We start from the raw sequence: 72,089 nt of genomic DNA on the forward strand, positions 1-72,089 counted from the left end.
GAAACCCAAATTTCACTTGGACATTAGAATCAAGCCATAAACAATGTAGAACATATCAACTTGAAGAGAAAAGCATCAAATAAAGATAGCCACATCCAAGTTTAACAACTCCATGATCTTCTTCAAATTTGCCCATGTAACAGATGAATTCCACAATGCATAAATCACAGGTTCAAAATAACAGCTTCATAATGATCATGTTACCGATGAACTCAAATGGATCTTCAATGATGTATCAGATAAAGTTTCAAATCACAAGCACCTGGTTACATGAAAGTTGGCATTGTCCAAGTCCTTTGCATAGGGAGTATTGCCTAAATTCTAAGTCCAATTGTCTCAGATCAAACCAACAGTCCACACAAGATATTTTTTAGGGTTTTTGTTCTTATTATGTACATTAATGGTCAAAGACCACACAAAAAACACAATATACACAAACAAAATATATCACACAATATGGTCCAAGTGGACAAAGCAAAAATGACATTAACATAAACAATTAGAATGGTATGAATAATGACAAATGAATAAGGCTTAAAAATTAAATTGCATTGAAAGTAAAGGACTTGGAAATAAATGTTAGTTGTTAATGAGTTATAAGTTAATATTGCTTTTGCTTTGAATTTGTTTAAGTCATTCTTTGGAGAACACTCAACCCACTTATCATAAGCATGGATCCTTGAACCAAGGCATCTTCCAAAGGAAGGAAAAAAGGCCAAGTTTCCATACAATACCATGAAAGAGGGGAGACTTAAAATCTCACTAACTAGAATGATATGCCTTTTGGATCAAAATTTAGCGCTATGTTAAGCAATCGTAATTGGACTTATGTAGAAGTCATAACTATTTGAGGTTGGGCAATAGAATTTTGGGGTTAATACATGTTAGAGACATAGTATGATGAACTATGTTCATGAAACATACTACACACAAAAAGAATATGCAAAGTGGGGGACCTAATCTCATCCATACTTATGTTGATTTTGCAATCAACTAGCCTTAGGATATTGAGATATCATAGGTCCATGGCATGAATGCATAAAGAAGGGGAATGAGATGAAGAGGGATGGGAAATGGATCAAACTCAAATTGGACAAAGGAGGACTTTTACCAAGTTAAAATCATTCATTCATTTTGGGAGATGGAATGTACATTCCATCAATCCCCTAAATCCAATTATCTTAACCTAACAAAGTCAAATCAACCTTGACCAAGGCCCAACAACACAAGGTAAACTCACAAAGTCAATTAAAATGGCTCAACACAATTAATTTGGCATTTAAACAATTAAAAATATTAAAAATAATACATTAAAATAAATATGGGTCAATTTCTTAAAACCTCATCAAAACACCAAAAAAAATGGCCATGAGATTTATCATAGGTCAAACAAAGTCAAAGGACCTAGGAGAAAAAATTTCAGATTTTTTGGAGACTTAAAAGTATTTTTAAACAATTAAAAATATTCAAAAAATCAATTAAATCATGAAAAATATTAAAAATGATCCAAAAAATAATTTTAATTCAGAAAATGAAAGAGGATTTTATTTGAAAATTTTTTGTGAAACTCTCATATTTTTTGAATCAATATTAAAATTAATATGAATTAATGAAAATCAAAAGAATAAAAAATAAAATCAGATAATCAAAAACACGTGGACCACTTGATCTGCCTCATTAATTGAGGTGGCAGATCAAGTGGTGGAGCGCGCGCGTTCTATTATGCGCTTGAGTCAAACCTTCCACACGCCTGGTAATCACAATGTACGCTCCTGATTAAAACATTTCAAACTCATTTAATGGCTTTGAACGCTTCCGGCACATCACCGAAGCTAAAGGCCGGTCATTTTCTCCGATGGCCCTGACCGGACTGGCTCAGTCATCACCACATCATAAATGAAAAAAGAGGACATGATCTTGAAGATAAAATGGCATAGATCACGAATATCACCTTAATTCTAACTAACTCCAAATATATATAGAGATACGTGGAGTCGAATTTTGAGGTGTGACAACTGAGTTGCTTCCATAGGACTTCAGACAACCAAGGATCTAAGAGAATTGATGAGTATTAAGAGAGAATGGAAGAGCAGAAAAATCTAGAAAATTACCTTCAATGATGTGCAGAAATGGATCTCTCTTGCTTCAATTCGTGCTTGATCTTGCTTATGGAGTTTGTGGATGTGGCTTAAGAACAATGCAAAGCTTTGGATCCTGGAGTTTTTGAATCTCCAAACAGTGAGATTCAAACTCAAATTTCAAATGAAATTTCTCAGGTTTTCCTTTGAATTGAGAGAGTTTAGAAGATTGGGGGCAAAGCTGGCACGCAAGGACCTTTGAATTGATACAGGGGACCTTTATTTATAGCCATGAGAATTATTATTTGCACACTTGAAAAATTCTCCAAATTTGGTAATGCAACGCACATGCTTGTATGGGCGGGTGCAGGCCCATGAAGCAATCCATTTAGGTCCATAATCAACTGAAATAAGGTCTGCATGAAGCTTGAATGGAAAGGCAAAGTTGTTTGAACATTTGAAGCTTTGATTTTGCCAACTGATACAGGTCTGTTTACACCATGCACAGCCTATCAAACTTAGTCCAAAATGAATGAATTAGGACTCTTTGGAAAGCTTAGATCAAGAGGAATAACTCTTATGTTGAACACTTTTCCATTTCGAACTTGTATCATGGTGAATTTTGAGATGGAAGTTTGGAAATTTCAACATGTCAAAATATTTTCTAAGTGTTAAGCCACATATTCAATTATTCCACCTTGCTTAACTTCTTATGTGAGCTCCAAATGAGAAAAGTGTCTTCATCAAAATTGTATATCTTTCCAAGACCTTCAAAATGGTCATAAATTTGGAATCATTTGGACTTAGGATGAGTGATTTATGCATTTTTGAAGTTGAGGAAAATCACTTGTTCAATGGTATTGGTCCAAAATGACCTATAATGTAACCTCATATCACATGCTCATAAAAGTTGATTTAGCTCTCACTCCAAACATAAAGGTTAAAGTAGACATCTTGAATTCGATTGTGCAACTTGGAAATATTTAATCTCATAAAAATTGAGCAAGTTATGGCCTTGGGAAATTGACTTTCAAATTAGGGTTTAGACAAAATGACCTATAATGTTTCAACATATAAAATGACTTTCCATGTAAAATTAGCTCTAGACCTCAACATGAAAGTTGTTTTTAATGTCATTTAGAGTAACTTTTCTATTGGAATCATTTTCATATGATGAAAATTGTAGGAGATAGGGTCTAGGGGGACCCAGTTTTGATCAGATGAATTCATCTGGCCAACCACCATCAACCAACTTGCTAACTTGAAATTCTCTTGACTTTTTAGGCTCCTGGTAGACTATATATGCATAATATGGTGAATTTTGAAGTTTCCCTTGAAAAATTTTATCAATTAGTGAAGAAGCTTGTTGAAGAAGTTACTCAAGATACCCAGATGAACTAGGGTTTCCAAGACAAATCAACTCCAAACTCTTGAAGAATGCTTGATCAAAATAACATGTAGAGATCATGGGGACTCATATATGATGCCTAGAAACTTTGTGGATCATTCCTTGGTTGTGCTCTTAGCAATGAGGGTCTTAAACCCAAGATGTGAACTTGATAGATCAAGGTGATCATGTCCTACCTACAAAAGAGTTAGGCAAATGCAAAGACATATTTTTGGTATTTTGGTTAGTAAAAATGATAAAATACAAGTATGATACAATCACATGGTGCTTGGTGACCTCTCCCAAAACAAACCCAATGAAAGAGGGGTCAAGATGATGCCAAGGTATGATCCCAATGCTAATGCATATGATGAGATGGCATGAGGGATCTTAGGGTCAAAATTGGGGTCTTACAGATTCTACAAAAGGGGTTGAGGCTTTTGTTTAATTAATGTGATGCTCATGAAATATCATAGTTGAAGGTGTGTGTGGTATTGGTTATCCTAGTTTTTGGATCTTATGTGTTTGGACTTCCATAGTAACGAGTTTGGCAGGGTCTGCACCTCGCCATCATCCTCACTCAGCTAAGTCACAGATATGTCGTGCACCACAGAGCCACCACCTTGCAGTCACGCTTGTAACTCACCATTGGTTTATTTCCCCTTAATTTCATTTGCTTTGTTGTTTGAGTTTTACTTAGTTTTATTTGTTCATGTTGAAAGAAAAGAATAAACATAGGTGTTTAAGGGAGAATTGAGGGGATGCATGATCATGCATCCTTTTCTTTTACTTGCTTATGAGATCGTGAGAAAGAGGGAGTTGAGCAGAGAAAATGAAGAGGATTTGGACATGTTTTACGTTTTTCGTTTTTACTTTTAAGTTTATTTCATTTATTTATTTTACTCATTCTATTTTTTAAAATTAAAAAAAAAATAGGGATCCAATGTGTCTAATGAGGATAGGATACTGTTAGAATTTTAAAGTTTGTCTAGCATTTTATTTTATATTTTTTTTTGTTTATTTTGTTCTTTTATTTGATAATAATAATAGAATGGGTTTAAGTGATTAGGCTTTAGTTTTTATTTTCAATTTATGTTTTCACCCTCCATTTTGCCTTGATTAATATGGTTAATTTATTTGTTTATAGATCTTAGCCAAGACTTTGTTGTTAGCTTTTGAGCATTGTAATGATGTGAATAGTATTGGTTTGTTGTTGGTTTACTTTGTTGCATTTTAAAATCGTATTTTGATCCACGTATTCGATAATCGTATGTCGTTATACCGTTGAACCTTTGATACATCAATAGGATATTTCTCTGTGTTATAACCTTTGCATACGACATCTCATTTGTTGTCGATACACACAAACCTGCTTTGAGCATATTAATTAGAGTTTTGCAATCATTTCTTGGCTCTTCGCTTATTTTAAATTTCATTTACGAGGTTTACCTAATCAATGTTTGATACTGTTTGCATTGCCATTATGTATATAAAACCTCACTTGACGATCTTTTCTTCGAGCATCTTGAGTTCATTTCCATCCCACCATTTTGCAATGATACATTTCACGTTAGCATTTCTTTTGATTCATGATAAAAAAAACGATCCAACATCGTTGTGTTTAGATTGAATTTGAACTTAATTTCCATTTTCATTGCATGTCCTTGCATTATGTGACATTGATTCACATCCTCGCATCATGATTTTGATTCGTGCATGTTTCATTTTTATGTTACTTCTTTCGATTTAGTTACTATGAACGTGTGGTGTACATATAACGTTCTGTTGCTATCTCAAATCCATGTGGCTTACTCTTGGGCTTTCTTACAGTGAGACTCTTTTTGTGCACGTACACTCACTTGTTACGTTTGTTTGATTGAGGTTTTCTTTAATCACTTTATTATCTCATATCCCCATTTGAAAAATGTATCTCAATTCCCATGACGTGTAATAAATTTATCTCTTTATTTTTTATTGTTATGTTTAGTTAGTTTCTAACACAAGAATAAATCAACCATTTCTCAAAAAAGAACAAAAATTAAAACTCGATCCAACGTCAAGTACTTTTTACACCAGACCATTCAAACCATTTCAAACATTCCATCTCAATCCATTTCTACCATTCCAATTTTCTCAAACTTTTCATCTCCAGCCATTCCATCAAACTCTTTTACAATCGATCATCAAATGCTTGATCTAACGTCAAGTCATTTTTACAATGAAAGTCAAAAACACTTAATCACTATTTAACACTTTTTGAATAAAAGATATGAAAGGAATTGGGTGTAGTCCACAAGCTCCTGAGAGTTAGGATACGAGATGTAGCTCTCGTCAATCAAAACACTCATCATCCTCAAATCAATTCCACAATTCTTTATAAACCTCGACTAGCTTCGAGTGCGCTTTCTCAAGCCAAATTTTAAAACATCTAAAAATATCCAAACTCTTTTGCAAATAAGATGAAAAAGGAACAGAGTGCAATCCACGAATTCCCAAGAGTTAGCAATCGAGATGTATTTCTCGCCCTTCTGAACTCTCTCATCATCCAAAAATGCATTCAAACCAATCAAACTCTTTTCTCTTTGTTGCACGATGATCCTCAAACCCTTTTCTCAAACAAAAGGTACTTTATCTTGAGACGATGCAAAAACAATGTTTTGTACACTTGAATGTGTGAGTAAGCTTGTGACATTTCCCACGAATGTTGATTTATAAATCCATTCGATCGTGATGCAAACGTTCCATTCTTCACTTGTTTTGGGTAGCCAACAATGTTTTCATCGATTGATACAAAGTAGATTTCGTTAAAATCGACCAACAAACAAATATTTTCTACCCAGAACTACGTAAGCATTGAGTTCTCTATTGCATTAAGAGATACATAGAAGCAGAATTTATAAATCTTGTCAAGCATATTAATAAAAAATCCAAAAACATTTTCTCTTTTCTTTTGGTCATATTCTTATTTCCCTCTTAATAATTTGAGAAGCCTAACATTTAAGCTAACACTAACGCGCACAACTAACCTAACGGTTCGCGTTGAGTACAATGGACGTAAGGGGTGTTAATACATTCCCCTTGCTATGTTTAGTCCATCACGCGAGCGTGCGACTGCGCTTTGCTAAGTCGTGCTATCATTTTTTGAGGTACGACAGATGGCGACTCTACATGTTATTGTCGCTAGCTTTGATATTTTCATGAGGATCCATGACTCTAAGGACCTTTGTAGAACATTGAACCCCTTGGCCAACTAAGAATAATGGTCGCATATTACGGGTCCCTGGGATGTAGTTCTCATAAGGGTCGATATGATGATCTCGCTCAGAATAGATTATCTTGATAGAGTTGACGCACAGCATGCAGTCGTTGTAAGCGAAAAAAATTCTTGAAAATCCATGACTCTAGGAACCATGTTTAGAGCCAAAGTCGATAGTCACGTAATACGGGCCCCGAGATGTAGTTCTCGTAAGGGTCAGTACAAAAAACTCACCCATAATAGACTCCCTTGAAGGAGTTGATAACCAACAAGTATTTTTCGTAAGCGGATACATTCTTGTGGATCTATGACTTTGGGGTCCTTTATAAAAACCCTAGATCATACCCGGTGAGAACCCTGTTATGGAAGGAAATCAGATTCATTTGTTACCTCAAACCTTTGAACCCATGCACCCAAAAAAATTTAAATAAATACATGGCATCGCATTGCATCCATTCACATACCACTGTATTTGCATTCTGCAGCATGCATTGCATATCATTCAAAACTCATCCATCCTCTATCTATAACCTACAGATGATTTCCTGACACCTGTATAAGACTTGAAGTCTCTTTTGAAAGATCATGGACTTTGGACAACAAAACTAGTTTGCGTCAAGAGAAGATGTTGATTTGATGAAAAACCAGTTGAACCAACTTATAGAGGCTATGATATCTTTGGAAAAGAGAGATGACAATGTTCAATAAACTATCGTCACCGAGAATGTAATTCCACCTCCAGCAAACGGTCAAGCTCAACCTCAGCCTATTCGGGTCCCTGTTGAGAATCTTGTTACTCAAGAGCATCTCATTGTCTAGGATGGACATTCTTCACCTCACGATGTTGTTGAGTATCATAGTTTTGCATTCTCAGAGCCAAATTTCCAAGGAGAAATCCCAGTGAGTAAAATCAAAGACCCTTAAGTTCTTGAGATTGTTGAAAAGCATCGCATGTTAGATGAAATACCCAAAGCCATAGAAGGGAATGATGCTTTTGATCTGGATGTTTTAGACATGTGCTTAGTGTCAGATGTGATAATACCTCCAAAGTTCAAAACACCAGATTTTTAAAAGTACAAGGGTATTAGTTGTCCAAATATTCATTTGGCAATGTATTATCGAAAGATAGTTGGGTACTCTCGCAACGACAAGTTGCTCATCCACTATTTTCAAGACAGTCCCAGTGGAGCGTCATTGGAATGGTATATGCAACTAAAGTAGAGCCACATCCACACATAGAAAAACTTGGTTATGGTATTCCTGAAGCATTACCAATATAACTTGAGCAAGGCTCTCAGTTACATATAATTGCAAGGTTTATCTCAAGAGAGCAATGAATCCTTCAAAGGATATGCCCAAAGATTGAGAGAGTTGGAAGCTCGTGTTCAGCCATCACTTCTTGAGAAATAAATGGTTGACTTATTTAGGGATACCCCGTCGGGTTCATATTTTAGAAGAATGGTAGGCAGTGCTTCATTAGGTTTCTCTAACATGGTGAAAGTTAGAGAACGCATTGAGATCGGCCTCAAAAATGGAAGAATAAAAAGTGCCTCGAGTAGCCAGAGCATCGAAAGTGAATCCCTGGTTAGTTCCCAAAAGGAAAGGGAAGAAGTTAATGTGATATAGGAAACTCACCAAGCTCTACAAGCTCCACCTCCAGTGTCATATTATCAGCATCCATATGCAGAGGTTGTTCAATGCCAGCAACCACTACCTCCCGGTCCTCAGTACCAGCAACTGTGGCAAGGTCTTCCAAATCAATCAGCTCATGTTTCGCATCAGCGTCAAAATCTTCAGGCTCGAAATCCAAACAACCAACATCGACGTCAGAATCAATGTGGACCTCCAAACAGGAAAGAAAGAGAGACTATCCAGATTTACCCGATCCCAATGACGTATAATCAATTAAGGTCTCGGTTGGTTCAAAGCTCTTCGATAGCTCCTAGAGAGAATAGGTCCATGAAGTTTCCATTCCCTCCTTGGTACAACTCGGATGTCCAGCGTGAGTTTCATGATGGAGTATTAGGGCACTCAATTGAAGAGTGTAAGGTCTTCCAGGAAGAAGTTCAACATATAATCAACAAGGAGCAGTTGTCTTTTGATGGCCCTAATGTGGTGAATGGTCCATTAACCTGATGAGTTCGAATACTTCATAAGGCACTTCCCAGTGCTAGCAAGTCAAACAGAAAATATCATCCTCAACTGGCAATCATTTGGATGTTTAAGCTTTTCATTTGTATTTTCTTTGCATGTTAAACGTTGTTTGCTTTTAAGCATTATTGTTTTCTTTTAATTGTAATATTAATGAAGTCATCATGCATTTTGAACTAATCCATTCGTATTCACTCTTTTTCCATTTATATTTAAAAAAATAAAAACAAAAATATTTCTCCCATTCATTCCTTTTTTTAAACTGTTATTTTAGCAAGGATTTGAGGGAGAATGATGAAATCGAATTACCCATAACTGTTGTGGTATTCTTTCAAAGAAAACTTTACCAATGATGTAAGGCATTATTTCAAATCCCCAAACACCGAATAGATAAGGAGTTAATCCATAGTCAACCAATTTGAGCCTAGAAGTTGGTGTTTCTTTCAGACTTAAAAACCCTTAATATTAACCAGGGGCAGGGTAGTTGTCTTCAGATAATTTGACTGTGCATTTGATCTTCAAATAGAATCTGTCCATCTCTACACACACTCCAAAAAGGTTCAACCACATGTTACTCTTTTCACACATCTTGAAGTGTCGAAGAAGTTGATAAAGGCTAAAAAAAATGGTTGACCCTTAATAACTAAAAACATGGTAGTCACAACCTTTCAAAAAAAGAGAAAAAAAATTAAAAGTCTGCTAAGTCGAATACCACAAAAGACGACTTAGGTAAAAATTAAGGCATCCAGGTGAACAGAAAGCTTCAAAGAAGTGGTCCAGGAAAAATTAGGGATCAAAAACAAAAAAGGGGTAATCAAAAGCCTCAACAAAAACAAAATAAGGTGACTTCCATTTCAAGAAAATCTCATCTTGAATCCTCTTCTTTATCATCACACCTTCAAACCCTCTTGGAGATTGAATGCGCGTGTCGATTTGTTTGAACGTAGGACTGGAGGTATTTAGGAAGAAGGCATGGGTTTAAATTAACTTTTGAGCCTCATATATTTTTGTTTAAAAACCGTGAACCAGGCTATGTTACAACCCTTAAAAGACCTAATTGAGGCAGGGCTTGTTCTGAAAGCATACTACAGCAAAGTTATGTTAACCTGACTCCACAAGATCTTTGCTAATCGTTTGTATTAATCACATCATCTTCCACACTGTGAATGGCTAGAGCAGCCTTGTGTTGTGCTCATTGACTCATTCACTGTATTTCACCATCATTTTAATAATGATTGATTTCAAAAATTGCATTTGCATTGCATTAAAATTACCATTTTTGAATGAACAATTTTATTTTCATGTCAGCGCTTAGCATCAAAGGAATCCCAATAATGCGGTCATTTGAGGAACTTTATCATGTTAAAGAAGTTCAGACATGGGCAAGCCACCTAAAGTGCTCAGTGATTTCAGATCTCCAAAGGTCGGTCAATCATAAGTTTACTGCTCCAAGGTTCGGTTAGTCAACAACCACTGCAAGATTTAAGCATTGGGGCAAGCCATCTCAAGGTCATATAATGGCTAGTTGCTTCTAAACTCCTTGAGAGGAGAACATCTTCAAAGACCCAACAGACTGGGGTAAGATGAGCCCCAGAGAAGGGCAAGTCCTCTTTATACTTTCAAGATGCTCAAGCAAAATCCTACAATGCATCAACAACCGTTGAGTTTGAAACGAGTGTCGGGAGATCATGTTATCACCCCATCAAATAAATTTTGCCATTTAAAAAATAAGCTTTATTACAAAGGGACATTCCTTCCATTACCCATCGCAAGGGTATCTTTGGAAGCCTTCGAGTCTTTGCATAGATTATTATCATGCATTAATCATGGTGTCTACTCTATTGTAAGCCATGCATATCACCGCATTCATATGGCATATTCCCATAGCATGAGACCTTGAAAATCAAACATTTGCAATAAAAGTCCAACCTTGTTTGGCGTCTCTCAATGTCTAATTCTTATTGGCACACATACATGCATTGATCAGTCATTGAATTTCATGCATCATTACATGTGTGGTATACCCACAAGTGTGGGGCACTACATCGAGTAACCATAACATTACATGCATCCATCAAAATTCATGTCAAAGCATATTCAATCATATACATAAAATGAACCATGTCTCATCCAAATATGAAGACAATAATTATTACTATAGTCAACTACTCTAGGCTTGTCAGCAGAATCTTGACAAAAGATTCCATGGCTAATCTCAGAAGAAGATTTCCAATTAAACCTCAATAATAGGTATCTTTTCCATTGAATCTTGGCAGTAGATTCCCTGGCTAATCTCGATAGTATATTTCCCAGTAGGCATCGGCAGAAGGTGTTTCCCCATAGAATCTCGGAAGCAGATTTTCCTGGCTAGTCTCGACAGTAGATTTCCCAGTAGACCTCAGTAGTAGGTATATCTCTCTCAAAGTGAATCCTGGAAGTAGACTCCCTGGTTGATCTCGATAGAATATTTCCTAATTAAACCTCGATAGAAGGTACATTTCCTCCAACAAAATCTTGGCAGTAGATTCCCTAGTTGATCTCGACAGAAGATTCCCGAGTTGAACCTCAATAGAAAGTACATTCCCTCAAACAAAATCTCGGTATTAGATTCCCTGATTGATCTCGGCAAAAGATTTCCTAGTAAACCTCGATAGTAGGTTTATTCTCAGCAAAACCTTGGCAGTAGGTATCTCCTAGTGAGTCACGGCAGTAGACTCCCTAGCGAGTTTCTTTTGAAACTTCCCTAAGGAACCTTGGCTATAGTCTTCCCTGGTGGAACTTCTTTAGAAGATTATTCTCAAAATATATGCAAGCGGTTGAAGTGGTTGATTATTTATCTCCCTAGTGATTTCACTTGCATTTCCATCTTGCCAAACCTCAGTTCATGTCATTTCATGAATGTTAGCATTTGCATATCATGATCAGTCATACATCATCCATAGAAGCAAATTCAAATCACTGCATGATTGAAAAGTACTTCGTGTTCATTTTGCATTAACCTAGATCTTGTTGTTGATTGTTATCCCTTGACCCCCAAGTCTAGTTGTTACTGGCACCCTTTAAAGTCCAGTTGTCACTGGTATTGCTTGAAAATCCAATTGTTATTGGTATATCCAAAGTCCAGTTATCACGGGTATTCCTTTAAACCCAATTGTTATTGGTATATCCGAAGTGCAGTTGTCGTTGGAGTCTTGTTCAAAGGCTAGTTGTTACTAATATCTGTTTTCAAATCCAATTGTTATTGGTATACTTGAATTCTAGTTGTCACAAGTATCGTTTCAAATCCCAATTGTTATTAGCGTCTCTTAAAGTCCAGTTGTCACTGACATCATCTTTAAAACCCAATTGTTACTGGTATCATCCCAAAGTCCAATTGTTATTGGCACTCTTTGCTTGTAATCCAATTGTTATTGGTACTCAAAGTCTAATTGTTATTGGCACGGTTTAAAGTCCAGTTGTCACTGGCACCTATTAACAAACTCCAATTGTTATTGGTAACCAAAGTTTGGTTGTTACTGGCATGCAACTGTTAAATTCCAGTTGTAACTGGTACCCTGTTTTCAAAGTCCAATTGCCATTGGCATCCAAGGTTCATTTGTCACTGGCACCATTTTCCAATCCTGGTTGTTACCATCTTTACTCTTGAAGTTCAATTGTTATTGGCATCTTTTAAAGTCCAATTGTTATTGACATATTGTCTTGACATCCAATTGTTATTAGTATCCACAAAATATAGTTGTCATGTGTATCTTTTAAGTCCAGTTGTAACTAGCACATTATCAAAATCCAATTGTTATTGTTACATGTTAAGTCCAATTGTAACTGGAACATTATCAAAATCCAATTGTAATTGGTACCTTTTAAAGTCCAGTCGTTACTGGCAATGTTTGAAAGTCCAATTGTGATTGGCATCATTCTTAAAGTCCAATTGTAACTAACCCTCTGCTTCAAAATCCAATTGTAATTGGTACCTTAAGTGTGGTTGTCACCAGCATCATTAAAAAGTACAATGGTCATTGGAACCTTTAAAGTACAGTCGTTACTGGCCCCCATTTTTGAAAAGTCCAATTGTAACTGGCACTGATCCGTTAGAAGTTAGTTGTAACCGATGCTTACGGTTAAAGTCCAACTTCGTTGGCACATGCAGAGAGTTTTATACCATATTTTTCCTGATGTTTCCTAGAAAGTCATATATGACTCTTCATTCTAAGGAATTCCCAGAGGTTTGAATGACATTCTTGTTAAAGGACTCCGACGTTTTGTCTTGATTGATTTCTTTGTAAAGAATCATCATAGCCTTTTGCATGGATGTTTTTTTTGTCAAAAACTCCCGAGTGTTATCTTGGACAATCTCTTTGTAAAGAATATCCATGTTTTTTATATGGGTGACTTTCTTGTAAGAAAGCTCCCAGATTTGTTTTGGTTGCGTTCCTTGGTAGGGATCACCCTTTTTTATTTTGGTTGGATTCTTTTCTTGTTAGAAATCTCCAGATCTTTAGATAGGATGTATTTCTTGTCATAAATCTTAAAATCTTTTGAATTATCTTGTATTCTAAAGGGTCATTTTGTCAACTTTCACTTTGAATATTCCCTAGTTATCTTTGTTCCAGCAGGATTCTTATCCCCAATGAGTTTCTACCTTCATTTTTTTCTTGTGGGCCACCATTACTGTATGTATCCATCATTTCCCATAGATTTGCCTTTCATTATTCTTCCATCATAAAGCATCCTGCTAGGATTCATCATATGTCTTACCGTATCCCTAGCAAATCAAAATAAAAAAAGAGAGTCATACATACATGCATAGCATATCATATCATGCATAGCATATCTTATCATGTCATATGCACTCAGGATCAAAATCTGGGTCTTCTTAGTATTTAACTATCCCCCATTGTGATCATATGAAGATTTTCTTTCTTCTTATTCTCTAGTTGAAGATACTTAAATAAAGGCAACTGTCACACCCCAATTTTGACCCAGAATCATCGAATTAATACATTCATCACAACTTTTGCATCTTTGCATATCATAACATGCATCTCATACTGCATAATGCCTAGAATGTCAGTCGAAATAAATTTTCTGATTTATATGCAGATCGGTCGGATCAATTTTAAAAGTGTGTCAAATTAGTGGGCGGAAAATTTCAAAATCAAGCTTGTAGACATCAGTTTTATTAATCTATGTTTCGCGTAGTTTAACCTGGTGTGCTTGTTTTATTTTTTCGGCTACCTTTTCAGTCACATTTTGATCCGCCTGAGCATTTTACCTAGGTATTTTTCACTTCAAATTTTGATCAAAATCTGTATGTTTCTGAGAAGTTTATTTCGCGCTGATCATTATGGTGCATTCGTTTTAATTTTCTGGGCATTATTGCGTCCGATTTTTTATTCATTTTTTATCCGTTTATTTTTGTTTTTTAGTCAAAATAATCGGGATAATTAATTAGAATTAATCATGTTTTTAGTTTGATTTTTGGTTGTGTTATTTATTTATTTTTATTTTTGTTTTTTGAAAAACTTCTTAATAATCAAAATTGGTAAGGAAAAATCAAGAAATAACAAAAATATCGCAACTCTCCAATGGAAGGGGGACATATGTCACCTCACATGGGATATTTCAAATGGAGGTAGATGGCATCATGGGATGGGAGGATTATTCAAAAAAAAAGGTTTCCACTAAGAAAGGAACACGTGGATTTCCTCTAGGGATCAGATCTCAAGTCCCATTGGCTGACTCTTTTTTTTTCCTGAGAAGAGATTTTGATTTGGTGACAAACAAAATAAGAAAAAGGTCATTTTCTTCCTTACGTGGATTTTTTCTTTCTTGGACTTTAAGACCTTTTCTCATTAAAAATATCATTATCTCTGTATTTTTTTCTTTCCTCTTCTTCTTCCAACATTCTCCACAACCCCACATCCCTTTTCTTCTACCTTCCTCCCTTCACGCAAGCACCACGCACACAGCTCATGCTCTACTTTTTTGTACAACACACAACATCTCAAACCTCTTTCAACTCTCTACTTCTTCCACAACTCACATACACAAACATTATACCTCATTCATGCGTCACCGCCCTTTCACGTGCTCTTTCCGTCGACAGTGAAAATCAACCTAGAAATGCCCAACATTGTTCCCTTTATGACCTCGCCTTTGATCTTCTCACAGAAACCTCTTTCTACATCCACCAAAACTACTTCCTTTCATTGAGCTACCACCGGCTCTGAAACTTTCGGTTAACAGTTCAAAACCCAACTCCTCTGCCTCACGGCATAATTATACTCCAATAATACACTTCAAGCCATTTTTATCCTTTCTTACATCTAGTATAGCCACGTCAAACTTCACAGCATGCTTCATTTTACAAGAGGTAACAAAAACAACCATTGAATATGAAAGTTGAGACCTTAAACAATGTTAAGAAGGAGTTTGTTACGTTCAACTCACTTGGTCATTATTCGCATGAGACATCCGAGATTTCTTCGTAAAATGAGGAACTGTTGCTGAAGTTGTTGTTTTTAAAGGAAAGATGGGAAGGGAAAAAGTTATGCATTTGATACCATGGATTCTACAAGAGGGGTTGAGGCTTTTGTATGATTAATGTGATGCTCGTGAAATATCCGAGTTGAAGGTGTGTGTTGTGTTGGTTATCCTAGTTTTTAGATCTTATGCGTTTGCACTTCCATAGTAACGAGTTTGGCAGGGTTTGCTCCTTGCCATCATCTTCACTCAACTAAGACGCAGATTCGTCGTGTACCATAGAGCCACCACCGTGCATTCACCCTTGCAATTCAGCCATGGTTTGTTTTCCCTTAATTGTATTTGTTTTGATGTTTTAGTTTTACTTAGTTTGATTTGTTCATGTTGAAAGAAAAGAATAAACATAGGTGTTTAAGGGAGAATTTGGGGGTTGCATGTTCATGCATCCTTTTCTTTTACTTACTTATGAGCTCGTGAGAGAGAGAGAGTTAAGCAGAGAAAATGAAGAGGATTTGGACATGTTTTATGTTTTCGTTTTTCCTTTTAAGTTTATTTGACTTCTTTATTTTACTCATTCTATTATTTATTTTTTAGAAACTATGGATATCAAGTGTCTAATAAGGATAGAATACTGTTAGAATTTTAAAGTTTGTGCAGCATTTTATTTTATTTTATTTTTTTGTTTATTTTCTTCTTTTATTTGATAATAATAATAGAATGGGTTTAGGTAATTGGGCTTTATATTTTCGTTTCAAACTATGTTTCCACCCTCCATTTTTCCTTGATTAATATGGTTAATTTATTTGTTTATAGATCTTAGCCAAAACTTTATTGTTAGCTTTTGAGCATTGTAATGATGCGAATAATATTGATTTGTTGTTGGTTTACTTCGTTGCATTTTAAAATCGGATTTTGATCGGCGGATTCGACAATATTATGTTGTTATGACGTTAAACCTTTGATACATCAATACGATATTTTGCCGCGTTATGACATTTGCATACGACATCTCATTTGTTGTCGATACGCATAAATCGATTTTGAGCACATTAATTAGAGTTTTGCACGCATTTCTTGACTCTTCGCTTATTTTAAATTTTGTTTGTAAGGTTTACCTAATCACGGTTTGATGCCATTTGCATTGCCATTAGGTATATAAAGCCTCACTTGACGATCTTTTTTCAGCATCTTGAGTTCATTTCCATCCACGCCATTTTGCAATGATACGTTTCACATTAGCATTCCTTTGGATTCATGATAACAAACAATGATCCAACATCATTGCATTTAGATCGAATTTGAACTCAATTTCCATTTGTCTTACAAGTCCTTACGTTTTGTGACATTAATTCACATCCTCGCATCATGATTTTGATTTGTGAATGTTTCATTTTTATTTTACTTCTTTCGATTTATGTACTATGAACGTGTGTTGTACATATGACTTTATGTTTCTATCTCCAATCCCAATGGCTTACTCTTTGTATCTCTTATAATGAGACTCTTTTTGTAAACGTACATTCACTTGTTGTGTTTGATTGATTGAGTTTTTTTTTAATCGTTTCATTATCTCATGTCACTATTTTACAGATGTACCACAATTCCCATTACGTGTAATAAATTTATCGCTTTATTTTTTATTTCTTTGTTTAGTTACTTTTTAACACAAGAGTAAAATCAATCATTTCTCAAAAAAGAACAAAAATAAAAACTCGATCCATTGTCGAGTACTTTTTAGACCAAACCATCCATACCATTGCAATTTTCTCAAACTTTTCATCCTCAACCATTCCATCAAACTCTTTTGCAATCAATCATCAAATGTTTGATCTAACATCAATCCATTTTCACAATGAAAGTCAAAAACACTTAATCGCTATTTAACACTTTTACAATAAAAGAGATGAAAGGAATAGGGTGTAGTCCATGAGCTCTTGAAAATTAGGATTCGAGATGTAGTTCTTATCAATCCAAACACTCATCATCCTCAAATCAATTCCATAACGCTTAATAAACCTCGACTAGCTTCGAGTGCGCTTTCTCAAGCCAAATTTCAAAACATCTAAAAATATCCAAACTCTTTTGCAAATAAGATGAAAAATGAGTGGGGTGTAGTCCACGAATTCCCGAGAGTTAGGAACCGAGATGTAGTTCTCGCCCTTCCAAACTCTCTCATCATGCAAAAATATATTCAAACCAATCAAACTCTTTTCTCGTCGTCGTGCGATTGATACTCAAATTTCTTAAACGAAATGTACTTTGTCTTGAGACGACGCAAAAATAATGTTTTGTCCACTTGAACATGTGAGTAACCTTGCGACGTTGCCCACGAATGTTGACTTGTAAATTCATTTGGTCGTGATGCGAACGTTCCCTTCTCCACTTGTTTTGGGTAACCAACAATGTTTTCATCAATTGACACAAGGTAATTTTCGCTATAATCGACCAACAAACAAATATTTTTATATGCATAACTACGTAAGTCTTGAGTTCTCTATTGCACCCGGAGATACGTAGAAGCAGGATTTATAAATCTTGTCAGGCATATTAATAAAAAGTCCAAAAACATTTTCTCTTTTCTTTTGGTTTATTTCCTCTTAATAATTTGATAAGCCTAACATTTCTAAGCTAACACTGACATGTACAACTAACCTAATGGTTCTCGTTTAGTACAACGGACGTGAGGGGTGTTAATATCTTCCTCTTGCATAATCGACTCCTGAATCCTAATTTGGTTGCGACGACCAATATCATTGTCATTCTTTCTTAGGTTTTATCGATATTTCCCATTTCCTTCTTAGGAATAAATAAAGTTCGTTGGCGACTCTGTTTAGTACATCCCGCGAGCATGCAATTGCGCTTTGCTAAGTAGTGTTATCATGTTTCGAGGTACAACACACATAAACCAGCAAGACCATAGTAGCAGATAACATTCTTGAACCATTCAGCGTCGGGATCTTTCAAATCCAGTATCTTCCTTTTATGGTTTACGAATTTTAAACATTGACGCTCTTGTAAAAATTATCAAAATAACCATCAATCGCGATTAATTTAGTTTAAAATATATGTAATGCAAAGGTAAATAAATATACATATTCTTATTGTACATGTATAGAAGCATGGTCTCCATATAGATGAAGTAGTGAGGTGTTAAATGGGCCACCTAGATAACTATTTATAGAGGCACCAGTAGCAAGTTCCTCCTGAGCTTTAAGGGCTTCATAAGCATGGGACGCGTGGCCTCATGAAGTAGATGCCTGAGACGGACGACTACAGGAAGTAAAACCAGATAGTTATGAACCTCAACCTTGTGAACCATCAAACGAGGTATCATCGAATCGTGGTCTCGTGGCCCTGCCCCTAGCTCTCTCATGTCGTACAGACGTGTGTTGGGACACACAACCGAGCCTAATTTTGTCCAGGTTGTCAACTCTAAGTCTGGCCTGCCAAAAAAATCGCCTAATTTTGACTTGTAGCCTATTATAGGCTAATTTTTAGGCCTGAGTATGACCTTTTCAAATGCCTGATTAACTTACATAAAAGCCTGTTTGTTTTAGAAAATGTAAATAAGCAATTCAAATAATGTTTAAATAGACTAACAAACTAAAAAACCAATTAGACTAAATGTTTATTTGTATGGACTTATTTTAGAAAATTTTACCCTATACCCCTACAATTGTTCCCATACCCCTACATTTAAATTTTTTTGACCAAAATACCCTCATATAAATAGGGTATATTTTCCGTTTCAAAATTTTTTTACCATTTTCGTTGAAGACTTCCGGAGAAGAAAATTTTTTGGCGTTTTTGCATTGTATACCGGAACACTTAAGAGTAAGTCTTCCGGTTTGAAAAGTGTATACCGGAACACTTCTCTAAAGTGTTCCGGTTTGTTGTTTTTATGGACACTGAACCGGAAGTCTTCTAGAAAGTCTTCCGGTTTGTATACTTGTATACCGGAACACTTTCTTCAAGTCTTCCGGTTTGGATGATGTGTACCGGAACTCTTCTTTGAAGTGTTCCGGTTTGGATGATGTGTACCGGAACTCTTCTTTGAAGTGTTCCGGTACGTAATTTTTTTTTTTTTTTTTTTAATTTTAATTATTTTTTTTTACATTATTTTTGCAGTGGTTCGAAGAAGAGGTGCAGATGGCCGGATTCCAGTCCGCACGTTAGACCGGGGTGCATCTTCATCTGCAGCTGCAGCTGAGCCGACTGGATATCCAGGAGGGCCGTACGATACATCGCTTTTGGTGAAGTACGAGCATCATGTTGCTCGACATATATGGTTCGGTGAGGTAAGTAAACGGACTATATTTGAAAATGAATAATAGTTGAATATTTTATAATTTGTTTTCTAATATGTGTTTTAATTGTTTTTAGGAAAGAGGACCAAAGAAAGAGTTGAAGGTTGCCGGACATGGACTGAAGTTGAATTCTAGGGTTCCATTGGCTCTTCCACCACAGATGGAGAGTTGGGTATCTAGATCCGGTTTAGCTTCACTACAGAGAACGAGTCTGAACAAGATAGACACAAATCTTGTCTCTGCATTTGTGGAAAGATGGCATCTAGAGACATCTTCATTTCACATGCCGTTTGGTGAAATGAGCATTACTTTAGATGATGTCGCATGTCTACTTCACTTGCCCATTAGGGGTATCTTTTGGAGTCCTCAGGATGTGACTGAAGAGCTAGCTATTGAACTTGCTGTTGACTACCTAGGAGTGTCACAGAGTCAGGCACAGTCACATGTTCGGAGCTGCAGGGGGTCGTATTACAAGTTGGAGTGGTTATATGATATATTCGTACATCATAGGGCTGCTTCCAACTGGGCATATGCGACTAGAGCATATCTATTGATGTTGGTGGGTTCCACCATATTTGCTGATAAGACCTTTACACTTGTAGAGGCACGATACCTCCTCCTGTTTAGGGACTTGGATGGATGTTCAGGATATAGTTAGGGAGCAGCTGCACTAGTTACCCTCTACCGATATCTTGGAGATGCGTCCATGTACAGTTGCAAACAGCTAGGTGGATATCCTACTCTCCTACAGGTATATAATTTAATTTTGTTAATTAAGTGTTGGATTCATTTTATAAAATATTGTAACTTAATTTGTTTTATTTATTATGTTTTTATTTTGTAACAGTGTTGGATTCACGAGTATTTTCCAACTGTTGGAAAAAGAGGGGAGAATTGGAATCCTGCTGGAAACTGTGGTCTTCCCCGAGCGATGAGATGGTCGTATAGACAGGGAGTCCTGAAGGTCGATGATTTACGACCTATTTTGGACGAGCTGACACCTACCGACGTCATCTGGCGACCATTTGAGGATCATAGAGCATGGCGTGTATTTGATGAGATATGTCTTTACAGGGGCTGTTTGAAGTGGGGTGAAACAGTTGTTCCATACTTGCCTGATAGATGTTTACGTCAGTTCGGGTATAGGCAGTATGTTCCATCCCCACCTCTGGATTGTATGATGGCGATGGATATTGATGTTGATTGGATCAGTTACCATCAGAGTGTTGTCGATGTGATCGGTTCATCTTCTGTGGCCACCACTCCATCTGAGGTAGTAGACGGTTATCTGGAGTGGTATTATCGTGTTTCCCATCCACGGTTGGTCCCTCCCCATCGTGACGCTCCTAGAGAGGTACCCGTTCCTGTATATGACGCCGGGCCATCTGATCCTGATTGGGCTCGTGTATCTACATTGATTCGTCGCTATCTAAGACAGGTTAATGCTGAAGAGGAAGATCCACAGTTTTCTGATTTATTTGAAGCTTTGCATATTTCTCGTTCACATTGATTATATGTATTAAGCTTTGAATATAATAGACATAATAATATAGATTTCATGTTTTGATTACATATTTATGTTTTGATTACATAATCATGCTAATACAGGTGTAAGTAATTGCCAATGTTGCATACGTCCTGCAAATCCTAGCATCCAAGTAGTTGCTATATGAGAACGAAATTTCTTCCAATCTAATGTGACCGGTGGCAATGGAAACCCCTCTTTCATTTTAACCTGATAAAGTAAAATAATTAAAAGATTAAGTCATATAACATAAAATATTAACTGGAATAATTAAAATATTTAGACATATAAATACATACCTGAACCCAATGATTCTGGTTAACAAAACCAATGCAATAAATAGAGACATTTGGTGAATGTGAACTTGTCATCGGAAAGAAAGTGATGCACGGATTGCCTAAACAGACAAGTACAACATTATAACGATTCGCTATCAAGTAACCCATATCTGGTAGACTCATCCATTTTTCAGGTGGCTGTGAACCAAACGATTCTATCATCAAAGATTCTCTCACAGCTGACAACCGATTAGAAAATAACTTGTCATACAACGTTGACCTATCCTTGTCTATTAATTCCAACCCCAACTCTCTGCGAACCATTGACCAACCATCCTCACCATATCCATGCAATGATGCAATGACTCTAAATCCACAATTACCATCTGATTCAACATTAACTACATCTTCAATGTATGACCTAATATGATTAGGAAATTGAACAATGAATTGTGGTTGCTTCTTTGATAATTTGATCTTCTTCGAAGTCTGTGATGGTTGAGATTGCCTTTGTGAAGATTGAGATGCCTTATCAACATACTCATGATACGAAGGGTCCCTATAAACATCATAATCTGCTGGTTTTTTCCCTTTCTTCTTCACTCCTCCTTTGGTTTTTATTTTCTCAGGTGGTGGACACAATGTTGTCATTGTTGGGTATGCTAGTTCACATACCCTACTCCTTAATGCCCTTTTCCCAACAACATCTAATGACCTAAATCGTCTCCACAACTCATCCATTGCAGCTGTCATATCCACCTCTGATCCATCATCTTCACCTATCTCTAACTCAACTTCCATAGTTAGTTTCCTCCAATGAACATGAACAGCATCAATGGGTATCGGTATACCACCTACTCTGTATCTTCCTAACTCACAAGCACAAGGTAACCCATAAGATGTTCTAAGAGTACAACCACATATTTTCCTGTTAGTTCCAACATAATCAACTCTCAATAACTCTTCAGCAATACGTCTCAAAGCAGCTCGAGATACGGAACCACGCAAATAACCATAAAAGGGACTTACGTGCGCGTTCTCAACTTCGTAAAAACTCTTTTGAAATGAAGCTTTAATGTTTCCCAGTTGTAACCTCAAGTTGTTATTCATGGCTTCCCAACATTTGACCATGTCACCTATACTGTTTCCTAACATCTGCTTTAACTTCCAATGAGCAGATTCAACCCTAAAAATATCAGATATAAAAAATACCATTAGATATTGAAAATATCAAGTATTAAAAATATCAGATATTGAAAATAACACATCAAAAAACATAAAAAAAATATCAAATATAAAATTATAAGACGTACCGATTAGTCGTTGTGTTACCCAAATGTAGGACTCGATTAATCCATGCTCCAACAAATCTATGCCTATGTGGAGTCAACCATGTGTCTTTCACATAATTAATAAATCCACTATAATCAACACATGCTTGCTCAAGTTGATGCAACCGCTGACCATACTCAACCTCATCACTAGCCCAGACAACTTTCATCCATAATGTGTCTATCGTCTTTTGCAGGTCATTCACCACATGTTGTTTGCATTTGGCACCAACGTTTTTGTTAATGTGAAATCTACATAGCAAATTAATCGAGTTGGGAAACACAACTTCAATTGCTTTCATCAAAGCAAGATCTCTATCTGTCAAAATCACTTGTGGACACATGTCTTTCTTCACAAACAACTCTTTTAATTTCTCCAATACCCAGCAAAAATTCTCTGTTTGCTCAGACTCCATATATGCAAATCCAACAGCAAAAGTCAACTCAGTCGATGTCATGCCAACAATTTCAAACAAAGGTTGTCTATATTTGTTTGTCTTGTAGGTGTTATCCATAACTAACACAATCGGAAATATATTCAACAACTTCACTGAATCAGGATGTGCCCAAAATATCTCTCTCACCACTTCCGAGTCATCCTTTTTTCTACTCCAATACACATATCCTGCATCCTCAATAAGCTTAAACAGATGTTGTATCTCACTCCTTGGACCTCTTATCTCTTTTTCTATCACACTCTTATGCTTGTATACTTGCGTAATACGAGTGACATTCTCAGGAAACTTGTCTTGCAAGGAAAGTAAAATGTTTCTAGGTGCTACATGTCTCTTTGCCAAATCAGCGACATGTTGCTTCTCATCTGTGGTCAACCTACCAATAAACGAATGACCTTCTAATCTATCAGGTAAACCATGATTATGTAACCCACATTTTACATCAATCTTCCAACCAGATCCATCTTTCGCCGGAGTCGACCTGATTTTAAATGGACATCCACATTTCTTGGACGCACTTTGGGTACCACTATCACTAATCTTGTGTTTCCCACCTTTATCACAGCCAAATATTATTTTGTTACTTCTCCCTCTCTTCCCCGTTTCAGTATCTGAACGACTGATAATAACAGTTACTTTATTGTCGATTCCAACCTCTTTAATCCATCTGATAACCTCTTCTCGTGTACCAAATCTTTCCGTCGTCATAAACGCATCAGTAGTATCTACACATATTTTGGGAAGATTTTCCATTTCTGTAAAAAAAAAAAAAAAAATTAAAAAAAAAAAAATTAAAAAAAAATTTAAAAAAAAAAAAAAAAAAAAAAAAAACGTACCGGAAGACTTAAAGAAAGACTTCCGGTACACAAAAAAAGCAAACCGGAACACTTCTCCAAAGAGTTCCGGTATGCAAATTTTTTTTGAAATTTTTTTTATGTGAACCGGAACTCTTTCCTTAAGTGTTCCGGTTTGCTTTTTTTGTGTTCCGGAAGTCTTCCCAAAAGTCTTCCGGTTTGGAAAAATACATACCGGAAGTCTTTTTGCAGGTGTTCCGGTGCGAGGGGTGTGAAAGTGTAATTTTTGTAATTTTCAACTGAATGGTAAAAATGAAATGGTAAATTGGTTAAAACAATTAAGGGTAAAATGGGAATTTTTAAATTTTTGTAGGGGTATAGGATTAATTGTAGGGGTACAAGGTAAAATTTTCCTTATTTTAACTTACCTATTAGCATAAGTTTTGTTAGACTATTTGTTTAAGAGAACTTATAAAAAACAACTTATGACATTATTCATAAGGTGTTTTCATCTTGTTTTCATAAGTTCTCTAAGATAATCAAGTTTTATTTATGTAATTTAAATAACAAAATATAACATAAAGATAATAAAAAAATCCATATTTATTTACATAGGTTGGTCTGATAGGCTTAAAAGTTTTTTTTTATAACTTGAGCCTAGCATTTTTAATTAAATAGACTTATAAAAAAACCTAAGTCTTTTCTACTTAAAAAAAATCTGACATGGCCTGAGCATGTGTAGGCTAGACCGTATGCCCCTATTAGTCGGTCTGGCATATTTCCACCCCTACCTGTAATAAAACCATAAAATCACATCAATAATTCAACCAAAATGCAGCCATGCACAAATCAGAAGATACATCTCTGAAAACAACATAGAAAAATTCAGAGATTCCTTTCCAGATGAACTCACAATTTTCATCAATGACAGAAACCCCATTGCTACCTTAACCTCCAACAAAATGGCAATGCATGTCTATAGCAGCTACATATTTCGATTGTACTACTACGTAATGCAGCTAACAACCTATGTCACCTAAATCATATGTCAAAACACATACGAAAATGAAATGATAAATTTACCAAAATAGAGTTGTGATTGAGAATCTTGAATAAACTAGATAACTTTGCAGCAAATGAAATAGAATGGAGTGAGTGAACTTGATAAAACTTACTCAAATAGGGTTTGGAAATGGTTTGGAAATGGAGTGAGTGAACTTGAGTGAGTATTCAAAAAATGAAGGAGTCAGAGGGAAGGGTATGGCATGTGTTAATGTATAAAACGCGCCTGAAGATGCATTTATGTAACACTCACTAGATTTTGAATTAATTGTGTTTACGAAAATTTATCTCCAAAGTCATCCTTATATATACAAAGATACATCTCTTAGTTAAATTTTAACAAAATAAGAATAATAAATCTATTTACGATGAAGGGTGTGTAAAGAAAAGGTAAACGATAAATACAGTTTTGAGTTTTTATATGAAAAAAATAATTCCCATAAGATTTTGATCTCTTTAGAAGCACAATAAATCCCAAAAAGAAGAAATTAAGAGAAAAATTGATATCCCATTCATTTTGACTTATAAGATAGATTAAGCCCAAGTTTTAAAAAAAATTAATTGAAACAAATTTTAAAAATAAAATATTTTCATGATTTTTTAATAAAAAATTGTTTTAAATTTATTTTTTATAAATTAAAAAACTAATTTGATATTGACTAACATAAATATACATTAGAAACTAAAACATAATCAAAATTACATAAAGATATATTTTTAAAGTATTTTTTTATAAAAATTTGTTCAAAATATTTTAAATTTAAGTGATTTTGAAAATTTAAATCTTAAAAAATTATAATAAAGAGATAAATATCTAAAATAATATTTTATAAAAAAAATATTTAAACTTACTTTTTATTTGAAATTTTTACTTTATAAAAAAAAATTCAAACAAATGACACTATAAAAGTTATTTATAAAAGTTGGAAGAGTCCTGCCTCCGTAAAATAATTTTATACCGTCGTCTAATAAAAAAACAAATTGTCAAATCATTAAAGTTTTTTTAAATTTTAAGTGAATTAATTAATTATCAGTGTAAGATTTTACAATGACATTGTATATCCTTTTTTTCTCAAGGTTGAAACAGGCTGGCCAATGTAAAAAATATATAGTATTAAGTGAATGTTATTTAGTAATCTTACCTAATCTTAAACAACTTATTTGTTGTTGGAAAAAAATCATGGAAACTACATATAACAAACTACAACTAATTCCAATGGAGTTTGATTTACTTTTAGGATTAGAATTTGGGCAGCTCAATAAACTGTATTAGAGAAATTAAAGGAAACTATATTAAAGATAAAGAAAAGGAGAAAACTTAGATACAATTTTCTAGGTGTATATTTTTCAATAAAAATGACAAGTGTATAATTTCTTACTACACATATACAATTTTTTCTTCACATAAGCAATTTCCAATGAAAATATACATTTACCATATTTTTATTAAAAAGTAGTAAAAATCACCTAAGAAATTATATTTAATATTTAAGTTTTCTCCCAGAGGAATAAGTAAAGGGAATGGTGAGTAGTCCCTCCACTTTGTATGAGATTTTTTAATTTCTTTTACGCGACGAAAACCACAAAAAAGAATGCATTGGAGAAATTGTCCCCCAAAAAAAGGAATGCATTGGAGAATGGTTTTGAAAAAATTAAAATAAATTTTCAAATTTACTACTGCTCTTTATAATACTCCCAAAACAAAAGTATTATTCATAACCATTTTCAACTCATTCATAAATTGATGAGATATGCCAAGTCATAATTTATCAAAAGACATACTATGACCATCTTAGAGTAATAAATTTGATCATGTGTCTTAATTTATAGTTATTCTTGTTTTTTGCAAGGACTTTAACATAAAGAAAAAATTGAAATACAATTTCATTTCAGCAGACAAAATTGACATTCAATTTTATCTCAGCAGAAAAAATTAACATATAGAGGTTTATGTGTCCAGAATTAGTAATTTTAGAGGACTATTGGTTGATTTAGTTTTTCTTCAGAAACACATTTTTCTCAAAGATTAAAATGTGTATATTAATGATTTAATGTATTCCCCGCATATTAGTTTGGTTAAAAATAATATTTTTTTATATGTTTATGTATATTTGCGGGACCATGGGGATATGCAGGGACAGAGATTGGGAGAAAATACTTGTGGCGGGACCGAGACGGGGTGGGGGATGTATTCCCCGCCCTCGCCCCATTAACGTCCCTAATAAGTACAATCAACGGCAATATTGAAAAACAAGGCAAAAAATTAGAACTTTGCAAGCATGTGAAATTAATAACTTGAAGCAGTATATCAGTTGCAAGCCTGTAGTCAATGCAGGAGGAAGACCATGTGGCCAGCCCTCTACAATATAACAGCCAAGTGGGCGTTAGGACGCTCCCTGTGTCCCCTATTATAACCAATTTATAGGCACAAAACCATGAGTCCATTTGCATCAATTTGACTTGTGCAGTGCTATGTGTAGTGTTCTTATTTCTTACTTCAGAGTAAAGGATGATAATACTCCTAAAGTACATCAGAATCACTAACCACGGATAAACTAAACCTTAGTCCGGTGGGTGTAACTTGAAATTCAAATCCGCATTAAATAGAAATTACTGTGCCATGACTTGCTAATGACCACAGTGGAATAATTTACAAGTTCCATGTGTTATCAATCAGCACATAGTCAATCTGGTCACACAAATACTTGTATCGAAAGTAAAATGCTTATAATTATAATTACATTTCAATGGTACAAAAATGGAGATGGAGAAAGATTCTTCAGACAATAAATTTATCTACAAATCTAGGCAAATATGAAGGGGGTAATAAGCCCCCTACACACAGCATTATATATCAAGAAAAAAAAACACCATGAAAAGAAAACTTACCGTTACAAATGTTGCAGTTATCTATAGCCAAACACAACACAACAACCAGTTATCTATTGACGATGACGTGATGAACCCTATATTTAATACCTCTGGTAATGCTCCCCAGTGAAAAAGGGATGCCTGAGTGCTTCATGAGCCTTCATCCTGCTCATGGGGTCGAACCGAAGTAGACCCTGCAAGAGATCAAGAAGATCCCCAGCCGAGTGATCCACATGCTGCATCACCAGATTCTGGCAAAAATAAATATACATAAATAAACACTTAGAATGTGGGACCAAAGAGAAAATTATGCTAGATAATTAAATTATGTTACAGACAGGAAGTCGAGGTAGTTTCAAGACAGCTTTGATGCTTTCTCGGGAGATTGCTCCTTCGGGCCAGTTTAGTCTACCCCTCCTGACATACTTCTCTGCGGGGCGGCTGTGCAAGAAACCAAGTGACGGGAGCAATTAGAGAATTTCAACAGACACAATATTAATTTATTCATTTGGAATGGTACACACTCTGCTCTTTTCAACATGTGCGGAGGCATTGGGCCTAAAACCCTCTCCATCATGGCTAGATGCTCTAAATTCTCATGCGTCTGAAACAACGCTTCTCCCTGAAACCGTTTTGCAGTTAATAAGGTTGCTCATGTAGTATATTTGGATCAAATATTAAGGCTTATGAATCACTATATTGAGGAACTCAACATACCGAGCACAACTCAACCAAAATGCAACCAATACTCCAAATGTCACAAGGAAAACCCCAACCAAGTCCTAGTAACAAATAAACAAGCTACAATTACTTTTGAACTGTAACAAAACAATAAAGCTTTAAACAAAGTGAATATGAAAATCATAGGTGTAGTAGAGACAATATAGCTGTGATCTTGGTTTGACAATGCCTGGTTGGGATAATATACGCCACACTACCAAAGAGAAGTAGAAACTCACCAAGAATAACCTCAGGAGCCCTATAATGCCTAGTAGAGACAATATAGTTGTGATTTTGGTGCTCATAAGCAGTACTACCAAAATCAATAACCTTAATAGCACTTGATTTTGGCAGTCTTTTATAAGAGGTTCCCTCTTTTGGCAACCGGAACATAACCTGCAGGTTAAAATTTTGTGATAATTTGACTAAGCTTTAGCGAACAACTTTTAGGCATGCTATAAAGAAGACTCAGCTCTACCATCAGAAACAAAATTTTGAAGAACTGAGAAAAACACAATCTAAAATTCAACCACAGGAAGCAGAAATACCTTGTAGTCAGGCACTTTTACATATTCTGGGGAAATAAAAAGTATATTCTCAGGCTTCAAGTCAGTGTGGATGAGGCGCAGATCATGTACAACTGCCAATTTAGTAACACAGCTAACATAAATATCATTTAAACATTTAACAATTTCCTCCCTTCTTTTTAGGGAGGGTGGGTTTCATGAGGTATCTATATTCATTCACGATAAGTAAAATGGTTTTAAATGATAAATCATAAGAGTTACAATTGGGAAAAAGAAGTGAACAAGTAAATTTATTGGTTAAATCCACAATTAATCATCATAAGTTCATAAGTATCCTAAAGACGGTAGAAGAATGTCATTTATATGACTCTGGAGTTGGCCATCAACTTTGGAAAGAATAGAAATAATGAAAGGACGGTTACTCACATGCTACACTTTCCAACAATTGTCTTCCTAGCTCACGGACAAGATCAACTGGAAACGGGCGATAATTGTTCTTCCGGAGAAAATCATATAAGCTTGGTCCAAGCATCTCAAATACCTGTAAGATCATTAAAATTTCAGACAAGTCTTAACCCCCATGAAAGTTTGTGATGTTTGGAAATAACAATGCCATATGTCAATTAGATACTCACAATACAAATATGGTTCCGGTAGTCAAACCAGTTGCGTATTTGAACACAGCTGCATATGATTAAACAACTTTAAATTGACACAAACAATTAGCGGTGGTGCACATGAAAGAAAAAGAAGAAGAAAAAACACTTACCGACTGCCATTCCTGTCATACTTCCCGAGCAATTGGAGCACATCAACTTCTAACATTGCTGCTTCACGGTATTTCTTTACACTCCTCACAACTTTTACGGCAACTACCTCCCTCATTTCTCTATCCCAGCATTCCAAAACCTGACCGAAAGTCCCTAAAAACATAGAACAGATAACATATGTAGGGTTAATATTGAAATCATATATATACACTAAAAGAAGTAAAGAAGATAATGATTATAATAACCTTCACCGATTTTTCTGAGGATCTTATCTGCACGTATAGAAACAGAGACACATTAGGATTACATGAAATTGAGAATGAATACAAATGGAGACATCAAAACAAATCCCTTACTTGTCAAGATTCCCAAGGAAATTTTGAGAAATTTTTAGTAGGAAAGTATGTTTAGAAAAACTATAGGGAAAGATCCTATCAATTGGAATATTAACATAATACGAGATCACATGAAAGTTTAAGTAAAGTTACAGATTGAAGATGATAAATATTTTCCGGGGGTAAAAAAGTTAAAGTAATGATGCAACTTAACCAAACTTCAAATATACATTTTGAGCATGCATGTGAAAAAATTAATGTTTTCATAGAAAACGAGATAAATAAACAACTCTCATTAGTCATTACTTATCATAAAACACTCTTAAAATAAATAAATAAAAGTAAATGTTGGAAAAGTAATAATAGATAGAATTCTGCACAATCATATAAATAATGACCATAACATAAGTTTGGAATGTTCAACCAGCAACATAAGCATGTCTAATGGAAAGAGAAAACGGAGAAAAGCTTTTCAACTGTGGTTAAATGCATTTACACCGAGAAGTTAAATTTTCTCCGAGCGCAAACATGTAATGTCCATCTTTATCATCCTCTCGCCATTGGGGAGAGCCTTTTTCCGCCAATCCTTTTATTGATAGACCAGCTTGGTCAGGAAGTACCCTCAGTGTTCCATAGCTTGTTGTCACATTAGCAAACTCTTGTCCACAATACATCCCCGAAGGAGCCTACACACAATCACTTACTCATACTACACACTACAGAAACAACAACTGAAATGTATCCCCATCCTTTTTTTCTCTTAAACTAACAACTTTTAAGAAAAAAATTTGTAGTGTTTAAAATCATTGAAATGAATATCTATCCAGAAAACTATTTAAACATACTGAATCATGCTAAACACCGTTAGATGCTAAGCATCAAATGTACAATTTTGACAATAATGAAAAAACTCTCTTTTCAGGATCAAAACAAATTCCTAACAACAATTTTGCAAAATTATAACATTAGTTTTTAAAATCACGATGACGGTGGCTTTATTCCCAAAATATAATTATTGTTTGTAAGAAAGATAAAATTGATGAATGTGGAGAAACTGAAAGGGGTTACCTTTGAGTGGGTTTGAGGAAGTTCCCAAGCCAATTTAGCCCTTTTTCGAGGACGACGATCCATGGAAAACTCTGTAGCGTAATCCATTTCGATCCAATATGAAACCCTAATCCCAATTTGATCGATCGATTGGAATATTTTGGGTATTGTTCTTCAGTCGTGACATTGGAATCAGACACCACCATCGTTCCTCATCCTGAGTCGGCTCTATGTCGTTCGATTTTTCAATCATAGGCGAATCTTCACCGTTCGTTTCTAAATCCCATTTAAGCTCTCTTTAAGGTCTTATTATTTATTAGTAGTATTATATTAAGGATGTTAGCGATGATTTTGTGCGTCTTTGATGTTAAAAGTTATTGGACGAGAAAAAAATATGTGTTGTGTGTAATTAAATCAAACTAATTGGTTTGATTCGGTTCGATTGATTTTTTTGTAAAAAAATTATTGAATGATATATACACATATCAATGACAACATAAGTTTGTTTTATTCATTCATGCACTATAAAACAACAATAAAGGTCATCATACTTGGACAACAACTTCTCATTTAGTATGTAAAAATTAGATTAGACAAAAATAAAATAATAAATTTAAAACATAGTATAAAATAATATCAAAAACATTATAATTAAACAAAAAAAAACATAGAGGAGATGAGATATTAGTGAAGATGAAAAGGAAAGAACATAAGAGAGAAGAGATTAGAAAAGAAAATGTGCAATAAAAACGAAATTGAAAGAATGAACAATGGCATAAAAATGAGAAGATGAAAAAGAAACAATATAAGAGAGTAGAGATTGGAGAAGAATATCCAAGATATATTTGGCGAAGAAGATGTGATATTGCTAGGAGAGATGTGAGAAGGCTAGAATTGAAACCCTAAGTGTGAGGAAGAGAAATTTGTTTGTAATCGTAAGGTGGAGGCATAATAGATTTAGGTTTGGGTTGGATGTGAGTTAAGTGTAAGTTGGGTTGTAACATAATGCGACTTGGTTCGGTTTGCAAAATACAAACCGCAAACCAAATTGAACCGCGCAGTTTTGTTTAAAAATGACCCAGACATAATAGAACCAGCAACCCGTACTAATCCTGGTAGTAACGAAAGTGCATCACGCTGGATTTTCAACACACCAAGGTCCCTTTTAGGATCCTCATCTTGTATTCTACGTTGTTGGTCCTCAAGATACTCATCCTGAAGTGATAGTCGAGAATAATGAATCTAAGGGGAAATATCATATCTTGGAAAAGGAGATTGAAATACGTTCAAAGGGTCCTTTGTGTGACTCTTCCTCCAAATTCAAAGTCCCAAACTTTGAAAAGTATAAAGGACTTAGTTGTCCAAAGGGTCACCTGATAATGTATTGCAGGAATATGGCACCACACTCTTACAACAATAAGTTAATGATCAATTGTTTTCAAGATAGCTTGAGCGAGGAATCTCTCAAGTGGTACATGAATCTAGAGAGTGGTCTGATCCAATCATATATGGACCTAGCAGAGGCCTTCATGAAGCAGTATAAGTATAACGCATATATGGCTCCAAACTGGAGACAACTTTAGAACATGACCAAGAAAGATAGAGAATTTTTCAAGGAGTATGATCAACGCTGGAGAGAGCTAACTGCTCAAGTTGAGCTACCTCTAGCTGAATGATAGCTTATTGATCTATTTATGAATACCTTACATCCTCCCTTCTTTGAGAAGATAATTAGCGGTGCGACTTCTGGATTCTCCGATCTGATAACTATTGGAGAAATAATTGAACAATGGCTGAAGAGCAGGAAGATTCTTGATATTGTTGGGGCATCGAGAGGAGCAACGAAGTTCTCTGGGAACTTCCAGAAAAGGAAAGAGGGAGAAACAAACGCTATTATAATTAGAGGTGGAAAGCCCTATTATGCAACAACAACGTATGCTCACCACCCTTAACCAGGGTGTGTGTTTACTGTGAAAATTGGTAAACAACAGTTGGTCTTCCAAATTAAGGACACTTTGGTTACTCATAGGATCGACCAAATTGATCATAGGACATGTGCTATTGTTTAAAATTGTATTTGAAAAAGGATGAGCACTTCGACGGTACTCATGTATGAAGAATGTTTGTTTAAAATATTTTCAGATGGCTAAATTGCATAATGTAAAGAAAGTGTATAAAAAGCCCTTGATAAATGACTTGTAATAAAAGATAAATTCTGGACAAAAGGTATAAATAAACTTTGATTGATATAAAGAAAGTGGTGTTATCAAACGTACATTCTCAATTATACTCGTTTCTCAACACGCTGGATACTTTGAGTAATTCTGAGTGATTATACAGCAATTGAACACCCCAAATCCTAACATTAAGGCTCTTATATATACTAAATCGGAATAACGATTACCAACGGCTTTTCTCCTAGGCACTGACACGTCGCACTCGGCATGTCTGCAATTCAGGACAACACTTCATGCGTCTTTTCTTCTAAACTGGATAAGAATGAAATACGGTTATCCCTCTTTCATTCAAATTCAAATAAGTGTCAAACAAACTCTTCTGCCGAAATATCATTCTGAACTTAGGAGTACTTCTAAGTCTCATAACAATCCCCTCTTACACAAGGCAAACTTCGACTGACTTTCTCACACCATGTTCTTTATGACGAAATCAGAAATATCTTCAAAAGCATTCTCTCTTCTTTGTTTATTAGTTCCATCCTGATGTCGAAATTTCCAACCAACAAATTGCCCCCCCAAAAACCTAAGGTTAGTGAAGTACTCATAAGTTCACCAGTGGGTCTGCATATGTTGACATCGAATTATGTAAATTCACTATCATCGAAGTTGGTATGCCAAATGACTGTTCGTGACCATTTACAGGCATCAAAAAACTATTCACATAAGGCCTAAAAAATTGATTTCCCCATGGAGGGGGGGTCACTGGTGGACCCTGCATTCCTAAAGGATTTACTAGTGGGCCTTGTGGGCCCACATAAGACAGAATAGGCCCATTGTGGGCCATCGACTACACATGCATTAAATTCGTTGTGGATGGTACAAGTTCTGCGGCAGACATTGCGAGCGTACTTCCCCCTGGCGGCGATGCATGGGGTGATTCTCCATTACTATTTAAAGGGTTCTGATTATTTGGTGGATTCACCATTCTTCTCGTGTATCTTTTCCTTGGTCTATATTCGTTGGTTGTGGCTACTTTACCACTTCTTAGTAACATGCAACGAAGTTATACAGAGAGATACTCAAAAAATGAAGAACGAAGAAAGATTTTCAAAGAAGAAATTTGTTTTAAAACACTAGCACAGTCTCACTGGGCGTGCCAATTTGTTTACCGTGAAAATTGGTAAACAACTGTTGGTCTTCCAAATTAAGAACACTTTGGTTACTCACATGATCAACCAGATTGATCCTAGGACATGTGCTATTGTTTAAAATTGTATTTGAAAAAGGATGAACATTTCGACATTATTCATGTATGAAGAATGTTTGTTTAAAGCATTTTCAAAGGGATAAATCGCATAATGTAAATAAAGTGTATAAAAAGCGCTTGATAAATGACTTGTATTAAAAGATAAATTCTGGACAAAAGGTATAAACAAACTTTGATTGATATAAAGAAAGTGGTGTTATCAAATGTACATTCTCAATTATACTCGTTTCTCAACACGCTAGATACTTTGAGTAATTCTGAGTGATTGTACAATAATTGAACACCCAAAATCCTAACACTAAGACTCCTATATATACTAAATCTAAATAACCATTACCAATGACTTTTCTCCTAGGCACTGACACGTCGCACTCGGCATGTCTGCAATTCAGGACAACACTCCACGCGTCTTTTCTTCAAAACTAGATAAGAATGAAATACGGTTATCCCTCTTTCATTTAAATCCAAATAGGTGTCGAACGAACTCTTCTATCGAAATATCATTTTGAACTTAGGAGTACTTCTAAGTCTCACAACAATCCCCTCTTACACAAGGCAAACTTCGAATAACTTTCTCATACCATGTTCTTTATGTCAAAATCAGAAATATCTTCAAAAGCATTCTCTCTCTTTGTTTATTAGCTTCATCCTGACGTCAAAATTCCCAACCAACAACCTGCTCGCCGACTTCAACATATGCCTGCTAACTCTCAACACCAAAACTGTAATCAAGATCGTAATCAAGAAGAATGGGTGGGCAAAAATTTAAAATTTGAGCCTTATATCCTTTTGTTTCAAAAATCGTGAAGCAGACCACGTTGTAACCTTCAAAAGACCTAATTGAAGCAACGTTTGTTTTGAAACATACTATCGCAAGATTACGTTAACCTGCCTCCAAAGAAACTTGCTAATTATTTGTCTTGGTCATACTTTTCGCATTGCTATTTTCACGCTTTGAATGTCGAGATCAACATTGTGTTTTGAACATTAACCCATTCATTGTACTTTACAACATGATCTCGATAATAACTTTGATTTCAAAATTCGCATGAGCATTACATTAGAATTACTCTTTTAAAGGAACAATTTTATTTTCAACTTAGCACTTAACATCGAGGAACTTCTAGCAATGAGAAATCAGTTAAGGAACTTGATCATTCAAAAGTTAGTCCCACCAGAGGCACATTGTTTCAAGAATTAGTCATAGTAGGGGAAAATTGTAACATCCTAAACCTCGAAACTTATATATTAAGCTTTACACTCACTACAACATTTTATACTTTAGGCAACGATTGAAAAACCGTCACCTAAAGGTATCATAGACCGCACTTTTTATGCATGGACGAGTTTCTTGGCAAAGCGTGAAAAATCGTCCCTTATATACTTTATGCTACGGTTAGTAAAATGCGGGCATAATATAAACGTCGTCTATTTACTATATTAATTTATGATGTTATATTTAAATGGAAAAGGGTAAATTTATTAAAAAACCAAGGAGTCAAACTCATATCTTCTCTTTCAAAGAAAAAATACATTACCACTAGACCACTTTCATTTCATTAGAATTTTTTTTGTTTGAAATTTTATTTATAATTTAACGTTCGTATTTTTTTTCTTATAATTTTCTAAAAGCTGATTCATTACAATTGAATCCTAAATTATATTTTCTTCTTTCTCTCTACCCAACTTTTTGCCTTTTCTTCTTTCTCTCTACATAACGTTCTGTCTTTTCTTCTTTCTCTCTACTCAAAGAAATATTTTCTCTATAACTCACATACTCTCACGCCGGCCACCGCACGCTTTCTGCTGCAACTCACCGCTGTATTGTTGCATCATTTGTTACAAACACCTCTCAAGAGTAAGTTTCTCATTCTCATTCTATTTCTCATAAATACCTCTTACCATCAAAATCTTTTGTTGTTCATCTTTTTCATTTACTTCTCTGTTTTGAATACCTTCATTTTTTCCTTTCTGTTTGTGAAATTAGAAATCGCTCGAGCAGAACCATCGCCTCAAATTATCTGCCATATTTGTCTCCAAGGGTGAGTCTCATTCTTCATAAAATTACTCAAATACTTAAATTATGCTAAAACTCTAACCTTCCTATTTCTCCAAATCTGAATTGAAAAATATTTCTTTAAATATTTTTTGTTACAAAAATTATTTTGTAAGGACGTCATATGGTTATTAGGGTTTATTATATAAGGGTGTTATAATATTTTAGTGAGATTGTATTTGCTTTCATAGGCTTAGCGTGAAAGTTGTTTCAAATTATAACATCAATTGCTTTAAGTTTTTGGTGTTTAGTAACTCATATTATAATAACATTTTGGTACAAGAATAACTTAACAGAGTTAAAAAATTTAATTGATCATATAAAAGGAGGGACATACTTTTCAAAATAGAAGAAGCTAGGAAGAATATAGTATTATTGTACACTGTTATATCTGATCAACAAAAAATATACAATTATTTTAATCCTGTTTTAATTTCATAAAACCAAAATGACCTCACATAAGATTAGTTAGTTACCAATTATTAGAGTATATGTCCTTGATTATTGATAGCAACCATTTAACTTAATGAATTGAAAACTGTGGAGAGTAATTCATGAAACAAACATCTACTATACTAATTAAATAACTAAATCTGGAATTAAAATAATAAAATAAACTTGCAGAGTAATTCATGAAACAAACATTTTATTTAAGACCAAGAAAATATTTAATATTTAATTTATTTTGTTAGTCATATTTGTATGTTATGTGTTATGATTTATCTTACATTATATTGTTTGATGTCAAAACAGGGACAACTATGGACCAACACGTTGTTTAAAAATATATGCAAGACATGTCAAAGACCGTCAAGAAGTTACTCTAGATGACTTTGGAGAGGCAATTGGACCTGATGACTAAACTGTTTCTGACTTAGGCTATTTCCTTGGAACTATAGCAAGGAATGCAGATTTTTGTCCATTGATTTATACAAATTTCAAAGAGTTGCTTAAAGATGAAGCAGATCCTAAGTGTCATAATGATCGTATTTGGAAATATATTAATGTATGAAAAGTAAAACTTCATATTTTTTAAATGATCAAATATTTATCTACAATTGATGACAAATACTGTTTTATTTTTGCAGACGAAGTTCAACATTCCTGAGAGAGGAAAAAAAGCAGTATTTTCTCGAATAAATGATGCTTGGAGACGGCACAAATACTCTATCAAGAGAGATCATTTCCTAAAGTACTCTAGTATGAAGGAAAGATTAAAGAACCGTCCAAAGAGTATATCTGAATATCATTTCAAGAAATTGTTAGTGTATTGGAAAGATAATCATGTTCAGGTAAGTTATTTATTTTGCATTCAATATAGTAAGAAAAATGTTCAATTAAAATATTAGAATGGAAAAACAAAAGGTGTAAATCAAAGATGCACCATAGTTATACAATATCATAACATATCAATTTTCATCTTTTGGTTGGTTGGTTGCTCCATTATTTTCTTCTTTTTAAGCAAAATGATTTGAAAATCATACACTATCTATAATTAATATTGATGTGCTGATTAATATCTATGTGTGTGTATATACTTGTTGGATAAAGTTTTGCTTCATTTCAACTAATATGAAATAAGATGCATGACTTTTTCTTATGTGCATAGTTTCGAACGGTATGAAACACAGTTAAATTTCTTTGCATATTTAACATATTTTCTAGTTAGACAATTTCTAATTATGTTTAGTAGTAAAGACAATATAGACATAATGAAACACAATTGCAGCCCCATATTAGCACAATTTCTGCTTAGACATTATTGTGCACATTTTCATACTATCTTTATTAAATACTTACTACTCAATGAACTAATTCAATTTCTTTACATGTAACATTGATTCTACTCGGTGAACTATTTTATGTATTGTAGGATATTAGTAAAAAGAATGCAGGTAATAGGAGCAAGCAAAAGTTTATGTATCATGTAGGACCAACAAATTTTGCTAGAATTCGTGCAAAATTGGTATGATATTTGTGTGTGATTATCAATAGAATAAGTTGTTTTTTCAATCTCTTATTAAGTAGTATTTTTTTTAATATATGAATAATCATGTAGCGAGCAAAAAAGGATGGAGAAGAAGTCACTCAAGCTGAAATGTTTATTGAAACTCGAAAAAGTCGCAAGGGAAAACAAGTGGATGGGGAAACCCAATTTGCTATTGTAAGTTAAATTATAATATTCATTATAAATACACATGTGATTTTTAATTTTGTTCAAAACTAATAATTTAAAATATTAGGATAAACTTCAAGAATCTATTGAAAACTCAGTTGAAGCTGGAACACAAGCATTTCAATCATTGTTTGGGAAAGAAAAGCCCGGTAGAGTGAGATGTTATGGAAGAACTGTCACACCACCATTGTTAAAAAAAATGAAGAAATTTCTTTAATGAAAATGCAATATGATGGTAAGATTTCTGACATGGCGCAAAAGATGGGAGCAATGGAGGCACTTTTGAAAAGCATTTATATGCAATAAAATCCACATTTAAGTGAAGAGGAAGTAAATGATAAGATGAGAGAAGTTTTGCACAATGATAATATTCCAACATTTATTAATAAAAATCAACATTTATTTTATTAAGTGTTGAGTTGTTATTTTATAGTTGTTTAATTTTTTAAATATGCGGTGTTAGTTTTATAAGTTACTCATTAAGTTAGTATATATTCATGCTAGCTAGGTTGAATATTGTGAACATATGTTACCATGCATATTTTTATTATGTTTTTTAAAAATTATCATTGTATATTGGTTTAGATGGTAAGATTCATGTATAAATTTCATAGATTCGAGTTTGAATTCTAAGCGTGCAAACTTCGTTAGTGAGCAATATATAACTATCAATTGTTTGAATTGAATCTTTATTGCATGGATGTTGAGTCATTTGAAGCCTTGCATATGCCGCTTTGATCATTGTAACTTTGTTATTGAATAATATATAAAATAAATTCTTCATATTTATAGGTTAGAAACAAAGATGATCCTCAAGATGAACAAGATGATGATCTTCAAGATGACGATAGTCTTCAATATAATCAAGATGATGATGATCTTCAATATGATCAAGATGATGATGATCTTCAATATGATCAAGATGATAATGATTTTCAATATGATAATTTTCAAGATGATGATTCTCATGAACCTCAACACAATGAATATGATAAAGACCGCCATTGATTTAAATATTGACGATTATGTTTTGTTTTATGGAGTTACATAAGCCAACTAGCTACAACTTATATTGCTTGGATTTATTTTGAAAATATTTGTATTTTTTGCATTTCAAGGAGTTGATTACACTTCATCTTATTAATACTTCATATTTATATATGTTTTCAATTTATAAATGTGCTTCTTCTAATAATATTGAAAAATAATCTATTAGAATAATGTGAAGGTATATGATCACAAATGTATCACCATATAAATGAACAGGAAAATTCTATACTAATTATATCTTTCAAAGTTTAAAGTGCACAACAGGAAAATTTTATACTAATTATGTCTTTCAAAGTCTAACATTATATATATATATATATATATATATATATATATATATATATATATATATATATATATATATATATATATGTGTGTGTGTGATTTGTTTTTCAATCTATAGACAAAGTTTTTTATGCGTTGCTTATCAAAAACCGTAGTATATTCCTTTGTTTTAGGCGCGGTTATGTGTGTTGTGTAAATGAAATTATAGATTAAGCTACGGTTTACATCTGTTGGTTATTAATAACCATTGCCTTTTCACATGTTTTGGGGACAGTTATTTTATGTTGCTACTTGAAAACCGCAGCTTAAAAGTTCAACTAAAACCGTGGACTTTGATATTTAAGGCGATGGTGTTCAGAATCCGTAGGTAGAAATCAAAAAACCGCGCTCTAATGGAATAAGCAGCGGCTGTTTATTCCACGCTTGATAAGCCGTCCCCTAAAGCATTAAGCAACGGTTTTATACCTTTAAGGGGCAGTTTTTCATTGTTGCCTAAACCCATTTTTGTTGTAATGACTACAATCTAAGATGTCACCACCGACAAAACCTTTAATAAATCAAATAACAAACCGCAACATAAAATATTAGCGTCATATAACACATGTCATCACACGCTCACCTTCACATATGGTATCATTATGGCGGTATCAATTTATTTCAAGTAAGAAAACATTGCAACTTAGACTTTTAGTGTCAATCTTCAAATCATAATAAATTGTTTACAAAGTAAAGAGTTGTCATATTTAACTCTTGAGCAACTCCAACATAAACTAAATAAACAATTAAACACGAACAAACATAATAAGCAAACAAACATTCTCAACCCTGATCTTACAAGATCAGAGTAAGACTTCTAAAACAACGATGAAACTAAACGAAGTAACTCCAGGATCTAACTTTCATTTACAACAGCAAACTCTACTCCTGGGTATCTGTAAGTTGTTTATGGTGGACAACATCAAAGTAAATGGGGTGAGAAACAACAAACTAATATAAATAGTGTAAAGAACACTAAGGTAGAGAATACACATCAAGCATACATTCGTTACACAACCATCAACAACATATTCTCACACCTAATTCATGACAACAATTACATAATCATATCCAATCAACAACATCATGAAAACCAACAATATATGCAATCATATATGCAAATGTACTCTACAACTGACTCGTTATGCATGTGATATCATTCATGAACGCTCAGGTTCATCTCGCTTCTGATCCCCATCATAAGACCAGAGCACATCAAATCGTTACCATCACCACATGCAATGCTTTATTGATTCCCATCTGAAATTGGCTACTCGCTCCCGATTCCCACCATAGGACCAAAGCACATTAAAATTGGACTGAAGCTTGTGCACTATGATGCATGACTCTCAACAACATGCATTATCACAAAAAGGTTCACCAAAAGTATCCCCATACACATCTCACCATTTATACATCACATTATTCATCATACACAACAGTCAATTCATGTTACAACATCAATAAACAATAATAAATAACAATACCTCAACAAATGTAACTTTATAGGCATCAGTTCATGTTACTTCACCAAATAAACAACATATATGCTATTCCATTATTCTTATATGTCAATTGGTATTTTCCCCATCCAAATGTGTCGTGGTAGTGTTTTGACATTATCATTTCGCTACAGTTCACTAAGAAAAGTCAGGGGAAGTCTGCTACTGACTTAGTTTGTTAGGAGTTTGCTCAACAAAGTTTATTCGCTACCAGTTTGCTAGAGCTTGCTAAGCGAACTTAATAACATTCCGAAAAATACCTTGGTTCTTGTTTTCACCATAACTCGAGAACTGTAACTCCGATTAATATGCGGTCGAATGCATTGGAAATCTTGTTTAAAATTCTATATCACAATGATATTTGATGATACTTTCTTGCATGTTGTTTGTAATGAATGTAATATGCTCTTTACTTCTTATGTGTGCCTTATGACATATATTGTAATATGTATGTATTAAATTAGCAATAATTAAGAGAAATACATGATGAACAATATGAGTTAACCTAGAGCTCTAATTAGGTTAGGAAGACTAGATACATGATTTAGATTATATGAATAACTTAATCGCCACACTTAATCACCACACTTAAGAATGATGTGCCTTGTAAGGAACATATAGTGATAATATGATATTAGGGTGAATGTGATCACCTTATGGTTGTGGAACACAATCACATTACATTTTTTATCTAGTAACATATTCGGAAGCAAACCCATTATTGTGCCCGTCCCAAGTTGTGATACTTATGTAACGTAAGAATTGGTATACACACACAAATACTTCATATTAACCAAATAGGTTAGAGTGCCATAAAATGGTGAACCTCAAAGTGGGTTAGAGTACCATACGAGGAAAAACACGAAATGGGTTTGGAGTCCCAATGGAGCGTTGATTCTTAAAGTAGGTTGTTATCACTTAGAATTCGAAATCCACAAAAAAGTTGAAGTATGATACAAGGATCCGTGACCCGTGTTGATAATCCTAGACGTAGGGTTGGCCAGAGAAAGATACCTCAGTACGATTTTCGATTAGTTATTGTTTGAGTTAGACGAACTCAAGAGACATGTTTCCATACATTGCGAGAATTTCCCGTTACTTAAGTCTTCTTCCCCTTTTGACTTGAGTTGGGATTTGTGTAGAAACCCTTTAGAGCCGAGTGAACCCGTAAGATAGGGAACCCACTGGAATTATCATCTCACCCCGTGATTGTTGTATATTTTCAGGAAGTTCTGTGCAGGTAAAGGGCAAAGACAAGATGGCTTGACTACTCAATATTTTGGGATGAAATTTTCGCTGTGTAGATAACTACTTTGAGATCATTTAGAGAATAATCTAGTTCTTAGTTTTATCTTAGACACCTTTGTACATATTGTGCCATAGTTTGTAGTTCTTTTGGGAATATATATATATATATATATATATATATATACATATATATATATATATATATATATATATATATATATATATATATATATACACACACACACACACATTGTTGTCGATAGACTCTTATGTATTTCAGTACCAGTATTACATTATATATAATATGTGGGTGTTACATCTTTTTTAATAAGTTCTCTTATAGTTTTTCTAGGTCATCCTCTACTCTAGTTGTTTTGTCTCATCTCTATCTGATCAACTATCCTTACCATATAATCTACATGTTTTCTGTCTATATGTCCAAACCACATAAGTCTATTTTCCACCATATTTTTTATTATAGGCGATACCTCTCTCTCTCTCTCTCTCTCTCTCTCTCTCTCTCTCTCTCTCTCTCTCTCTCTCTCTCTCTAATATTGTCATTTATAATCTTATTATGTATAGTCTTACCACACATCCAATGCAACATCCTCATCTCTTATATAGTTACTTTATTCCCGTGTTCATTCTTAATCATCCAATATTCTATCTCGTACAACACCGCAAGTCTTCTGCCGACCGATAAAATTTTCCCTTCAACTTAAGTGATACCTTTCAACCACATAAAATCCCTAAAAAATATAGTTTCCAAGTCTCCAACCTCTCATTTAAATCCTCATTCGACTCTCCAAGTAAGACTATATCATCTGCAAAAAACATGCATCTCAATATTAGCTCTTGAATGTGTTTTGTGACTACATCCAAAATTAAAGTAAAAAATGAAGGTGAGAAAAACAAGAAAGGGGGGTTTGAATTGTTTTAGAAATTAAAAGTTTTTTCAAAAGTAAGAACACACAAAATTTTATACTGGTTCGCTTATAAAACAAAGCTACTCCAGTCCACCCGGCTAAGGTGATTTCGCCTTCAAAAAGGACTTAATCCACTAATCTTGAAATATTAATACAACCAAACGTCTAAGAGAATGATCTCTTAGTCCTCTCAAGTATACAGACTATGCAGAGTCACTTGAGGAACAAAAGCAATTTAGCAAAATAAATTTGTAATAGAAAGTGCTTCTAAGAGTAAGCAAGTATTACAGCAGAATATTTGAGCAAGAGTTTTCACGTATGAGCAGCAGCTCGTGAAAGTTGAGAGAGAATATGAATGACTTTTTATGTGCGTTGTTGTGTGTCTCTCAATGAGGTAAGATGTCCTTTATATAGTAGTGAGAAGGACCGTTAGAGTGATGACAAAATATTGGTCTTTGATGAGCATTCAATGTCATTACTTTTGTATTTCTTGCCATAACCATTTTGTCTCCCTGAATAACTTCTTTCTTAAAATACTTCATTTCCATATTGAGAGATTCTTTCCGTTACTCTTTTTGGATTTGGTGAATCTTCATCAGAGTCTTTGTTATCTTGGAGTCATGCGTCAGAAGGAGATTATGTTGAAGTTACATCAGAGCTTCTCAGAGTACTAGTCTTCTAGATCATCAGAACTAAGACCAGTGGATGTTAGAGCTTCTGGTTCTATTTACTGTCTTGCTTTGCTCAGATTCAGAACTTCTTGGGCGCACTTCTTCCTCAGATGCGTCTGATCCTCTAGCACTTTGTATCTGATCGATGTTTGTATCTGATAAAATGATCAGAGTCCTTTGTTGCTGTTTAGTGTCCTGCACACTTAGAAAAATTTCGTTAGGGTGCCATTTTTGGTTTCATCATTTGTTATCATCAAAATCCTGGAATTCTATTGTAGAACTAATTTTGTTCTTACAATCTCCCCCTTTTTGATGATGACAAAACAATCTTAATTTATAGATGAAACAATTATTAGATAAGAGTTTTAGATCAAATGGAAGTGAGCTCCCCCTGAGATAAGTCTAGGAGTTCAGAAGTTCTTACCGGACCTTCCATGATAAGGTGTTTCTAGATACTTTCCTGCAAATTTCTAAGTTAAAGAGATTAGAAACAATGTTTGCAGAGTTCTGATAGGAGTTAGATATGTTTTCATCAGAGTTGTTTCTAGTTCTCCCCCTTTTTGTCAGAATAAAAAAGACTTAGTGAAATGAAAGGGCAAAAAGATATATAGATATACTCACATAGCAGGTACAGAAGCTAGAAACACAAACAACAAACAAGCAAAATAGAAAGCAACTAGAAAATCAGAGCAACAAGCAAAAGAACACATAAACAAGTCCTAGGTGCCTAAGGGTTTGGAGGTGGAGGCATCCTCTGGAGCAGCTGGGTCAGCAGATTTTGAATGTTGACATTTACTGAGTCCTATTGATCCAATCTGGCTCGGACTTCCTTCTGTTCTTTCTGAAGATCTTCCAGAGTCTTTAGAACCAGAGGGACAAAAGTGGAGGACTCCCCCTGAGTCAGAGCATCTGGTTCTACCCTGGTGGCAGACTCTTCAGCAAGGTATGCTTCAGCTTCAGCGGCAGCTTTGGCTTGTGCTTTAGCTTCAGCGACATCAGCTAGAGCTTTGGCTTCAGCTTCCTTGATCCTTTGCAGTTCTTCTTGCTTGTCTTTCTCTTTTGCTTCTTTGCGGGCTCGCTCCTCAGCTTCTCTGGCTAGGCGCTCCTGTAGTCTGATCTTAGAGTCTCTGATGAAGTCGTTGCAGACTTGTTCAGAGAGGCCCTTCAGCTTGAAGGCTTAAGAGATCATCCAACCAATTACTTTGTTCCAGTGTGTCCTTACAGCAGAAGGATCATCACTGATGCTAGAGTTGATGGTCAGAGACTTGACCTTGTCAACTGAAGCTTCTACAAACACCATTATTGCTTCCTCAAGGGTTGGAAGGGTGTTTTCAGGTTCAGAGGCTATGGGTGGAGAAGTGGGAGGGCTTAGGTTGGGTGTGGGAGTTTGTGGTTCAGCGAATGTATTTGGTGGGGGTATGTCAGAGTTGGGTGGTTGAGTTTCAGCGTGAGTTATTTCAGATGGTGGAGGGTCATATGTGGTTGTGTTTGGTTCTTCTATGGGTGATGAGGTGACTCCTGGTTCAGGTATGGATTGTGTTGGCTGTTGGGAGGCCAGAACACGTGTTTGGAGCTGAGCCAGAGTTGGAGAGGGAGGGTCAGATGGTTCAGTATTTGTGGAAATGTTATAGTAGGGGGGTGATTCTGGAGAAGAAGATGAAGAGGGTGAGGTTGTTTTGTTTAGCATTTCCGCTTCTGAAACAGGTAGGGTTGTGGTGGCAAGGTTGAATTTCTGAGAGGGTTGGTTAGATGTTCTGGTGGTTGAGGGAGGAGTGTCTGAGTTGGTATATATGGGTGTTGGTTGAGGGATAGAGGAAGCAATATGCTTAAGTTGTACAGAAGGAGTGAGAGAAACGGACTTACCAAAAGATCCAGTCAGAGGTACTGGAGGTCTTGATCTAGAGGATTCTCTCAGCTTTGCTTTCTTCGCCTATTTTGCCTTCTCAAATGGTCCTCGTGGTCGCTTCATGAAGTTGAGAGGATGTTCTGGCAGCTGGCTTAAGTTGAAGTCTGAGATATCTACTCCTTATTTTCACAGATCATCTAAGTATTACAAGATTACTTCTGGAGGGTCGATCTTTGAGAACAGATAGAGTCCATTTGGGATCTTCCTCTGATCTTTGAGAGCATCCCAGGAGGTGTCCAGAGTAGGTTTGACCCTTACTTGATCCAGAATCCCCATGCTCTTCATATTGCGGGTGTTCAGAGCTCTCCTAGTATCTATCATCACGTCTTCCATGAGTCTGAACTTTATCAGATGGTCCACGAGACCGCTTTTGATCAGAACGTTAGAGATCAGCCTCCCTAGAGGGATGTAGTTTCTAAGCTTCATGTTGTTTCTTGTATCTCTTACAGAGTCTCTGAGGTACTTGAAGAGGAGTGTTGGAAGGCAGAGCTTCAGACCCTTGTGGATGCAGTACAAAATGCACTTCTGGTCTGTCTTGATATAGTCAAAGGAGTTGGAAGCTGGGCGATGATGGATTGTGCCCAAGATGATCTTCAGCCAGACCCGGAGGTTCTGATGTAGTTCTTTGTTCTTGGAGTGTTTGCGTTCATTGTTATGTTGGAAGATTGTTGGATTGATCTCATGGGACAGATACTTTGCCCTTGGATTAATGTTGTAGATTCTTCTTCCTCCAGCTTTCTCCATGTCTAGAAGAGCAACAATGGACTTCTTAGTGATTACTGTCATACGGTGATCTGACCTAGTGTGTTTTTGCTTTGGAAAGCAAATGTCGCGGATAGCAAGAGTCGCCACCGACTTTTCTTTTATCCAATAAGGAAAGGTGGAAAAGAACAGGAAAGACCTTGATTAGATTTTGGGTTCGGGAGGTACATTATACAAAGGGAAGGTGTTAGCACCCTTTGTATCCATGGTTATCCATGGGCTCTTAATTGCTGGATCACTTATGTTTTTCTTGTCTGAAAAAGTGTTTGTGAACTGCTTAGAAAATGTTTTGAAAAGAGAGTTTAGCTTTGTAATGATTCTTGTATGAATGTATACAAAGTATTTATCTCGTTTAATTTTGCAAAGCTGTTTAGAAAAATATAACTTGGCAATGATTCTAGTATGAATGTATACCAAGTGGTGATTTTCTAGTAGATGTTTTGCAAAGTGTGATGTATGAAAAATGTTTTAGGTTGTGAGTCAGCATTTAAGAGTTATACCTACCCAAGGTCTTTATGGGCATTTCCTATCCTTATGAGGGTAAAACTGTCCTTACTATTGAGAAGTAAGTAGTTTTATCCTTTGGATGTAAAAGGGACATCGTAGGGTCATCGATTGGTCATTGAAGGCAACATTTGTAGGGATACCTTAGCATTCGAAGGGACGATCATCATTTAACCGTAGGCTACAACGACGGGTCATCGAGGGACAAAAATCATATATTCGTAGGCAACATCCGAGGGACTATGATTTATCTTACAGGGACATGATGATTTAACCGAAGGGTCTTTGCTAAGTGTATCCCCACATTCGCGGGACATGACCGTAATACCGTAATACCGTAATACCGTAAGGCAACAAAGAGAGATCCAAGATCACGTATTCAAAGGCAATATTTTATAATCAATTAGGTAATTAGGATGAATCTCCACAAGGGTATCCCACAAATAAAGTGGAATACTTAGCAAGCTACCTTTTCCGGGAGTATGTGAACCCTTACAAAATTCAGCAAACAGGTCAGAATACCAAATCAGGGTGCAATCGAGAATCACACCAAACAAAAGGAATCACAACAGTAATAATGTCAGGTAAACAATGCATGGTGATAATAAAACATGTCAGATGAGCGAAGATCGGAACAGAAAAATCAGTGACTGTCATGTTCGCTGCTGCCTCGCCTAGCGAAGGCCTAGCGAACGCTCGCTACATGTTCGCTTAGCGATGTGCTAGCGAACGGCTGCAGGTTTTGAATTTTAGAACAGTACGATTTCAGCAAGCTTCAAACCCCATGGCATCCATTATAGCAATTACATGGTTAAACATTCAAGATATTCAGACATATTTAAACCCACAGGCAAAACCTCAAATATATTTATGAATTCAATTATGATATCACATGTAAATTAAGAACATAAAGCGGTAATAGTAATGCAAACCTGTTTGCAATTGAATTGCAACCTTGAATTGGCAAGTCACTTTTAGGGTTGGCGCTGGATTGAATTGGGCGGAGGTAACCTTTGTGCAAATGAGTTTCCTCCAAGGCTTCCTTTAGGGTTGCTTTAGGGTTGCTCTGAATTCTCTGGGTTAGCCTCCAGGGTTTGCTCGGTTGCTTCTGTTAGAGTTTCCTTGCTAGGGTTTCTGTCCGTCCGTCTCTGTCTCTCGTTTGTGAATGAAGCTCTACTATTTATAATAAGTTTTGTGACCTAATGGGCTCAGAATGAAGCCCAAAATTTCTGGTATTTGCAAGATTCGCTAGGCGAAGGATTTTGCTCGCCTAGCGAGCAAGCCATTTTGAGTCATTTTCTGGATTTGGCCACTTGTGTGCTGGGTCTTTGTTCCTTTAAGATCAATGCCTTGAAGAGTGAGTTGGAGTGCCTTGAAAAATGTCTTGCTAGATTAACGGGCAAATTTTGGGGTATGACAGCTGCCCCTGTTCAATATTCTTAAACCGAGAGAGTCAGAATGGTATGTACGCCATTCGTGGTCTGGAGGTGGAAGATTATTGAACACTAGAATGCCCCAAAATTTTGCACTTGTTATTTAGTCTTGATGGAGATGGGCTTAACGATGCCATCCAGGAAGTTTGATGATGAGAGCTTCAGAGTGCGTCGTACATCATACCACATTTGAAGACACGGGTGCCACACCGGGTCGTACGCTAGACCGTATAGTGAGTCATTCGTTAGGCGATATTAGGGTGAGCTGAACCTAATGAGATAAGGATCCGAATGAGTCATACACTGCTGGGGATAAAGGATCAGAATGGATCATATGCTAGATCGTATCTGAATAGCAGAATGAGTTATCCATTAGGCGGTGACTTCACTGGGGATGAAAGATCAGAATGGATCGTACGCTAGATCGTATCTGAGTTGCAGAATGAGTCGTCCATTAGGCTGTATCTGAGGATGAAAGGGTAGTCGTACGCTAGACCATGTTTCAGAATGTACCGTACGCTAGGTAGTATCTAAGGAATAAAGATCAGAATGGATCGTACGCTAGATCGTATCTGAGTGGCAGAATGAGCCGTCCATTAGGCTGTATCTGAGGATGAAAGGGTAGTCGTACGCTAGACTACATTTCAGAATGTACCGTACGCTAGGTAGTATCTGAGGAATAAAGATCAGAATGGATCGTACGCTAGATCGTATCTGAGGGGATGAACATCCAAATGGGTCGTACGCTAGACCGTATTGGAACAGTTGGATGAACCATACGTTAAGCGGAATCAGAATGAACCGTACGTTAGGCTATATCTGACAATATTTGTATATGTTGTATTTGCAATAAATGTCTGGGATGGGCTTAAAGATGCCATCACTAGGAGGATATCAGAATGCTTGTCAGAATGAATGTTCATATGGATTACATCTGAAAGATGTATCTGAACCTTGAATGTAATCAATAAGAGTATCCGTCTGAATGGATCTTTATTTTGACTGTACCAGGAGGATGATTAACCTGAAAAGTAAAGTTAGCTTCATGCCAGGTCATGATGCATGAGATGTGTTATGCTTTCGAAAATAAATGCGAACATTATATGCATGCGTATGATGTGAAATGATGTAATGAATGAATTATGCGTCTGAGAATTTTCGCCAGGGGAAGATAAATCCCCATATTCTGGTTGGAGATACTTGTATTGATGACCCTTTCTTAGCTGGGGGTATTTGATTTTTGTTTGATGGTAGAAATATTCACCAGAAGCCTGGCTGGGGATGGAAGAGATGACCAGTCTGTCTAGTGATGCCAATTTCTTCTGGGGAATAACTGGCTTTGCTGGGGAATAATGCCAATTTCTTCTAGGGAATAACTGGCTTTGCTGGGGAATAGAATTAGCAACGGATTCATTTGAAAGCATGGTTAGACCTTATCCTCGATCCCGAAGTCTTTTAGTAATTATGATCTCTATTTTATGCATGTATTTTTGGTAAACATCGATCATATTCAAATGCATATATTAATTCAAATTAAATCAATGGACGTTTATGCAAACAAAACAGAAAAAGTAAAACAAAAGCATCCTTTTTGGAAATAAAATTGTACTGATTTTGAAAGAGGGCCTATAAACAGGCAATTTGGATACAAGGAGACAGAAATCCTAGTAAGAGGAAATTGTCGAGACAACAAAGAAAAGCTATGAAGAAAAAGTCCTATTGATTCTAGTTCCACTACTGTCATTATGTCTTCAAGCCTCTCATCTCCTGCTGTCGGATAGAAGTGATTGGCTTGTTCAGTCCCTTTGACTTGGGTGAAGTTGACCGAGAACGGGACATAGTCATACGCTTTAATCCCTAGTTTTTGCCTGGACCGCCTTTTCAGGTTTTCAGTCCACCAGGATACCCCTTTTTTGCCCAAGCCGCCTTTTCAGGTTTTCGACTTGCCGGGCGTACATTTTTATATGTTTTATCCCTAATTTTTGCCCGAACCCTTTTGGTTCGCCGGGAAGCCCTTACTTTTGCCTAGATACGTCGACCTAGCGGGTCTCTTTTATGCGTAGTATTTTTTAACTATGTCTGCGTTCACGGGATGTGGGAAGTCTTCGCCATCCATTGTAGCAAGCATCATGGCTCCACCAGAGAATACCTTCTTAACTACAAACGGCCCTTCGTATGTGGGAGTCCATTTGCCTCTAGAATCACCTTGTGGTAGAATGATACGCTTTATTACCAAGTCGCCAATTTGATACACCTGTCTCTTGACCTTTTTGTTAAATGCCTGGGTCATGCGCTTCTGATATATCTGCCCATGACAAACAGCCGCAAGTCTCTTTTCATCAATCAAATTTATCTGATCGAGTCGAGTTTGAATCCATTCATCCTCGTCTAAACCTGCCTCTTTCATGATTCTTAGAGAGGGAATCTGAACTTCCACCGGTAAAACAACTTCCATTCCGTAGACTAAAGAGAAAGGAGTTGCCCCTGTCGAAGTTCGTACTGAAGTGCGATAACCATGAAGAGCAAAGGGTAACATCTCATGCCAGTCTTTGTATGTTACTGTCATCTTTTGTATAATCTTCTTAATATTCTTATTAGCAGCCTCCACGGTGCCGTTCATCTTTGGCCGGTACGGAGAAGAGTTATGGTGTTTTATTTTGAACTGCATGCAGAGTTCAGTAATCATCTTGTTGTTCAAATTAGTACCATTATCAGTGATAACTCTTTCGGGGATGCCATACCGACAAATAAGACTATTCTTGATGAACCGTGCCACCACATTCTTGGTGACAAAAGCAAATGAGGCTGCCTCTATCCACTTTGTAAAATAATCAATAGCAACAAGAATGAAACGATGTCCATTAGAAGCGGTAGGTTTAATCTCTCCAATCATATCAATGCCCCACATTGCAAAGGGCCAAGGAGTTGTCAACACGTTTAATGGAGCAGGAGGCACATGTACTTTATCCGCATAGATCTGGCACTTGTGACAAGTTCTGGAGTGATGGTGGCAATCGGCTTCCATAGTAGACCAATAATACCCTGATCTCAGAATCTTCTTGGCCATTGTATATCCACTAGAGTGAGTCCCGAAAATACCGTCATGCATGTCTTCCATAATCTTTTCTGCTTCCTTTTTGTCCACACAGCGAAGCAAAGTCGAATCATGATTACGTTTGTATAAGACTCCATTACTCAAAAAGAATTTAGCGGAGAACTTCCTCAGAAACTTTCTGTCATTGAGGGATGCCCCTTCAGGGTATTCCTGAGTTTCTAAATATCTTTTTACTTCGTGGAACCAAGGTTTCTCTTCTACTTCATCAGCGTTAAGTTCATAACAGTATGCTGGTTCATCTAATCGTTCAATGGTGATCATGGGAGCTTCATTGTCCCATCTGACTCTGAACATAGATGACATGGTAGCTAATGCGTCTGCCAACTGATCCTCTTCTCGTAGAATATGTTCGAATGTAATTTCTTCAAAGTATGGGATTAATGTCAACACTCGCTCTCGATAAGGGATGAGATTCGGATGTTTAGTGTCCCATTCTCCTTTGATCTGACTGATTACTAAGGCTGAGTCTCCGTACACACTCAAAAACTTGATTCTTAGGTCTATAGCAGCTCTGAGTCCCAAAATACATGCTTCATACTCAGCCATATTATTGGTACAATCAAAACATAGTCTAGCAGTGAAAGGCGTATGGCAACCCTCGGGGGAAATGATTACAACACCAGCACCATTGCCCAATGCATTAGAAGATCCATCAAAAACCATAGTCCATCGGGATCCCAGTTCGGGTCCTTCATCCGGTCTAGGTTCTTCATAATCAGTAACAAGCATGACATCCTCATCTGGGAACTCAAAATTCATAGATTGGTAATCATCAACTGCTTGATGAGCCAACTGATCGGCTAACACGCTTCCTTTGATTGCTTTCTGAGTAGTGTATTGGATATCATACTCTGTTAAAATCATCTGCCATCTTGCTATTCTTCCGGAGAGGGCAGGTTTCTCAAATATGTATTTGATAGGATCCATCTTAGAAATCAATAAGGTGGTACGATTCAACATATACTGTCTTAGTCGGCGAGCAGCCCAAGCCAAAGTGCAGCAAGTTTTCTCGAGCAATGAGTATCTTGTTTCACAGTTGGTAAACTTTTTGCTAAGGTAGTATATGGCATGCTCTTTTCGACCAGACTCGTCATGTTGCCCCAACACACACCCCATTGAATTTTCTAACACGGTCAAGTACATGATTAGAGGTCTTCCTTCGATTGGTGGCATCAGAATTGGAGGTTCTTGGAGATACTTCTTGATTTTGTCAAAAGCTTCTTGACATTCATCATTCCATATCATCTCTTGATTTTTCTTCAGTAATTTGAAGATGGGTTTGCAAGTAGCAGTCAAATGGGAGATAAATCGGGCAATGTAATTCAAACGTCCCAAGAAACCTCTGACTTCTTTATCTGTACTGGGAACTGGCATTTCTTGAATAGCTCTCACCTTAGCCGGGTCAACCTCAATTCCTTTACTACTGACAATAAAGCCCAAGAGTTTACCGGATCTTACTCCAAAGGTGCATTTGTTCGGGTTCAATCTCAACTTGTATTTCTTCAACCTCTCAAACAGTTTGTATAAATGATCGAGATGTTCTTCTTCAGTATGAGATCTAGCTATCATGTCATCCACATATACCTCTATTTCATGATGGATCATATCATGGAACAAAACCACCATAGCACGCTGGTATGTTGCCCCTGCATTCTTTAGACCGAATGGCATTACTTTGTAACAGAAAGTGCCCCATTGCGTCACAAACGTAGTTTTCTCCATGTCTTCGGGCGCCATCTTAATCTGGTTATAACCTGAGAATCCATCCATGAATGAGAATACCTTATATTGAGCGGTGTTATCTACCAGAACATCAATGTGCGGAAGTGGAAAGTCATCTTTGGGACTCGCTTTATTCAAATCTCTGTAATCTACACACATTCGCACCTTACCATCCTTCTTTGGTACCGGGACCACATTAGCAACCCATTGAGGATAAGAAGCAACAGCCAGAAAACCTGCATCGAATTGTTTCATAACCTCGGCTTTGATTTTCTCAGACATTTTAGGACGCATGCGACGAACCTTTTGCTTAACAGGACGACAATCTTCCTTCATCGGCAAACGATGCATTACTATATCAGTATCCAGTCCTGGCATGTCTTCATATGACCAAGCAAAAATCTCTATATAGTCATGTAACATCTGAATCAACCTTTCTTTGACAATGTTTTCCAAGCCGGCTCCTATTTTGACTTCTTTCTTGTCTACTTCAGTACCCAGATTTACAATTTCGATTTATTCTTCATGCGGCTGTATAGTCTTTTCTTCTTGTAGTAACAGTCTGGCAAGCTCTCCAGGTACTTCACTATCTTCCTCACTTCCATCCTCGGCTTGGTAGATCGGATTTTCGAAGTCATAATGAACAGTAGCAGAATTATTATCAACAGGATCCAGAGTGGACATGGATCTGCAATTTGTTGCGTGAGTGTGTGTAAGAAAGAATAGCTTGTTTGAAAAATGACAGGAAAGATAAAGAGCGCAATATTTGAATGCAAAAAGTCCATTGATTTATTGAATGTGAATATGCTTATGAAAATGACAAGACCCTTAACAAATTAGCTATTTGTGCCCCGGGTATAGGCATAATATTTTAAGAAGTTCAAAAAAATTAAAAATTTGCAACACTAAAATAGCAATAACAATTACTCCTGACTAAAGGAAATCGAGATAGTGTCTTCAGCCTTCCAATTATTGAGTCCGTCACTGATTGTTGGGAAAATCCAGCTATCCAAGTCGCAATCGCTATCAGCATCTTCTACAACATTAATTTGATCTTTGACTGCCTTTTCAGAGTTAAATCCCAGGCCAAATCTATCAGACTTGTACGGTACATCGATCAGGTGACCCCAGCCAGTACGACCACCATCTTCAACCACGGCTTGAGCATCTTTCAGAGAAATCATAGCAGGAGGAGCACAAATAACCTTGGGTACACGGGAAGTTGGCTTAAGGACAGGACTAGTCGGAGGAACTACTTCAAATGACTGAGAAGGAGTCTCAACGAATTCACCATCCATCTCGACGTATCTGAAGGTATGCACACTACTGACAATATACTCTTCTTCTCCATACACAGTGACAATCTTACCCTCTATTGGATACCTCAGCTTTTGATGGAGAGACGAAGCTACAGCACTTGCCCCATGAATCCAAGGGCGTCCCAGCAAGCAGGAATAGGCAGGACGAATATTCATTACGTGAAAGATAGTGTTGAAAACCTGAGGTCCTATCTTGATAGGGAGAACCACTTCACCATGGACAACACTCTTCGCACCATCGTAAGCACGCACCACAATGTCACTAGGTTTCAGTTCAATGCTTTTACAGTCAAGTTTATCGAGCACAGCTTTCGGTGGCACATTCAAAGAAGAGCCATTATCGATCAACACATGAGACAAAGTGATTCCCTTACACTCAATGGAGATGCGCAGAGCTTTGTTGTGATTCTTTCCTGCTGGTGTTAGGTCAGCATCGGAAAAGCCTAGGCCATTGTCACCAGTCAGGTTAGCAACATAGTTTTCGAACTGATCGACAGATGCCTCCTGAGGTACATGAGCGGTCTTCAGGAATTTTATCAATGCATTGGCATGAGACTCCGAAGATAACAACAAGGATAACATCGAAATTTTAGACGGAGTATGCCCCAACTGTTCTACCACGTCAAAATCACTCTTGCGGATGATTTTCAGCACTTCTTCCATTTCTTGTTTGGCGACATCTTCGGTAGTAACTTCGACCGGTGTCTCTGACTGAGAAGGGTTGACTGGTTCCTTTCCTCGAGTTTCAAGGGCAGGAGGTGAGATTTCTGGAGAGAAGATCCTTCCACTTCGAGTAATTTTACTAGTCCCAACAATGCCATTAGGATTAGCAGAATTATCAACTTGCTTTACGCCATGGATGTAAACATCACCTCCATAATTCCACGGAATAGCTTTGCTTGAGAAGTACGGTACTGGGCCAGGTGCAGTAATGATTAGGGGAGCTACCTTGGGCTCAGCAGTAATCTTCACAGGCACCCTAGTAGCGGTAATCTTCACTAGAACTTTGGATCTAGCAATCACAGATATTTCTTCAATAGGGTTTTCCACCTTAGGAATCTTTTCGAAGAAAATTGTGCGATCATCCATCAGCCGTTGAATACCACTCCTCAACTTTAAGCAATCATTGGGCCGGGGTATACAGAGATCGCAATTTTCAGCACAACCTGGAAATAAACCAGCTTTCAACAACTTCTTCTTGATGGTCAGGAGAGGAGATGCTAAGTCAGCTATATTAGAAATGTGAGAATTGTCATCCACAGCATTAACAGTCTTGTCATGGTTAGGCATAGGTGCAGTGATGACATTCGGAGTCTCTAGAGGATCAAATTCAATTTCTCCAGCGTCGATCATATCCTGAATCTTATTCTTTAACAACCAACAATCGTTTGTATCATGCCCGAGGCTATCAGAGTGATATGCGCACCTGGCATTGGGATTATAACGAGGAGAAGTAGTGTTGGGATTTGCAGGAGGATCTCTGAGGGTAATCAAATTTGCTTTTAGCATACCCTGCAGTGCTTGTGCTAAAGTCATATTGATCTTGGTAAATTGCCTTCTTGGCCTATCTTGTCTGTGCTGGAAGTTTTGAGATGGCGGTGCTGCAATTGTAACTGCTCCAATAGCATGGTCACGATTTTTCCTGTTATGACCCCTCTGGTGGTACACAGCATTCGATTCGTTCCTCCCTTGGTAGGACTTTTTGGTGCTTGTAGAGGTAGCCACCTGTATCTTTCCACTTCGAATGCCACTTTCAACACGTTCACCTGTCAATATAAGTTCAGTGAAACCTGATGAAGAACTTCCCAGTAGATGGCTGTAGAATGGGCCAGTCAGTGTACCCATGAACATGTCCACTAATTCTCGATCAGTCATAGGGGGTTTGACTCTGCCAGCCAAATCTCTCCATTTTTGAGCATATTCTTTGAAGCTTTCTTTAGATCCCATAATCATACTCTGCAATTGTAGCCGAGTAGGCGCCAATTCAGAATTATACTGGTAGTGCTTGTAGAAAGCTGTCGCTAAATCAGTCCAGGTGCGGATGTTAGAGCTCTCGAGCTGGTAGTACCACTCTAACTGTGTGCCAGACAGACTCTCTTGGAAGAAATGGATCCATAGCTTCCTATCAGTGGTATACGGCTGAATCTTTCTCACATAAGCTCTCAGATGCATCTGAGGACAAGACGCACCATCATACTTAGTGAAAGCGGGGACCTTGAATTTGCGGGGAATGACCACATCAGAGACCAGTCCCAAGCTTTCGAAATCCAGACCGAGCGCCTTCTGACCCTCCATAGCTAGCATACGTTCTTCCAGCAACTTATACTTATCATCTTTTGGAGAGTACTGTTCATTTTCATAATCTTCATCGTCGTCCTCAGGGTTGAAGGGATCAACATTCTCATCTTCCGAATCATTTTCTGTCTCATCTTCTTTATCCTTCAGAATTCCAATCCTGGCTCCTGCGGCCTGTCCTTTTAGTCTTCTTCCCGGGTTAATGTAACTCACAGCTTTCTTGTCTTTCTTCTGCTCGAGCAAGAGAGCCTTCAGCTCCTCCTGCCCCTTGGATAAGTTCAAGATCATCTCCTGGAATTGAATATTCTGAGCCTGGAGATCTTTGACAGTTTGTTCGAGAGCCATTTTTCTGTTTAGAAGGAAGACCGTGAGAACATTGAGCTTTTAGAATACCTGTTATGCAATGTTATGTTATGCTATGCAATGTATGAAATGTTTTCAAGGACTCTTGGAATTTAACTTCGCGTAAACCACCAAAAAGAGAGGAACTTTTATTAATAATTTCTTTAATCAATATTCATTACAAAAAGGAAATAATAAAAATACAATGAAAGCTCAAGTCTCCCAGGGACGACTTCTTTTTGGGCGAAGATATGCATTGAGTCTTCGTTCCTCATTAAGCTGGCTGGTGAGCTCTAATACTTTCTTCCTTTCTGCAACGAACTGAGTCTCAAAAGTATCCCTTTCCTCTCTCAACTGGATCCAGGATCTCTTCAGTTCTTCAACATTGGTAGGCATATCTGGATAAGGAATGATCTGAGGAGTACCTCCTTCAACTCCTGGTTCAACAATCAGCGGTCCGACTGCGAGATATGGCATGACAAGTTCACGAGCTCTTGCGCGTACCCATATGAGATAAGGTTCCATAGGAATAGAGTTTTTCTGTCCTAAAGTGCTTCTTTTCACCATGCCCCAAGCTCGTACAAACCTTTGACGGAGACCTTGAGAGTCGTTGTCATAGTCAAACACAGTGCCTTGAATAATTATTTCATGTGGACCATCTCTTCGAGCATAACCAAACTGGCGTAGGGCTAAAGCTGGGTTATAAGTAATACCTCCTCTTATCCCCAGGAGTGGTACGTTAGAGAATTCTCCGCAGCGGTCGATGATGATAACCTTTTCTTCGAGATGAGGACACCAACGGATGTCTGAATGGGAGAGCGACATTATCCTTTGAGACCATTTCAAATTTTGCTCATTCTTCAAGACTGATTGAGGAAGGTGCGAAATAAACCACCTAGATAATAAAGGTACGCAGCACATGAGAGTCCCTTGCCTTTTCATAGTACGAGTGTGAAGGGAATGCAAAATGTCTCCAAGCAAGGTAGGTACAGGGTTATGAGTGAGAAATATCTTAATAGCATTCATGTCTATGAATTGGTCTGGATTAGGAAATAACACCAAACCATAGATTAGTAATGCTAGGACATCTTCGAAAGCATGGACATCCATAACTTTTAAGAATTCTCGGGCCTTATTTATCAGAAATTTGGCAAGTAAACCCTTAACTCCACTTCTTGTGACCCAATTAGTTTCAATATCGGACTTTGTCATGTGTAAAGCCGCAGCAACTTCTTCAGACTTCAGAATCTTTTCTAAACCACTGAAAGGTGTTTGATCAAGGATAGGTATCCCAAGCAGCCTGGAGAATTCTTCTAACGTGGGCACCAACTGATAATCCAGGAAGGTGAAACAATGATGTTTAGGATCGAAGAACTGGAATAGAACTCTCATCATATCTTCTTTGAAACCAGTGGTAACCAAATTGAGGAGAGAACCATGTTTCTTGATGAACTGAGCCTGATCAGGAAGTTCTGACACTAAACTCTTAAGTTGAGGAGAGATTGCTACAAAATTGATCTGAATGGTCTTTCTGGAAGCCATAGCCCTGTTACAGAGTAAAGTTAAATCCCTAAGTCCTTGAAATGGTTAGTACAATGTCATGATGTTATGATGTTATGATGTTATGTAAGTAACAAACACAAGCAAGTCACGCAACAATCATTCCTAGGTTTTAAGGCTTGCATGAGTTCCATAGGTAAGTACCCTCCCCACTGAAGTTTGGTTGGTTCAACCTGTCCTAGAATAGTAACCGGGTTCTAGAAGGATCTCCAATCATTGACTTTCATTTAAGTCCACTTCAGTGCAACACCTAGTGGTTGACCGAAGCTTCCCTAAAGTCCAATCTCAAAGAGTGTAGTATCGAGTCTCAACCAACCCCAGTCGGAACCGAAGTCAGTCATCTCACTACTTTCTAATGGCCAGGATGAGTCAATTAGGGTTCTAAAGGTCTGGTTAATGCTTTGATGACACCACGCAGACGCCAAATTTCTCCTCAAGTAAACATGAGGAACATCAGGACATCTAAAGTGTCACATTAACCGTAGCCATCATTTTAACCATTCCAGTATACGCCGGATAGTCGCGATGATCTCTTGCTACTTACCTAAGGTACACTAGATCCGGGTGTAGGATCTTTCACTCAAGCATAAAATACCCAAGCAATCCCTTAAAAGTAAATCAGACAATTCAAATAAGTGATCTTGTTTTTTAAGGCAACCTCTCTTTTTAAGGGTCCCCAGCAGAGTCGCCAGTTCTGTCATACGGTGAACTGACCTGGTGTGTTTTTGCTTTGGAAAGCAAATGTCGCGGATAGCAAGAGTCGCCATCGACTTTTCTTTTATCCAATAAGGAAAGGTGGAAAAGAACAGGAAAGACCTTGATTAGATTTTGGGTTCGGGAGGTACATTATACAAAGGGAAGGTGTTAGCACCCTTTGTATCCATGGTTATCCATGGGCTCTTAATTGCTGGATCACTTATATTTTTCTTGTCTGAAAAAGTGTTTGTGAACTGCTTAGAAAATGTTTTGAAAAGAGAGTTTAGCTTTGTAATGATTCTTGTATGAATGTATACAAAGTATTTATCTCGTTTAATTTTGGAAAGCTGTTTAGAAAAATATAACTTGGCAATGATTCTAGTATGAATGTATACCAAGTGGTGATTTTCTAGTAGATGTTTTGCAAAGTGTGATGTATGAAAAATGTTTTAGGTTGTGAGTCAGCATTTAAGAGTTATACCTACCCAAGGTCTTTATGGGCATTTCCTATCCTTATGAGGGTAAAACTGTCCTTACTATTGAGAAGTAAGTAGTTTTATCCTTTGGATGTAAAAGGGACATCGTAGGGTCATCGATTGGTCATTGAAGGCAACATTTGTAGGGATACCTTAGCATTCAAAGGGACGATCATCATTTAACCGTAGGCTACAACGACGGGTCATCGAGGGACAAAAATCATATATTCGTAGGCAACATCCGAGGGACTATGATTTATCTTACAGGGACATGATGATTTAACCGAAGGGTCTTTGCTAAGTGTATCCCCACATTCGTGGGACATGACCGTAATACCGTAATACCGTAAGGCAACAAAGAGAGATCCAAGATCACGTATTCAAAGGCAATATTTTATAATCAATTAGGTAATTAGGATGAATCTCCACAAGGGTATCCCACAAATAAAGTGGAATACTTAGCAAGCTACCTTTTCCGGGAGTATGTGAACCCTTACAAAATTCAGCAAACAGGTCAGAATACCAAATCAGGGTGCAACCGAGAATCGCACCAAACAAAAGGAATCACAACAGTAATAATGTCAGGTAAACAATGCATGGTGATAATAAAACATGTCAGATGATCGAAGATCGGAACAGAAAAATCAGCGACTGTCATGTTCGCTGCTGCCTCGCCTAGCGAAGGCCTAGCGAACGCTCGCTACATGTTCGCTTAGCGATGTGCTAGCGAACGACTGCGGGTTTTGAATTTTAGAACAGTACGATTTCAGCAAGCTTCAAACCCCATGGCATCCATTATAGCAATTACATGGTTAAACATTCAAGATATTCAGACATATTTAAACCCACAGGCAAAACCTCAAATATATTTTTGAATTCAATTATGATATCACATGTAAATTAAGAACATAAAGCGGTAATAGTAATGCAAACCTGTTTGCAATTGAATTGCAACCTTGAATTGGCAAGTCACTTTTAGGGTTGGCGCTGGATTGAATTGGGCGGAGGTAACCTTTGTGCAAATGAGTTTCCTCTAAGGCTTCCTTTAGGGTTGCTTTAGGGTTGCTCTGAATTCTCTGGGTTAGCCTCCAGGGTTTGCTCGGTTGCTTCTGTTAGAGTTTCCTTGCTAGGGTTTCTGTCCGTCCGTCTCTGTCTCTCGTTTGTGAATGAAGCTCTACTATTTATAATAAGTTTTGTGACCTAATGGGCTCAGAATGAAGCCCAAAATTTCTGGTATTCGCAAGCTTCGCTAGGCGAGTGGTGCAGCGAAGGGTTCGCTAGGCGAAGGATTTTGCTCGCCTAGCGAGCAAGCCATTTTGAGTCATTTTCTGGATTTGGCCACTTGTGTGCTGGGTCTTTGTTCCTTTTAGATCAATGCCTTGAAGAGTGAGTTGGAGTGCCTTGAAAAATGTCTTGCAAGATTAACGGGCAAATTTTGGGGTATGACAATTACCATCTTGACTCCCAAAACATAAGAGACGATGTAGTGATCGTCAGCGTCAGCGAATCTCCAGAATTCCTTAACCAGGTTTGTGTAAACTGGACCATAGAGACGTTGGAAGTAGTTCCCCCAACCTTGATTCTGTAGTTCTTCAGTGAGGTCAACACCGTTCCTTCACATGTTTTCAAAGTCCACCAGTGATTCACACAACACTTCCAGTTTCTCAAAAGGTGTTGCAAGGTTGATATGAGGCTCACAATCAAGAATGTGAGGTTCTTTGTAGATGGTAGTTGAGATGACACCGGTAACTGCTGGGTTTGGGTTGCTTGAACTTGGAGCTTGTTCGTTGGAATCCATTTGTTGAGAAAAGTTATACACTGATTGTTGTTGGGAATCCATGAATATTGTTGATGAACTGAGTTGAAGGTTGAAGAACTTGAATGCACGCTTCAGGAATGCCTTGAAGGATAAAGGAACTTACAATAAGGTTAAGAGTGTTTGTGAGAGTGAAAAGTGTGCAATGTGTGAAGAGAAATGTTTAAATACCCAAAATTAGGGCGCATGCAAAACGATACACAAAACATGAGTTTAGCACAAAAACCAAGTATGCACGTTAGAGGGAGAATGATTACAGCTCATAAATGATGTCTAATCCCAACAGTCAGTACACTGCTCGAGGAGATCTCAAGAGACTGTTTCTTGATTAGACAGCTGTCTAGAAGTTCCAAGGTCAGACGCAAGGTGCTCCACGTGTTTGCTCTATCTGATCTTCAAGAATACCAAAGGGTTGGTTCTTGGAGATTTCTAACTCAGATGACTTCTAACTTGGTAGGAGTATCAGAGTCAGAGGCAGAATCCACTTTGTTTACATCAGAATCTTATTTTACAAACTCAGAGGCACATTTTATTCAGGATAATTTTGAATGTTTAGATTCTTTAAGATGAAAAAGGATCTATCTTCAACTAGGGGTTTGGTAAAGATGTCAGCCCATTGATGATTTGTATCAATGAATTTCAACATTACTACCCCTTTTTGAATATAGTCTCTAATGAAATGATGTTTTATTTCTATGTGCTTAGCTCTGGAGTGCAAAATAGGATTCTTGCTTAAACAAATGGTAGCAGTATTGTCACAGAAGATAGGAATGTTACTCTCAAAGATTTGAAGATCCTCTAATTGATTCTTCATCCAGAGCATCTGGGTAGTGCACAATGATGTTGAAATGTATTCCGCTTCTGCAGTAGACAGGGCTATGGTTGATTGTCTTTTGCTGGCCCAGGATATCAGATTCTTTCCCAAGAGCTGACAATTTCCAGATGTACTTTTTCGTTCCATTTTGTCTCCTGCATAATCTGCATCACAAAAACCAGATAGTCTATACTCTGATGTTTTCTCATACATCAGGCCCAGGTTAGGAGTTCCTTTCAGATATCTGAGTATTCTCTTAACTATTGTTAAATGAGATTCTCTAGGATCTGATTGGAATCTGGCACAGAGACAAACACTAAATATAATATCAGGACGAGTAGCAGTCAGATAGAGAAGAGAGCCTATCATACCACGATAGAGCTTCTAACAAACCTTTTGACTAACTTCTTCCTTTTCAAGAATGCAAGTTGGATGCATGGGTGTCTTTGCAGGTTTGCATTCAGCCATTTCAAATTTCTTCAGAATGACTTTTATGTATTTACTTTGATGAACGTAGGTGACTTCTGAAGCTTGATTAATCTGAATTCCTAGAAAGAACTTTAGTTCTTGCATTAAGCTCATTTCGAATTCTGCCTGCATTAGCTCAGAGAATTCTTTACATACAGAGGCGTTAGCCGAACCAAAAATGATATCATCAACGTATATCTGGCATATCATGAGATCATTATTAATGTTTTTACAAAAGAGTTTAGAGTTAACTTTCCCTCTGATAAAATCATGTTCTAGAAGAAAATTACTTAATCTTTCATACCAAGCTCTGGGAGCTTGTTTTAGTCCATATAAAGATTTCTTAAGTTTAAAAACATGTTCTGGACAATTTGAATTTTCAAAACCTGGGGGTTGGTTGACATACACTTCTTCTGATATATAACCATTAAGGAATGCGCTCTTGACATCCATTTGATATAGTTTGATAGAATGATTTATAGCGAATGAGACAAGTAAGCGAATAGATTCTAACCTGGTGACTGGGGCAAAGGTTTCATTGTAGTCAATGCCTTCTTGTTGACTGTACCCTTAAGCCACCAGCCGAGCTTTGTTTCTGACAACTTATCCTTTCTCATTCAACTTGTTTCTGAACACCCATCTGGTCCGATAATGTGAGTGCCTTTAGGTTTAGGAACAAGATCCCAGACGTCATTCTCAGTGAATTGATCTAGCTCTTCTTGCATGGCTAGAACCCAGTCGCTATCTTAAAGTGCCTCATCACAGAAAGTAGGCTCGATCAGAGATACTAGTCCCGAAGAAGTTTCTTCAGGTGCCTTGAAGGTAGACCTAGTTCGGATAGGTTCATCCTTGTTTCCCAGAATCAGCTCTTCAGATATGTTGAGGCGACTTTTAGCTTTCTTTGGGATTGCTGGGGATTTAGTTCCTTCTGAGGTTTGAGTGGCAATTGCTTCAGGAGCTTTGATCTTCTCGTTAGAACCTGTAAAAGTAATCTCCAGATCTGCAAGTTTCTCAACTAGCTTTGACTTTTCAGAGTCAAGCTTATCATCAAATCTGACATGAATTGATTCTTCTACAATTTTGGTTTCTGTATTGTATACTCTGTAGCCTTTAGAGCGTTCTGAGTATCCTAACATAATACCTTTTTGTGCTTTAGAGTCAAACTTGTTCAGATGTTCTTTAGTATTTAGAATAAAACAGGAACATCCAAAAGGATGAAAATAAGAAATGTTGGGTTTTCTTCCTTTACACAGTTCATAGGGAGTATTCTCCAGAATAGGTCTTATGGAGATTCTATTCTGAATATAACACGTTGTATTTATAGCTTCATCCCAAAAGTTCTTAGCCACATTTGTTTCATTGGTCATGGTTCTGGCCATCTCTTGGAGTGTCCTATTCTTCCTCTCTACAACTCCATTTTATTGTGGAGTTCTAGGGCAGGAGAAATCATGGGATATTCCATTAGAGTCAAATAATTCCTCAAAAAATTTGTTTTCAAATTCCCCATCATGATCACTTCTGACTCTGATGATTTTAGAGTCAAACTCGTTTTGCACTTTGGAACAGAAGCTAGTGAATACAGAATGAGACTCACTCTTGTGCTTTAAGAATTTTACCCATGTCTAGCGACTAAAATCATCAACAATAACTAGTCCATATTTCTTTCCATTGACTGATGCTGTTTTCACAAGACCAAATAAATAAATGTGAAGAAGTTCCAGAGGCTTAGAGGTAGAAATAATATTTTTCTTTTTAAAAGATGATTTTGAAAATTTTCCTTTCTGACATGCTTCACATAGAGCATCTGAAGAGAACTTCAGCTTAGGTAGACCTCTGACTAACTCGAGTTTATTTAGCTGAGATAACTTTCTCATGCTAATGTGGCCGAAGCGTCTATGCCATACCCATTGCTCTTCATGAACATGCATCAAACATTTTACATTTTGTTCTTTTAAATCTGAAAGATTTATTTTATAAATATTGTTTTTCCTCTTGCCAGTGAATATGACAGATCCATTATTTTGATTTATGGCTTTACATGTTTTTTGATTGAAGATTGCATCATATCCGTTATCACTTAATTGACTTATTGATAACAGATTATGCATTAATCCTTCTACATAGATAACATCAGATATAGAGGGAAGAGTACCATTACCAATAGTTCTGGAGCCTCTGATCCTTCCTTTTTGATCTCCTCCGAAGCCTACGAATCCAGCGTCTTTAAGTTCCAGGTTTTGGAACATATATTTTCTTCTCGTCATGTGTCGCAAGCATCCAGAGTCCAGGTACCATGATTGGTGTTTTAACTCTGCTGCATAAGATATCTGCAACATAAACAATCTTATCCTTTGATACCCAGAATCTTTTGGGTCCTTTGTGATTAGTCTTCCCAAAGTTTCTTAACACTTTGGGTTTTCTAGCATTATTAAATCGTTGTGCTTGCGTATGTGTATAGTGATAGGAAAATGGAGATTTAGGTTGGTCATTAGTAGAAGTTTTATCTTCACTAGGATCATACCCAATTCCTCTTCTATTGTTCTGACTGACCCCATAAATCATGGAAGCCATTCTGCTCCTCTCTATCCCATTTTTCAGAAACTTTTGAAAAGATTTTTCATATTCATAAATTATTGTGTTTGAAGTTTGTGGAGCTTGAGATAACGCTTCTTCAAGTTTTGAGCAATTTTTCTTTGTTGAATCTCTTTCTAATATCAAGGTTCTGTTTTCATCTTTTAGTTCTAGAATTGTTATCTCAAGTTTGCCACATTCTTCTAGTGTTTCTTCAAGAACACCTTTTATAGTTTTAAATTTTTGTTTGAGTTTCTGATATGAGTTTAGAGTTTCAGATAGGCATGATTCTAGGTCAGATCGAGAAAGTTCAGAAAATACCTCTTCAGATTCAGATTCTTCGTCTGAAGTATTTCTGGAGGTGGTAGCCATGAGTGCCACATTTGCCTGTTCATCAGAGTCTGATTCTGATGAGTCAGATTCACTGTCGTCCTAGGTAGCCATCAGTCCCTTTTTGGTTCTAAAGGAATTTTTCTTGAAGTTCTCTCTTCTGGAACTGTCTTTCTTCAGCTTGGGACACTCGTTTCTGTAATTACCTGTTTCCTTATATTCATAACACGTAACATCTTTGTTAGATTTACCTTTTGAGGTTGATTCTGATCGATCTCCTTTGGATCTTGACTTTCTAAAGTTATTATTCCTTTTTCTCTAGAGTTGTTTTACTCTTCTGGTTAGAAGGGATAATTCTTCCTCATCGTCAGAATCTTCCTTTTCAGAGTCATCAACGTCTTCTTCTTCGGCCTGGAAGGCTTTGTTTTTGTCAGACTTGCGCCTTTCAGATCTGGATTTTAGTGCTACAGATTTGATCTTCCTCTGAGGCTCGTCTTCCTCCAATTCTATCTCATGACTTCTGAGTGAACTAACAAGTTCTTCAAGGCTGATGTTGTTCAGATCCTTTGATAGCTTTAAGGCTGTGACCATGGGTCTCCACTTCTTTGGCAAGCTTCTAACTATCTTTTTGACATGGTCTGCAGTTGTGTATCCTTTATCTAGTACTTTGAGACCTGCAATTAGAGTTTGGAATCTAGAAAACATTACCTCTACAGCTTCATCATCCTCCATTTTGAAGGCTTCATATTTCTGAATTAGAGCCAAAGCCTTTGTTTCTTTGACTTGAGAGTTTCCTTCATGAGTCATCCTCAGGGAGTCAAGTATTTCTTTAGCTGTTTCCATGTTGGTGATTTTTTCATACTCATTGTAGGATATGGCATTGAGAAGTATCGTTCTAACTTTGTGATGATTCTTGAATTCGCGCTTCTGATCATCTGTCATTTTGCTTCTGGGGATGGCAACTCCAGCATCTGTTACAGGTGGTATGTATCCAACTGTGACAATGTCCCAGAGATCAGCGTCGTAGCCCAGAAAGAAACTTTCAATTCTATCTTTCCAGTAATCAAATTTCTCTCCATCAAAGACTGGAGGCTTAGCGTTGTAACTATCTCTTTCATTGGTGTTGGCCATAGTTTTTCTCGTTCTGGATCTCTCTACACTGTTAAGTGTTTGATTAGAAAATCAATAACAGAGCCGAAGCTCTGATACCAACTGAAGGTGAGAAAAACAAGAAATGGGGGGTTTGAATTGTTTTAGAAATTAAAAGCTTTTTCAAAAGTAAGAACGCACAGAATTTTATACTAGTTCGCTTATAAAACAAAGTTACTCCAGTCCACCCGACCAAGGTGATTTTGCCTTCAAAAAGGACTTAATCCACTAATCTTGAAAGATTAATACAACCAAACGTCTAAGAGAATGATCTCTTAGTCCTCTCAAGTATACAGACTACGCAGAGTCACTTGAGGAACAAAAGCAATTTAGTAAAATAAATTTGTAATAGAAAGTGCTTCTAAGAGTAAGCAAGTATTACAGCAGAATATTTGAGCAAGAGTTTTCACGTATGAGCAGCAACCCGTGAAAGTTGAGAGAGAATATGAATGACTTTTTCTGTGCGTTGTTGTGTGTCTCTCAATGAGGTAGGCTGTCCTTTATATAGTAGTGAGAAGGACCGTTGAAGTGATGACAAAATATTGGTCTTTGATGAGCATTCAATGTCATTACTTCTGTGTTTCTTGTCATAACCATTTTGTCTCCCTGAATAACTTCTTTCTTAAAATACTTCATTTCCATATTGAGAGATTCTTTCCGTTACTCTTTTTGGATTTGGTGAATCTTCATCAGAGTCTTTGTTATCTCGGAGTCATGAGTCAGAAGGAGATTATGTTGAAGTTACATCAGAGCTTCTCAGAGTACTAGTCTTCTAGATCATCAGAACTAAGACCAGTGGATGTTAGAGCTTCTGGTTCTATTTACTGTCTTGCTTTGCTCAGATTCAGAACTTCTTGGGCGCACTTCTTCCTCAGATGCGTCTGATCTTCTAGCACTTTGTATCTGATCGATGTTTGTATCTGATAAAATGATCAGAGTCCTTTATTGCTGTTCAGAGTCCTGCACACTTAGAAAATTTTCGTTAGAGTGCCATTTTTGGTTTCATCCTTTGTTATCATCAAAATCCTGGAATTTTATTGTAGAACTAATTTTGTTCTTACAAAAAACTATGGACTCATGGCTGAACCTTGATGCAAACCTATTGTAATGAGAATATCGTATGTCTCTTTACGATGTGTCCGCACTTATCGATACCCCTTCATACATATCTTGGATAACCCGAATATATGCAATCCTAACCCTATTCTTTTCTAGGGCTTTCCACAAAATCTCTCTAGACACTTTATCATACACCTTCTACAAGTCAATAAGAATTAAGTTTAAGTCTTGTTGGTCTATTCGATACTGCTCCATCACACGTTGTAGTAGATAGATTCCTTCCATAGTCTACCGCTCAAGCATAAAATCAAATTGATTCTCATTGACTTGAGTATTTTTTCTTCGTCTCAGTTTAATCGCTATTTTCCATAACTTCATAGTATGTCTTATAAGTTTAATCCATTGAGAAAAAAGAAAAATTTTGGGCCCAAAAATTTCAAATAAAAGTTAGTTTGGTTTAAACGAGGATATGAAGAATTTTAATGAAGGAAAGAGAAGTGGATGTGAGAGATTTAAAAAAAATTATATACATGTTTGATTCAAAAGAGGGGATGAAAGGGAAGGAGAGAGATTTTAATTAAAAATATGATTGGTGCATAAGGGAAAGAGAGAAATTTTATTAATAATTTATATTTTTATCCTTATATATTTATATAATATTCAAAAAGTGAAAAATTCATTAATTTTTGTAATAATAGCATATGCATAAATAATTAAAAAAAATTATATTGCTGAGTGATTAAAAAGTTAGAACTTATTATATAAAATTAAAAAATTACATATACTTGATTCAAAATATAGTTCCCTAACACGAATTAAACTATTGTATTAATAACAATGGTTAAATCACATTGATATATCTAATAAAAGAAATAAATAAAATAACTTAATAGACAAAAGTATAAAATAAATGGTTTAACATTTAATATAAAAAATACAATAAGATAATCAAATTAAAAATATTTTAAAATATTAAAATAAAATCAAGGATCTTTTAATAAATATAATAATTTTGCTCCCCTCATAAAATTAAAATTTAAATATATTTAATTAAAAATATTTCCTCCCTCTCTGCTCCTATATATCCCAAATCAAACACACTGTAAAGCAATTTAAAGAAACAATCAAACTAAGTGTTGTTGTTTTCTGTTTCTCTCCTTGCTATTCAATTCCCCCTTCCATCCCAACTGTCGTTTTTTCAAAGAAATAAGGGTTGCAACTACCACTTTCTTTATCCCGATTCTTACAAGAACCTTTTCGCCATTTTTGACCAAACTTTATTTACCCACTATACTTTTTTTTTCATTCATTCCAAACCCACTCGTTTCAAGAATCTAACAATGTAACTTTCACTATATATATCATTCTTACTACGTTTCAATTCATTTGTTTTGTTTAATTTTCAGAGCTCAATTTGAATTTGAATTTATTATGGTATTTGTAGGGGAGCTATAAAATTGAATCTTCGTCTTGCTTCACAAAGACTGGATGACATTGCTCCTGATCCCGAACCTGATTGGAGCTTCGATGCTCTTGTCTCCGAGCTCAATGCTCTCGAGAACAAACTCGACGCCACTTCTTCCACTCAACCTTTGCATATTCATAAAACAACATCAAGGTTTGCTTTGTGTTTTTGAACACCAAGTGTTTGTGAAAAGCACTGTGCTGCGTTAGAATTATTTTTCCATGTTTGCTCGCGTTATCTTATTTTACATGGTTTTCTACATCTTAATCTTACCCCCTTGGCTTGTTCAATTGAACAACTTTGTAGTAGTTAATGTTGAATGCAATTTTTGTGGAAACAATATGGCTGTTGCATTCAGTGGCTATCAAGTCTTTTGATTATGACTTTGTCAAAAAAAAAGTTTATGAATATGAGCATGTCATTGCTGTCAAATTGAAATCTGTTGATTTTTAGGCTTAACTTATCGCATGGGAAAGAAATTGAGAAAAGTAAAAGGTTTGTACTTCGTGCCCCTGAGTATGAGACGGAAAGTGAGGATGAGGATGACAAAGCGTTGGTAGTAGCCAGCACTGGAAAACACTTCACTTGTGATGACCTTTATTTAAGGTGCCTATTTCGTAAACCATAGCTTTAATTTCATATTTCAAATCATGATAAAGTTGATTTTGGACCTGTATATCTCTTTTAATTTAATAATGCTAAAACTTCATGTTTCCGGTTGAATTTTTTGATTTGATAGCAATGTTTTTGTTATTTCCTGTGTTTCAGTGACAGTGATGATTCCGATGTTGATCCTGCTTTTGAAGTGCAACCTTATCTGATGAATAAAGTTGGGGAGGTAGAAGGTGCCTTGATTGAGTTGACACACGAACATCAACTGCGGGTTACAGTGAGTTGTCCTATTCATACCAATGCACTTGTTACCAATTTGACTTGTCAGTTACTTATTGAATAGCTAGTCATTCTGGATTGACATAGAACTTGTAGTGAAATACATCATGATTTGTTTTATGCTTATAGCATGCTTGTTTATGATCTTCTGGATTCACAGGATGAAGTCAGGAATAAGATCTCAGCTTTGGAGACAGCTCTACTGAATGAAAGTCAGAACTCTCTTTCTTCCCTTCTTCGAGTTGAGAAATACAAAGAAACAAGGCAGGAGTTGGATAAAAAGTTTGACACTCAATATCAACGCCAAATGTAAGACTGCATTGTTTCGTCCTGCCCCCTTTATCTTTTCTTTTAAAGGCAACATGATTCCTTCATTCTACAACATATTCTTTTTGTCAGATTTAAAAAGTAAGCTTTTACTATGAATTGTAGGCTTCTCTAGAATTGTCTACATTCTTAATGTGCTTTATAAGAGGTCAAATAATGGGTTATTTTGCGTGACGGTGCTTTTGCTGTTGCACTTGCACCACTACTTGTAGAGATCCATCAAACATTTTTTTACCATTTATTTGAGTGGGCTATCATAGGTTTCACAATTCTCTTCAATAAATATCGGTTAAAGGAT

General features: G+C 36.4%; 5 protein-coding genes and 1 long non-coding RNA gene across 7 annotated transcripts in view; 3 read left to right on the forward strand and 3 right to left on the reverse strand.

Moving 5' to 3' along the window:
• The first annotated feature begins 19,059 nt into the window (after positions 1-19,059).
• LOC127079771 (uncharacterized) lies at positions 19,060-20,216 on the forward strand. The gene is made up of 4 exons (XM_051020140.1): positions 19,060-19,189; positions 19,484-19,653; positions 19,739-19,871; positions 20,173-20,216. Coding segments are annotated over exons 1-4 (348 nt in total). The 5' UTR covers positions 19,060-19,188.
• Positions 20,217-24,619: 4,403 nt separating this feature from the next.
• LOC127087885 (uncharacterized) lies at positions 24,620-25,627 on the reverse strand. The gene is made up of 2 exons (XR_007790072.1): positions 24,959-25,627; positions 24,620-24,836 (listed from the first exon to the last, which is right to left on the reverse strand). It is a non-coding gene; the product is annotated as an uncharacterized LOC127087885 (long non-coding RNA).
• Positions 25,628-27,812: 2,185 nt separating this feature from the next.
• On the reverse strand, positions 27,813-31,713 carry LOC127082989 (serine/threonine-protein kinase AFC1). Of its 2 annotated transcripts, XM_051023222.1 has the most exons (12): positions 31,399-31,707; positions 30,827-31,016; positions 30,241-30,267; positions 29,995-30,148; positions 29,861-29,909; positions 29,652-29,766; positions 29,247-29,338; positions 28,938-29,094; positions 28,696-28,760; positions 28,503-28,600; positions 28,317-28,419; positions 27,813-28,229 (listed from the first exon to the last, which is right to left on the reverse strand). In XM_051023222.1, exons 1-12 carry the CDS (start codon positions 31,483-31,485, stop codon positions 28,080-28,082), a joined length of 1,287 nt encoding a protein of 428 aa, XP_050879179.1. In that variant the 5' UTR covers positions 31,486-31,707; the 3' UTR covers positions 27,813-28,079. The 2 variants fall into 2 exon arrangements, with proteins under 2 accessions (XP_050879179.1, XP_050879180.1); XM_051023223.1 differs by lacking the exon at positions 30,827-31,016 and having other exon boundaries at positions 31,399-31,713.
• A 4,571-nt stretch (positions 31,714-36,284) lies between these two features.
• Positions 36,285-40,061, forward strand: LOC127079772 (uncharacterized). The gene is made up of 8 exons (XM_051020141.1): positions 36,285-36,294; positions 37,756-37,883; positions 37,966-38,169; positions 38,751-38,843; positions 38,937-39,041; positions 39,121-39,207; positions 39,639-39,641; positions 39,846-40,061. Exons 1-8 carry the CDS (start codon positions 36,285-36,287, stop codon positions 40,059-40,061), a joined length of 846 nt encoding a protein of 281 aa, XP_050876098.1.
• Positions 40,062-45,573: 5,512 nt separating this feature from the next.
• LOC127079773 (uncharacterized) lies at positions 45,574-46,458 on the reverse strand. The gene is made up of 2 exons (XM_051020142.1): positions 46,069-46,458; positions 45,574-45,933 (listed from the first exon to the last, which is right to left on the reverse strand). Exons 1-2 carry the CDS (start codon positions 46,456-46,458, stop codon positions 45,574-45,576), a joined length of 750 nt encoding a protein of 249 aa, XP_050876099.1.
• A 23,748-nt stretch (positions 46,459-70,206) lies between these two features.
• The window catches only part of LOC127082990 (mRNA export factor GLE1), a 7,785-nt gene continuing 5,902 nt past the window's right edge, over positions 70,207-72,089 (forward strand). Inside the window, exons 1-5 of the mRNA XM_051023224.1 lie at positions 70,207-70,450; positions 70,553-70,726; positions 71,027-71,179; positions 71,342-71,462; positions 71,625-71,773. Coding sequence (XP_050879181.1) covers positions 70,449-70,450; positions 70,553-70,726; positions 71,027-71,179; positions 71,342-71,462; positions 71,625-71,773 — 599 coding nt within the window. The 5' untranslated portion in view covers positions 70,207-70,448. The remainder of the gene's footprint in view (positions 70,451-70,552; positions 70,727-71,026; positions 71,180-71,341; positions 71,463-71,624; positions 71,774-72,089) is intronic.

The sequence above is a fragment of the Lathyrus oleraceus genome, chromosome 5 (genome assembly GCF_024323335.1).
Source record: "Lathyrus oleraceus cultivar Zhongwan6 chromosome 5, CAAS_Psat_ZW6_1.0, whole genome shotgun sequence".
Taxonomy (NCBI): domain Eukaryota; kingdom Viridiplantae; phylum Streptophyta; class Magnoliopsida; order Fabales; family Fabaceae; genus Lathyrus; species Lathyrus oleraceus.

Excerpts from the sequence above, each read along its gene's own strand:
- LOC127079771 (XM_051020140.1), top strand. Across the intron at positions 19,654-19,738 it reads GACATATATGGTTCGGTGAG|GAAAGAGGACCAAAGAAAGA; the intron begins GTAAGTAAACGG and ends AATTGTTTTTAG. Across the intron at positions 19,872-20,172 it reads AGCTTCACTACAGAGAACGA|GGCTGCTTCCAACTGGGCAT; the intron begins GTCTGAACAAGA and ends CGTACATCATAG.
- LOC127082989 (XM_051023222.1), bottom strand. The coding sequence starts at position 31,485 with ATGGATTACGCTACAGAGTTTTCCATGGATCGTCGTCCTCGAAAAAGG. Across the intron at positions 29,910-29,994 it reads TATGACAGGAATGGCAGTCG|CTGTGTTCAAATACGCAACT; the intron begins GTAAGTGTTTTT and ends AATCATATGCAG. Across the intron at positions 29,095-29,246 it reads TAAAAGTGCCTGACTACAAG|GTTATGTTCCGGTTGCCAAA; the intron begins GTATTTCTGCTT and ends TTTAACCTGCAG.
- LOC127079772 (XM_051020141.1), top strand. Across the intron at positions 37,884-37,965 it reads GTATTTGGAAATATATTAAT|ACGAAGTTCAACATTCCTGA; the intron begins GTATGAAAAGTA and ends TTATTTTTGCAG. Across the intron at positions 38,844-38,936 it reads CTAGAATTCGTGCAAAATTG|CGAGCAAAAAAGGATGGAGA; the intron begins GTATGATATTTG and ends ATAATCATGTAG.
- LOC127079773 (XM_051020142.1), bottom strand. The coding sequence starts at position 46,458 with ATGCTAAACAAAACAACCTCACCCTCTTCATCTTCTTCTCCAGAATCA. Across the intron at positions 45,934-46,068 it reads CCCTTGAGGAAGCAATAATG|GGCCTCTCTGAACAAGTCTG; the intron begins GTGTTTGTAGAA and ends TTCAAGCTGAAG.